At 42.7% G+C, this 72,089-nt stretch overlaps 2 protein-coding genes across 3 annotated transcripts; both read left to right on the top strand.

The window, feature by feature from the left end:
• The first annotated feature begins 33,265 nt into the window (after positions 1–33,265).
• Positions 33,266–47,222, top strand: LOC103697555 (zinc finger CCCH domain-containing protein 36-like). Of its 2 annotated transcripts, none has more exons than XM_017840695.5 (5): positions 33,266–33,882; positions 44,075–44,636; positions 44,790–44,986; positions 45,105–46,711; positions 46,823–47,222. In XM_017840695.5, the coding sequence occupies exons 1-5, from the start codon at positions 33,606–33,608 to the stop codon at positions 46,850–46,852; spliced, it is 2,673 nt and encodes an 890-aa protein (XP_017696184.4). In that variant the 5' UTR covers positions 33,266–33,605; the 3' UTR covers positions 46,853–47,222. The 2 variants fall into 2 exon arrangements, with proteins under 2 accessions (XP_017696184.4, XP_008777661.4); XM_008779439.6 differs by having other exon boundaries at positions 33,268–33,882; positions 44,790–45,016.
• Positions 47,223–51,535: 4,313 nt separating this feature from the next.
• On the top strand, positions 51,536–52,691 carry LOC103697556 (ethylene-responsive transcription factor 4-like). The gene has a single exon (XM_008779440.6). The coding sequence runs from the start codon at positions 51,720–51,722 to the stop codon at positions 52,449–52,451; it is 732 nt and encodes a 243-aa protein (XP_008777662.1). The 5' UTR covers positions 51,536–51,719; the 3' UTR covers positions 52,452–52,691.
• Positions 52,692–72,089: the final 19,398 nt, after the last annotated feature.

Genomic DNA, 72,089 nt, shown 5'->3' with positions numbered 1-72,089 from the left:
CGCTGCCATGAAGCTAAGAAGCAAAGGGGCCTCCAACGCCTCTCGACGTCCTCCACCCAGTCCTGAGCACTCCGTCCGAAACTCACCACCTCCGGCTGAGTCAGTTCATCAAGTTCGGCCGGAGCAGTTTGATGCCCTGGTGCAACAGGTGCAGGCCTTGGCCACCGCTGTCCAAAGCCTGCAACCTAGAGGCATTCCAACGGCACCGCCTCCCCCGGCTCCAGTTCAACCGGAGCCCCCAACAAGCGGGCTTCCTCTTCGAGGTCAGGACTCTCAAGTCCAGGCCTCCCTCTGGAGAGAGCACCCAGTCAGAGGCCACGGAGGCTGGCCACAACCTTCAGAAGCTGAGTCGGTTCCAGGGCAACCTGCACCTGGAGGAACCGCTGTAGCGATCCTCCAGAATGATGAACTCGACAAGAAGGTCGAGAAGCTGGAGCGCCAAATCCAGGCACTCCACGGGAGAAAATCGGGACGCGACGGCGACTTCGAGTTCAATACGAAGTCGCCCTTCTCCCAGGAGATTGAAGATGAACCGGTTCCCCTCCGGTTCAAGATGCCCCAGGTGGAGCCTTACAACGGCAAGGCTGATCCCCTTGACCACCTGGAGAGTTACCGGGTCTTAATGGCCCTACAAGGAGCCTCGGAGCCATGATGTGCAAGGCTTTCCCGGCGACACTCCGAGGACCAGCCCGGCTTTGGTTCACCGGGCTGAAGCCGAGTACTGTCTCCTCCTTTGAGCAGCTCGGCAGACAGTTTGCTGGCAATTTCGCCGCTAGCCAGCCCTAGCGGCGGACATCCGACTCCCTCCTCGACATCAAACAAAAGGAGGGAAAATCCTTCAAGGAGTATCTGGACCGGTTCACCGCCGCAACATGGGAAGTCCGGGAGCTTGACCAGTCAATCGCCATGTCGGCGCTGAAGACTGGAGCCCGGTCCTACAGATTCCTCTTCTCGATTGAGAAGAATTTCCCAGCGGATCTTACCGAAATGTTCGCTCGGGCCCGGAAATATGCCAAGGCTGAGGAAGCCGTGGCCGTCAGGCGGGGCGGGACCGAGCAGAACCCCAAGAAGAGGCGCCGCGAGGAGCGCGGCCAGCCCAGAAGCCCGTCTCCGCGACGAGCCAAGAATCCGCCCCGCCCGAGGAGTCCACCCCGACTGAGGGGACCGCCACAGCAGAGGTCACCACTCCGCCCGAGGTTCCCACTGCAGGCCCATGCACCCGAAGGGAGGTATGAAAAATACACTCCCCTCAACACCCCTCGGGCCGAAATCCTCATGGAGATCGAGAGTCGAGATCGCATCCGGCTCCCACCTCCGAAGCCTGATACCCGAACCCGGCGCGATAACCGGAAGTATTGCCGTTTCCATCGAGACAAAGGTCATGATACCGAGGAGTGTTACCAGCTCCGAAATGAGATCGAAGCACTCATCCGCCGAGGGGTGCTTGATCGGTTTGTGCAAGGCCGGCGTGAAGAAAAGCAGCCCGCCGAAGGAGCAGCACAGCCTGAAGGTTCGAATGCCAACAGGCCCATTGCCGGCATCATCAACACTATCCGAGGAGGGGCCTCGGCTGGAGAAGCTTCGGAGGGAGAAACCTCATCGAAGCGCCCGCGCGCTTCTGAAGTCATCTCCTTTTCAGACGATGATTTAGAGGGAGTTGAAACTCCCCATGATGATGCCGTGGTCATCTCCATGATCATAAATAGATTTGATGTAAAACGCATCTTAGTTGATAATGGAAGCTCGGCGAATGTTTTGTACTTCGGTGCATATTGTAAAATGGGGATGACCAAATAACAGCTACGGAGGATGAATGCTCCGTTGGTTGGATTTACTGGGGATTCAGTCCCAGTAGAGGGCGAGATCGACCTTCTGGTCACGGTCGGGCTCCCCCCTCGTGAAAGTACCGTGGGGATGAGCTTCCTCGTGATACGCCTTCCCTCGGTCTACAATGCCATCCTCGGGAGGCCAGGCCTCAACGCCCTCCGAGCGGTAGTCTCCACTCACCATCTGCTCATGCGATTTCCCACCAGCCGGGGGGTCGGCGAAGTCCGAGGAGACCAAATGGTGGCAAGGCGATGCTACCTGGCGACCCACGAGGCAAAGCGACCCGCCGAGGTGCCTGCCCCAGCAACTGACCAGCCCTCAACCGAGGTTATGGAGGCACGGGTTGACCCTCAGAAAGAGCGGGTAGAGCCTGGTGAGTTATTAATTCAGGTTCCTCTACGTGAGAACTCTCCCGAGCTAACCGTGCAGGTCGGCTCCGGCCTTGACGAGCACGAGAGGGGTCGCCTCGTCAACTTCCTGCGAGACAACATGGATGTTTTCGCATGGTCGCCTGCAGACATGCCGGGGATAGATCCAGAGATCATGGTCCACCGGCTCCAAGTAAAGCCAACCAGCAAGCCCGTGCGGCAGAAGAAGCGAGGCGCCGCCCCTGAACGACAGCAAGCAGCAGCCGAGGAGGTCAGCAAACTCCTTGAAGCTGGATTCATCCGGGAGATAGCTTACCCGGAGTGGCTCGCCAATGTGGTCCTCGTCAAGAAGGCTAACGGAAAGTGGCGTATGTGCGTGGACTACACCGATCTGAATAAAGCCTGTCCGAAGGACAGTTTCCCACTTCCCAGCATCGACCAGCTCGTGGACTCCACTTCGGGTCACGAGCTACTGGCATTCATGGACGCCTTCTCCGGATACAACCAGATCCGCATGGCGCCAGAAGATGAGGAGAAGACAGCCTTCATCACCGATGGGGGAACCTACTGCTACAAGGTGATGCCATTCGGCTTAAAAAATGCCGGGGCAACTTATCAGAGGCTGGTCAGCCGGATCTTCAAAGATCAAATAGGCCGGAACATGGAGGTCTACGTGGATGACATGCTAGTGAAAAGCAAGGTGGCACAAAACCATATAGCCGACCTCAATGAAGCATTCTCCACGCTCCGAAAGTACCAGATGAAGCTCAATCCAGCTAAATGTGCATTCGGAGTCACCTCCGGCAAATTCCTCGGCTTCATCATTACACAGCGAGGAATCGAGGCCAATCCAGAGAAGATCCGAGCCCTTCAAAAGATGACGCCTCCTAGGACGGTCAAGGAGGTACAACGGCTCACAGGCCGAGTTGCAGCTCTCGGGAGGTTCATCTCCCGCTCGGCTGAGCGCTGCTGTAATAACCCCAAATTTTTTTTTTTATATATAAAAAAGGGATAGAATAGTCCTTTTCAATTGATATAAGGGGTAAAATTGGAAGGAATCAAAAGTTAATGGCATAACCGTAGATATGTTGAAGTGGCAGGGGCAAATTGGAAATTTAATAATATTAAAAAAGGATGAATAGTGTTTTGATGTGATTTAATTGGAGGGTTTGAGCTACGGAATGAAGCAGAGAAAGAAAGAGGGAGGGGGTTCACAGACGGCAACAGAGAGGAAGAAAAAGAAGGAGAGGAAATGAAAGGAAGAAAGGAAGAGGAAGAAGAAGAAGAAAAAGAAAAGGAAGGAGATCCCGGTTGCGCTGCCAGCTGAAGGGAAAAACATAGATCTCCTTCCCCTCTACGCAAGGACCTCGATTTCCAAAAAGAAAAAGGTAAATATCCATCTCTATCTAGTCTTTTGATGACATTAGGCTATACAAAGGGTGGATATAGTCTAGAGGGGTCGGATAAGGGTTGTAGAGGTGGTTAAAAGAAGAAGAATCGGATTTTGACAAATTTTTCCGGCACTACGGAAAAACTGTGTCGAAGTCCCAACTTCGGCGAATTATTTAGGGGGTCAAACGACCTTCGATAGCAATGCATGTTACCTCTTTGGAATTCCCTATGAGTGTAGAATGTTAGGTAAAAATTTCATCAAATCTGGAGTTTGGATAGTGGATCAAACCCGGGATGAAGTAACCGGCTGTCGGTTCGGGTTACTGTTCATCCGGGTGGAAAATAAGGGATTTCATGCTATAATAGAGTATTAAGCCTAGATCAAGCTAAAAGGGACCTTGTACTCATGCAAGGGAATCCCTAGTATACATAAATGATGAGTTAATTAATTAAAAAGGAAAAGAAGAAAGAAAAGAAAAGATTTAGGGAACAGGGGAGTTGAATCAATTAAAGTTTCCTATGTTATAATTGGCACGTAGATTATAGCCCTTGATACAAGACTAAATGTATTGTAAATGCATGTCACAGTTGGGCAAGAAGCTAGGGAACAAGAGGAAGAAGTTCCCCACTGCCTGCTGTAGATTTTTGGAGGCGTATCAGGGCTGTGCCAGATTGACAGGTGAGTGGGAGTCATGTACTTTGCACCATGAGCATCCTTAATTCATTTTCATGAATGTCGCCAAGTGTGAATTGATTCCACTTGAGCATATTGATTGATATTGTAGTAGATTTCTCTATAATCTTGATTCTCTATGCTTGATTATTCTGTACATGCATTTGAGGGAACATTGAGAGGAATTACGAGGGGTTGATGAGTAATCGAATTGATTCCGAATTGTGAAATGATTTCTTTTGTAAATTGATTTCATTTCCTCTATTTTAAAGACTTGTGAGTCGTAGCTTGATTATACTCTTTTATGAGTAATTAAATTGGTTCCAAATTGTGAAATAACTTCTTTTGTAAATTGATTTCATTTCCTCCATTTCAAAAATTTGTAGAGCCTTTTTAGTGGTATATTGAGTTGTATTGCACTTCCTTGACCCTCACTCCTAACCCTGATGTTAGTTTATGATTGGGTCATGATCGAGTGAGTGGTAATCTTGATTATACTCCTTTTTAGTAGAGTATTGGGAGGGTGCATTATGGCATTTATGCATGGCTTGGCAGTATCTGCAGGACACCTATAGTCGATGGGGTTGAACATCGGCCTTTGTGCACATAGTAGCCTTCTGGGTGGGCGGAGCCCAGTCCCTTCCTAGGGGGGGACACGGCCCTAGGCGTAGGATCGGCCGGTCCTACGACTTATATTCTGCTTGCCGCCGGGCATAGTAAGACCCCGCGAGGTGCAGTATGGCTTTCCGCGGATGTAGAATTCCCGCGAGGTGCCGTTTAGTATGTAGATGTGAGATGGATTTCTGTTCTGGATACTGGCCGGCATTTACATGATTAGTGTGGTGTCTTATCCTGCATATGCATGTGACAGTAGGGAGTTGTTGCTGGTTCGCCTGGGGCGTAAAACCCACCTCCCGATAGCTGTCTAGCATTTATGTTATCGGTATGGTGTCTTATCCTGCATATGCATGTGACAGTAGGGAGTTGTTGCTGGTTCGCCTGGGGCGTAAAACCCATCTCCCGACAGCTGTCTAGTGATGATTTACATATTGGTGTGGTGTCATATTCGATGTATGCATATGGCAGTAGGGAGTTGTTGCTGGTTCGCCTGGGGCGTAAAACCCACCTCCCGATAGCTGTCTTGTTGATGATTCAGCCTATTGACACCTGATTTATATGATTCAGTACTATGACCTGTTGAGCATATTCATGAGTAGCATGTATGTTTACTTGATTATTCCATATATGCTTCAGATGAGTTGAGATTGATTGTGGTGATATTGATGACTTACTCCATATTCTCTATGTTGAGATCATGTTCATCTTATTATTGATCTTGAGATTTCACCTCGAGCCATGATTATATCTGGTCTCATGTGCATAGTACTCTCTACTCCACTCACTGAGTATTTATATACTCACTCCCCAGTTTGGTGTTTTTGATTGCAGGGCAGGTATTGTATAGAGAGGAGCAGGATTAGTGATTGCCTGTTAGCTGTGCCGCTCCATAGTATAGTATAATGTAGATAGAGGTTTATACCCTTTTGGTGTATTATAAACCTTCTGTTGTATATAGTGTATAGTTACAGTCATAGATCCTGTTGTGGATATGGGTTGACCATGGATGGATTGGGAAGCATGTATATATATATGTGTGTGCAGATTAGTTATATGCCTGAGATAATGTATTGATATATATTGTCCAGGTTCATTATGTGACGGATTATGTGATTGCTGCTCTGACAGGTAGTATGTTGTATGTATTGAGATAATCCTGACAGGTCACTATAGGAAAAGTGATCATTTTGTGCATGTATCATGCCAAATTTTTCAAAATCTATTGATGATTGATAGGTAGTAGGGTTCTACGCGGTGGCTGGTGGCCTTATGCCTACCCGCACCCTAGGACCGTCGCGGCGGCCCGCCGGGAACGGGGCGGGGGTCGTGACAAAGCTTGGTATCAGAGCAAAGGTTAAGAAGAGTCCTGTCAGAGCAATAGGATGAGTCAGGATTAAGTATAGGATTATACTATGGAGCATAGGATTTTTCTGTATGTTATTTTATGAGTCATTTACAACTCAGTAAAATATATCATGACTCAGTGTGTAACGACCATCCTCTCTTTTTGACTTTTTTAGAGAGATATAAAAAATACTTCCAAGGAGAATGGAGCCAGATATAGCATTGGATGCGGGTTCCACAGATGTCGAGCCCCAAAGAGAAAAATCTCCTCCTGCTGATAGACGGAGGGTTGATGATCAAGGAGAGGTAGGAAGTAGAGATGCATTAATGGAACAGTTACTGGCAGAGAATCAGGCTCTGAGAGAGCAGATTGCTCGGGGGAAATCTCCTGCCCCGTCAGTAGTGTCCATCCCACCTCCTGTAGTTGTGCCAAGAAGTTTGGCCAGGCGGGCTCTAGATGATGAGGGGATTACTGTACAGGAATTTCTGAGGCTCAGAACCCCAGAGTTTAAGGGGGAAGAAGGTGAAGATCCTCAGAGATTCCTGGAGGAGACTGAAAAGATGATACGGAGACTGCCCTGTTCTGATGCAAGGGCAATAGAACTTGTAGGGCTCACAATGAAAGAAGATGCCTGGGGCTGGTACCAGAGGCACGTGGAGGACAGATTGTACAGTAGGAATCCTCCAACCTGGGAAGAGTTCCGGCAAGCAGTGATGGATGAGTTTTTGTCTCCGGCTGAGAGGCAGAATCGGGCTCTTCAGTTTGAGAGGCTGAAGCAGATGCCCGGAATGAGCGTATCTGAGTACGCTCGTGAGTTCACTAGATTGGGGAAGTATGCTCCTTCATCATCCCCACTGAAGCTGCCAAGATAGAAAGATTCAGGCGGGGTCTGATTTCCCCGCTTTATAATGCAGTACTGGCAGTAGAGGTCCCCACCTTATCTAGGCTGATTGATAAAGCAAAACAGTGGGAGACCAGAAACAAAGAGGAAAGAGCTGAAAGAGAACAGAGGAAAATGAGTATGGGGAAAGGGCAAAGTAGTAGAGATAGATCTGAGGGAGTAGATCTCTCGGAGGGCCCGACGGAGCAGTCTGTACGCTCAGCTCCACCTACCCCACGTAAGAGGAAATAGAGGGAAAGAGGTCAATCACAAGATACTTTTCTACCATCAGTACCTCTTCCTCCAGTCACTATGGCCAGAACTGAATCTAGGTTTCAATCATGGCCAGTGTGTGGCATATGTGGGAAGCAGCACCCTGGCAGATGCAGAATGGGTCAGGGAGTGTGCTACAGATGTGGATAGCCGGGTCATTTTGCCAGAGAATGCCTGCAGGGTGCCACCCAGCAGTTTGTGCCTTTGGCATCCTACCCTTCTGTGCAGATGGACAGGCCTAGTAGTAGGGGGCCTGTAGGCAGAGGCAGAGGTCAGACACCAGCATCACAGCAGAGTGTTGGACCATCTCAGCCATCAGCTCCAGTAGGTAGAGGGCAAGGAAGGGTGTTCACGGTAAATCCACAAGAGGCACAGGCATTAAATGTAGCTGTGACAGGTATGCTCCTCATTGATAAGATTAAAGCTAGAGTATTATTTAATTCTGGAGCTACCCATTCATTTGTGTCCCTTTATTTTGCTAAAAAGTTAGCTAAGGATAAGATATTAATGCATATTCTCTTAGCTATTAGTACATCTGTAGGGGATAGTATAGAAGCGAAGTATGTGTATCCTACCTATGTGGTAGAGATAAAAGGTAAAACACTTCCAATTGATATGATTTCCAATACCATACCGAGCAGAAAAGCTTCTGGTAGTATTGTTGCTCTACTTACCCCTTTGAGTAATCAGGTAATTTACTCTTTCAAATTCGAGGACGAATTTTATATAAGGAGGGGAGGATGTAATAACCCCAAAATTTTTTTTTTATATATAAAAAAGGGATAGAATAGTCCTTTTCAATTGATATAAGGGGTAAAATTGGAAGGAATCAAAAGTTAATGGCATAACCGTAGATATGTTGAAGTGGCAGGGGCAAATTGGGAATTTAATAATATTAAAAAAGGGTGAATAGTGTTTTGATGTGATTTAATTGGAGGGTTTGAGCTACGGAATGAAGCAGAGAAAGAAAGAGGGAGGGGGTTCACAGACGGCAACAGAGAGGAAGAAAAAGAAGGAGAGGAAATGAAAGGAAGAAAGGAAGAGGAAGAAGAAGAAGAAAAAGAAAAGGAAGGAGATCCCGGTTGCGCTGCCAGCTGAAGGGAAAAACATAGATCTCCTTCCCCTCTACGCAAGGACCTCGATTTCCAAAAAGAAAAAGGTAAATATCCATCTCTATCTAGTCTTTTGATGACATTAGGCTATACAAAGGGTGGATATAGTCTAGAGGGGTCGGATAAGGGTTGTAGAGGTGGTTAAAAGAAGAAGAATCGGATTTTGACAAATTTTTCCGGCACTACGGAAAAACTGTGTCGAAGTTCCAACTTCGGCGAATTATTTAGGGGGTCAAACGACCTTCGATAGCAATGCATGTTACCTCTTTGGAATTCCCTATGAGTGTAGAATGTTAGGTAAAAATTTCATCAAATCTGGAGTTTGGAAAGTGGATCAAACCCGGGATGAAGTAACCGGCTGTCGGTCCGGGTTACTGTTCATCCGGGTGGAAAATAAGGGATTTCATGCTATAATAGAGTATTAAGCCTAGATCAAGCTAAAAGGGACCTTGTACTCATGCAAGGGAATCCCTAGTATACATAAATGATGAGTTAATTAATTAAAAAGGAAAAGAAGAAAGAAAAGAAAAGATTTAGGGAACAGGGGAGTTGAATCAATTAAAGTTTCCTATGTTATAATTGGCACGTAGATTATAGCCCTTGATACAAGACTAAATGTATTGTAAATGCATGTCACAGTTGGGCAAGAAGCTAGGGAACAAGAGGAAGAAGTTCCCCACTGCCTGCTGTAGATTTTTGGAGGCGTATCAGGGCTGTGCCAGATTGACAGGTGAGTGGGAGTCATGTACTTTGCACCATGAGCATCCTTAATTCATTTTCATGAATGTCGCCAAGTGTGAATTGATTCCACTTGAGCATATTGATTGATATTGTAGTAGATTTCTCTATAATCTTGATTCTCTATGCTTGATTATTCTGTACATGCATTTGAGGGAACATTGAGAGGAATTACGAGGGGTTGATGAGTAATCGAATTGATTCCGAATTGTGAAATGATTTCTTTTGTAAATTGATTTCATTTCCTCTATTTTAAAGACTTGTGAGTCGTAGCTTGATTATACTCTTTTATGAGTAATTAAATTGGTTCCAAATTGTGAAATAACTTCTTTTGTAAATTGATTTCATTTCCTCCATTTCAAAAATTTGTAGAGCCTTTTTAGTGGTATATTGAGTTGTATTGCACTTCCTTGACCCTCACTCCTAACCCTGATGTTAGTTTATGATTGGGTCATGATCGAGTGAGTGGTAATCTTGATTATACTTCTTTTTAGTAGAGTATTGGGAGGGTGCATTATGGCATTTATGCATGGCTTGGCAGTATCTGCAGGACACCTATAGTCGATGGGGTTGAACATCGGCCTTTGTGCACATAGTAGCCTTCTGGGTGGGCGGAGCCCAGTCCCTTCCTAGGGGGGGACACGGCCCTAGGCGTAGGATCGGCCGGTCCTACGACTTATATTCTGCTTGCCGCCGGGCATAGTAAGACCCCGCGAGGTGCAGTATGGCTTTCCGCGGATGTAGAATTCCCGCGAGGTGCCGTTTAGTATGTAGATGTGAGATGGATTTCTGTTCTGGATACTGGCCGGCATTTACATGATTAGTGTGGTGTCTTATCCTGCATATGCATGTGACAGTACTGAGTTGTTGCTGGTTCGCCTGGGGCGTAAAACCCACCTCCCGATAGCTGTCTAGCATTTATGTTATCGGTATGGTGTCTTATCCTGCATATGCATGTGACAGTAGGGAGTTGTTGCTGGTTCGCCTGGGGCGTAAAACCCATCTCCCGACAGCTGTCTAGTGATGATTTACATATTGGTGTGGTGTCATATTCGATGTATGCATATGGCAGTAGGGAGTTGTTGCTGGTTCGCCTGGGGCGTAAAACCCACCTCCCGATAGCTGTCTTGTTGATGATTCAGCCTATTGACACCTGATTTATATGATTCAGTACTATGACCTGTTGAGCATATTCATGAGTAGCATGTATGTTTACTTGATTATTCCATATATGCTTCAGATGAGTTGAGATTGATTGTGGTGATATTGATGACTTACTCCATATTCTCTATGTTGAGATCATGTTCATCTTATTATTGATCTTGAGATTTCACCTCGAGCCATGATTATATCTGGTCTCATGTGCATAGTACTCTCTACTCCACTCACTGAGTATTTATATACTCACTCCCCAGTTTGGTGTTTTTGATTGCAGGGCAGGTATTGTATAGAGAGGAGCAGGATTAGTGATTGCCTGTTAGCTGTGCCGCTCCATAGTATAGTATAATGTAGATAGAGGTTTATACCCTTTTGGTGTATTATAAACCTTCTGTTGTATATAGTGTATAGTTACAGTCATAGATCCTGTTGTGGATATGGGTTGACCATGGATGGATTGGGAAGCATGTATATATATATGTGTGTGCAGATCAGTTATATGCCTGAGATAATGTATTGATATATATTGTCCAGGTTCATTATGTGACGGATTATGTGATTGCTGCTCTGACAGGTAGTATGTTGTATGTATTGAGATAATCCTGACAGGTCACTATAGGAAAAGTGATCATTTTGTGCATGTATCATGCCAAATTTTTCAAGATCTATTGATGATTGATAGGTAGTAGGGTTCTACGCGGTGGCTGGTGGCCTTATGCCTACCCGCACCCTAGGACCGTCGCGGCGGCCCGCCGGGAACGGGGCGGGGGTCGTGACAGCTGCCTTCCATTTTTCGCGGCCCTCAAGAAGCCGAAGAACTTTTTGTGGTCGGACGAGTGCCAGCAATCTTTTGAAGAGCTCAAACATCTCCTGGCTTCCCCTCCCCTGCTCACAAAGCCGCAACAGGGTGAGATCCTCTATTTATATCTAGCTGTCTCCCCTGTTGCGGTAAGCTCGGTCTTGGTCCGAGAGGAGGGCAAACTTCAAAAGCCAGTGTATTATACCATCCGGGTCTTGAGGGACGCCGAGACCCGATACGCCAAGCTCGAGAAGACCGCCTATGCTCTGGTCATTTCGGCTCGGAGGCTCCGACCCTACTTCCAAGCCCATACAGTGGCTGTGTTGACCGACCAGCCGGTCAAGCAGATCCTGCAGAGATCAGACCGTGCGGGCCGGATCACAAAATGGGCCATTGAGCTTGGGGAATTCGACATCGAGTACCGACCCAGACCGGCAATCAAAGCACAAGCGCTCGCAGATTTTATAGTCGAGTGCACTATACCGGATGAGGCCGAGCCTGAATCTGAGCCACCAGTGGAGCAGACCCCGAGTTTGACATGGACTCTGCATGTCGATGGCTCTTCAAACTCGGGGGGTAGCGGAGCAGGGTTCATTCTCACCAGCCCAGAAGGGGTGGTCGCCGAGCAAGCCTTGCGCCTGGAGTTTCCTGCCTCTAATAATATGGCGGAGTACGAAGCGCTCGTTGCCGGGCTCAAGCTAGCCAAGGAGCTAGGAGTGAAGGACTTGAGGGCCTTCAGTGATTCTCAGCTCGTCGTCAACCAAATTATGGGCGACTTCGAAGCCAGAGACCCGACCATGCAGAAGTATCTTCAGAAGGTACGGGATCTCGCCTCGACCTTGGACTCTTTTCACATCCAACATGTTGCCAGGTCGGAGAATCTCAGGGCCGACCAGCTGTCAAAGCTGGCGTCCTCTCGTATGAGCGAGCTTCCCAAGGGGGCAGTACTGGAGTATCTTCAAAAGCCCAGTACAGACGAGCCCGAGCAGACCTTCTGCACTGAGTTCGAGCCAAGCTGGATGGACGAACTCATCAGCTATCTACAAGACGAAGTCCTCCCCACTGATGAACGAGAGGCTCGCCAAATCAAGCGCCTCGCCACCCGGTACATACTATACGAGGGAAAGCTCTATCGAAGATCCTTCACCTCTCCACTCCTCAGATGCCTCCGCCCAACAGAGGTGGATTATGCCCTGCGTGAAGTCCACGAAGGGATCTGTGGAAACCATCTAGGAGGGCGAGCGCTGGCCCACAAAATTTTGCGCCAAGGATATTATTGGCCGACACTCCAGAAGAATGCCATGGACTTTGTCCAAAGATGTGACCGGTGCCAAAGGAATGCCAATGTTCAGCGCCGGCCCTCGGCTCCTTTGACTTCTATCAGTTCCCCTTGGCCTTTTGCCCAGTGGGGAATTGACATCCTAGGGCCATTTTCACTGGCCACCGGGCAAAGAAAATTTCTGGTCGTCTCCATCGACTACTTCACCAAGTGGGTAGAAGCCGAGCCCCTTGCCCGGATCACCGAGCAGAAGATGCGGGATTTTGTCTGGAAGTCCATTATTTGCAGATTCGGACTTCCCCGCATCCTTATTTCTGACAACGGTCGCCAGTTCGACAACATCCACTTCAGAGAGTTCTGCTCCGAGCTTGGCATTGACCACCGCTTCACCTCGGTCGCGCACCCTCAGACGAACGGAGAAACCGAGGTAACAAATCGTACTATTTTGCAGGGTCTTAAAGCCAGGCTCGACAAATCCAAAGGACAATGGGTCGAAGACCTATATAATGTCCTGTGGGCTTACCGGACTACGTTTCGTGTCCCCACCGGCGAGACTCCCTTCAACCTAACATATGGAACAGAGGCCGTCATCCCACTGGAGATTGGGCTTCCCTCTCCAAGAGTCGAGCGTCATGATGCCAGCTCCAACTCTTCGCAACTCAGAAGTAACCTTGACTTGATCGAGGAAACAAGGGAGGCCGCCCGAGTTCGTATGGCGAGGTACCAGCAAAAGACAGCTCAGTACTACAACGCCAGGGTCAAAATCAAATCTTTCAAACCAGGGGACCTTGTCCTCAGAAGAGCTGAAGCCTCCCGACCTGCTGAGCAAGAAAAGCTGGCCCCCAATTGGGAAGGACCGTACCGAGTCACGCGCGTTCGCCGGCCCGGAACTTACCAGCTGGAGTCTCCAGACGGGACGCCCATTCCGCGGAGCTGGAGCTCTGAAAACCTCCGCGTGTACCATCAGTAGAACCCTAAGGGGTTCCCCATTATTCAATTATTGAACCTCGTTTTATGAATTCTATTTTATAATAAACTTACGGTCCGTATACTCATTTTGAGCTCACCGATTTTTCCTGATTATCTCATGATGTCAGGTTTATTTCTCCTACCCTGACCACGGTCAGGATGCCCTGCCACAATGGGATGCCCCGATTCGTCGGGATGGCCCGAGACATCGGCAATGAGTTAGCGGTCCTCTCTGACCGGACGAGCTCGGCTCGTGCTCCATCGGCAATGAGTTAGCGGTCCTCTCTGACCGGACGAGCTCGGCTCGTGCTCCTACCCTGAGACGTCAGGAGGCCCCAATATATTGGGATGCCCTGCCGCAACGGGATGCCCCGATCTGTCGGGATGGCCCGAGACGTCGGGCAATGAGTTAGCGGTCCTCTCTGACCGGACGAGCTCGGTTCGTGCTCCATCGGCTATGAGTTAGCGGTCCTCTCTGACCGGACGAGCTCGGCTCGTGCTCCTACCCTGACCACGGTCAGGATGCCCCGAGACGTCGGGATGCCTCGATCCGTCGGGATGCCCCGAGACATCGGGATGCCCCAGCTATAGGGATGCCCGAGACGTCGGGATATGAGTTAGCGGTCCTCTCTGACCGGACGAGCTCGGCTCGTGCTCCATCGGCTATGAGTTAGCGGTCCTCTCTGACCGGACGAGCTCGGCTCGTGCTCCACCGGCTATGAGTTAGCGGTCCTCTCTGACCGGACGAGCTCGGCCCGTGCTCCTATCCTGACCACGGTCAGGATGCCCCGAGACGTCGGGATGCCTCGATCCGTCGGGATGCCCCGAGACGTCGGGATGCCCCGGCTATAGGGATGCTCGAGACATCGAGATGAGTTAGCGGTCCTCTCTGACCGGACGAGCTCGGCTCGTGCTCCATCGGCTATGAGTTAGCGGTCCTCTCTGACCGGACGAGCTCGGCTCGTGCTCCTACCCTGACCACGGTCAGGATGCCCCGAGACGTCGGGATGCCCCAGCTATAGGGATGCTCGAGACATCGAGATGAGTTAGCGGTCCTCTCTGACCGGACGAGCTCGGCTCGTGCTCCATCGGCTTCAGCCAACGTGTTCGGCCCGCTCTTCGTCATTGGATTTCTCTGTCGACGTCCCCAAAGAACGGAGTCCGAGCAGAGAAGCGTCTTCAATCGCCTCGGCGCCAGGACGCACACGGTACAAGGTACCCATTTATGTAATATTTTTACATTATTTTATCTATTTTTGGATCTCTGCCGACGTCCCCAAAGAACGGAGTCCGAGCAGAGAAGCGTCTTCAGTCGCCTCGGCGCCAGGACGCACACGGTACAAGGTACCCATTTATGTAATGTTTTTACATTATTTTATCTATTTTTGGATCTCTGCCGACGTCCCCAAAGAACGGAGTCCGAGCAGAGAAGCGTCTTCAGTTGCCTCGGCGCCAGGACGCACACGGTACAAGGTACCTATTTATTTAATGTCTTTACATTACCTATTATTGGATTTCTCTGTCGACGCCCTCCAAGAACGGAGTCCGAGCAGAGAAGCATCTTCAGTCGCCTCGGCGCCAGGACGCACACGGTACAAGGTACCTATTTATTTAATGTCTACATTACATTACCTATTCTTGGATTTCTCTGTCGACGCCCTCCAAAAATGGAGTCCGAGCAGAGAAGCGTCTTCAGTCGCCTCGGCGCCAGGACGCACACGGTACAAGGTACCCATGTATTTAATGTTTCTACATCATTTTATCTATTTCTCTGCCGATGTCCTCAAAGAACGGACACCGAGCAGAGGAGCGTCTTCGATCGCCTCGGCGAAGGAGTGCTCATGACACCGACACATTATTGTACTAAGTCCGGTGATTCCCCGTCACGAGCTGACGAGTATTCAACCCATTTGTAAGAGAAGAATCTGGTTCGCCCCGGTAACCCGAGGCTCGGATTCGAAGTTCGCCGCATTAAGAAGTCTAAGTCCTAACGACCGCCCTAGGGCTTGGTCGAATTCTGGACTAGGCTCGGAAAAACTCTCCGAGCCCAAATCCTTGGTATAAGCACAAGCGTTGCTATACCACTAGTCGAAGAACCGAGCGATGGAGCTCGACAAGCCAAACTTAAACTCAAACTCTGTGGCGGAAAAAGCTGAGGCCCTAGAGCCCATATCCTCGGAACCTAAAACGGATCCGAGCAGAAAAACTTAGGCTACGACAGACGAGTTTCCAAAAAAGAAATGTATATTCATTTCAAAAAGGCCCGTAGGCTAAGTACAAAATCCGGGTTTGGCCCTTACAAGTATGGGAGGCCATCCCGACTTTACAAGAAATAACAAAAATTACATCAAAGGCTCGAGCTCGACCACCTCGGCCTCGGCAGTACCAGGAGTGGTTGGCTCGGCTGCCGGGACCTCTTCGATGGCCTCGGCAGCAATAGGAGTAGCCTCGGGGGCGACCTCGGTCACTTCGGGACAGCTACGGCCGTCTCGGTCCCCGGAGTTTCTGCCTCCGCCTCCGGAGTTTCTGCCTCTGCCTCCGCCCTCCCTGCTCCCGGCTGGAGCAGGTTAACATCAAAATCCGGGAGAAGCCGCCGCAACTGGTTGCGGAAATCCCGGAAGCCTTGGATTAGCCCGTTCACACCCTCCTCAGCCATGAGTTCGCGAAACTCCTCCGACTCGCGGAAGAGCTTCACTGCGTTTTGGGCGCTCTCCCGGGCCTCTATCTCCCGGGCCTCGTGGTAAGCGGCTCTCCGCTCGAGGCCCCTCAGCTCCTGCTCGAGCTCTGAATGTCGGAGGCGGGCATTCCCCACCTCCTGCTCGCGGGAGGCCAACGCCTGCTCGGCCTTGGCCAATCGAGCCTCCGCGGCGCGCAGCTCGGACCTTGCCAATGCGTGCGCGCCCTTCTTTTCATCGAGCTCGGCGGTCAGAGCTCGAATCCTTTCATCGGATGCTCCGACCTTCTCTTGGAGCACCCGTTGTTCGGCCTCAGAGGCCTGGTACTTCTCCTCGGAGGCTTGGTACTTCGCCTCGGCGGCCATGTACCTCTTCTGGGCCTCCTCGTAACTGCGCTCGCACCTCCGGGCCTTCCCCCGGTATTCGTGGACTAGGTGCATCAGCATCTCCGTCTCATGCAAATACTGTAAAAGAGACGAAAAGGAAAACATAAGGCGCCGCTAGTAGAAAAACTATACAGATTACATAGGCGAAAAATTTTACTTACCCGGACGGAGTTGCAGCGTGTAGCGTCCATGAAAGCGTTGTAGCTCATGGACTGCATCATGGCCCGGTCGGCCGGGAGCAGCGCGAGCCGAAAAACTTCGCGCGCCACTTGCGGGTTTTCGAGGGCCGAATCGCCCTCGAACACCGACCAGGTGGGTGCGAAGGGCACCCGTCCTTCCGAGCTCAAAGGGCCCGGGAGGCCAGCGTCATCTGGCCTAGGTGGAGCCGACCCCGAGGCTCCTTGACTGCTCCCCGGCTGGGAGCTAAGGGGCTGGGGTCGGGCGAGCGGCCGATCTAACCGCCGCACAACTATAGCGGGGCGTGCAAGCACGGGACCCGCTGAACTCCTCCCCTGGTCGGCAACTGGAGCGTCCTGCCGACCAGGGACCTGCGTCAAGGGGCCGGGCATGGGGGCGCCATCGGGGCTCTGGAGCCCGAGCCCCCGGAGCCCGCGCCCTCTCTCCGATCAGCCTCAGGGCGCGCGGGCTGAGAAGGCCCCGCCTCGGAGTCAGCGGGGCGAGAAGGCCCCGCCTCGGGATGCGCAGGGCGGGAAGGATCCGCCTCGGCCACCACTGCCGCCGAGGGAGTCGAGGTTGCCGAGACCTTCTGCTTCTTTCTCGGCTCCGCAGGCTCTTCCGAGAGCTCGGCTGCCCTCTTCTGGAAGCGGGCGTAAAGGACTTCGCTCTTGGTCACCATTTTTGCGATGTCTGCAAAGATAAACAAAATTAGAACATTAGAACAATAAGGAAATAAAAAGTTGCTGTAACTATCCTTACCCTGAGGACATGCCGAGCTCAGGCCCACGTTCACCAGGGCGTCCTCGCTAATGAGGCCGTTCAGCAAAATCCCGTCCCCAAGGCTGCGGATGGTGTCGAAGATCTCCTGCTCACGCGGAGAAAGCTGGGGGAGCCTGTTGATGGATTTAAGCTGGGCCGGCCTCCACCTGGGGTCAAACCCCCAGGACCGTTCAGAGCCCAGGAAGAAGAATTTCTCCTTCCAACCATGAATGGATGAGGGGGCACCATGAAAAAGTGGCCGACCCGCCCGGAGGGCGATGTAGAGCCACTCCCCGTCTCCCAGATTCGACTTAAAAATAAAAAGTCGCCGGAAGACGTTGACAGAGGTAGGAATCCCCTGCAGTAAACACAGTGACAGGAAACCCATCACTGTCCTCCAAGCATTTGGAGTGAGTTGCGCCGGAACCAACTGGCATACCGCCAGCAACTCATTCACAAAGCTGTGGAGAGAAAATCGGAGGCCGGCCCAGAGTGACTCCGAGTGCACTCCGATTCGGCCTACCGGAGGATCGGTTACCCGGTCCCTTCGCCTGGCGGGTTCCAAACGGAACCCGTGAAGAGGGAAAAACCACTCTTCGGCCATCTCGACCTCCAGGACACTCATGGAGGACACTACTTCACTAGGCAAAGAACCCATTGCAAGAGAGGGAAATCAAAAAGAAGGGGGACCTGGGAAAGATGCCGGAGAGAAGGGACTTCGGTCTGAGGAAGACTAGGAGAATAGGAAGCTGGAAGCAGAAAGCAATAGAGAGAGAACAGGGGGCCGGAGGAGAGTTTATATAGACCTCCCCAACGGCCCGGATCAGCGAAGAAAGCGCTGCGTCCTGGTTAGATGATAACACGTGTCAGTCTAAAAGACAGAACGACGCATTTAATTAGGGCTAGCGCTTCGAACGTCGAAGCGCCCCATCGGATCGTGCGGAAAGGCGTCCGCAATCGAAGATCGTGCGGCCCCATCATGAGCCCACGACGCGAGGACGCTTCGCAAAAGGTGTCCCAATAATGAGGCCTTTCGGGAAAGAAGAGACGCCGCCTATTAAAGGCACCTCGAAGCGTTCGATAACTCAAAGCGCGCAACGAATTAAAATTTTTGGAACCCGTAATGCCCCAACTAAAACTACTTCCCGCGCTCCAGCTGGAAGCCAACTGGAACTCGGAAGTCGGGGGGTAGTGTTGGGGGAAAAACCCCAAGTCATACCATAACGGAGGCGCTCGGCCAAAGAGTGCCGACCGGAAAGGCGCCTGGCCAAAGAGCGCCGACCAGAGAGCTGCTCGGCCAAAGGATGCCGACCAGGAAGGCGCCCGACTAGAGGGCGCCGACCAGAGTGCGCGCCAAGAGGTGCCCAACCAAAATAAGCTGCTCGGTTAGAAAGTGCCGACCAAAGACAGCGCCGAGGCGCTCTGCTAGAAGGTGCTCGCCTAAAGGGCGCCGACCAGGAGTACTCAAAGCAGCCCCGCCACAGGGCGCCCCATTGGGCGACCAGCTCGGCTCGGCACCCTTGCCGAGCCGATGCCTTAACCAAATGTTCAACCTCCGCCTAAAGTCCAAGGGACTTGACAACTCCTACGGCTTGCGACCTGCCACTATCTCCAAGCCATCAAGGCATAAGATCTCCGCAGGCATTCGGCACGATCTGCCATTAATGCATGAGACTCCCTCAAGTCTCCGATGCACTCAGGCATTTAATGAACACGGCCCAAGACGATCTCCGGATCACTGAACCATCAGAGCGCATGGCTCTACCTGACCGCCGGTTCATTCGGTAATAAATGCACTTACCATCCACAGACCCCAGGCCCGCCACGGCCGGCGGTTCAACCACTCCAACAGGTCCGATCGACCGTGACAACTCCCTGGTTCCGGTCTGATTCGGCCCCGTTCTCCACTACGCCATAAATGGGCCAAATCGTGCCCCATTTATTACGGACAGGGACAAATCCCCCGGTCACCTCTCAGGTAACGTAATCCCCTCCTATAAAAGGGAACCTGGGAGAACCAAGGGGGGGGACGACAACAAAAACGGAAACAGACCCCCGGGACTAAACCCTCCGGGAAGCACAGACACAATTGATGACATCATTTCCTTTGTCTTCTTGATCTGATAAAATACTGTGTCTTCTCCATACACTTCCTCTCCCCCGCTCTCTCCACATACTTGCCCCCTCTGACTTAGGCATCGGAGGGCCGGCGCCGGGGAGCCCGGCCACCGGTTTTCCTTGCAGGACTTGCACACCCCCCGCGGCGGAGGACGCAGCCAGCCGGCGCACCGCCGTCCGCCTCCTGCAGCAGCGGAGCTCCTCCTTCCCCGGCTTCACGGCGGCCCCCGGGTCCAATTTCCAGCAACAGTAGGTATTTAAAAAGTGGTTGAAAAGGAGGAATATCACTGGAACAAAGTGGTATAAAAGCTTAGTTGGAGAGAGCTTCAAGAAAACCAAGAGTGGCGTGACTGTGGGTGTGGGATTTTCACAATCAACAATCTCAATCCTTCGCAGCAAGATTCACCGTTTCGGTGCCAGACTTTGTATCAGTGCCACATTAGCATAATATCGGTATGATATAATATGAAGTTTTTTTGACATACCAAATATCGGTACGCCATCCGTACTAAGTACCTACGGTACGCTCCATATCGGATACCTATAGTATGCCCCGTACCGGATACCTATAGTACGCCCTGTATCAAACTGATATGGTACGTTCCATACTATTCAGTTCGGGCTAGTACGTCATGCTCAGTAAAGATAACTATGACGTGCAGAGCATGAAGTTGAACAACTTGCTTCTCTTTTAAGATCTTTGAGAGATAGTAGACAGTGGGTCTTAGCAGTCGATACTCTAAAGAAAAAAAAAAGACTACAAAGCCTTATACTTTATCTAGTATGGTGTGGATGATACCATCTTCTATCGAGTCTTAGCCACCAAGAATTCCCATAATACATGTTACTTTGAAGCAGGAGTTCGGTAAGAATAGTAAGCTTCAAACTCTTAGAAGAGACATTTAAGAATTTATTTATGCGAGAAGGTTAAAATGTGCATGATTTTTTTTTTCAAAAATTCTGGTGACTATAAATTAGATGAGTTCATATAATGAAACTACCAAAGATATAAAAAAAAACAAAAAATAATTTTTTTAAAGAAATTTAACTAAAAGAATTGATTATATTGTCCCTGTTATAGAATAATCTAAAGGTTTGAGTAAACCTTTTGTTAGTGAATTGTAATCTTTGCAATCACATGAGGTTAGACTGGATAGATCCCATGAAAAATCTAGAGCATGCTTTATGATCTAAATTGAATATTTCAAAAGAAAAGATGATGTAGATAGGTAGTTTAGGAAAAACTCTGGAGGTCATTTGGTGTATACAATTATATACACCAAATACATACATAATCATATAATAACACATGTATCATATATAAAAACATCAATTTCTTATATTATTAAATATAATTACATTTACATTATCAAACATGATTGAAAGTCCATTACAACTCAATGTACTTCATAAACTCCTAAAAAAATATATACATTAAACTCCTTATAAAAAACAGTCTAAGAGCTATCAAGAGTCCATGGCATGATCATCATCATCATCATCTGTACGTAGGTTAATAATTGATTATGATTATTTTGCAGTTGTTGTAGTTTTTGATATCACTTATCACACCAACAGATAAAATCTCATATGTGCACCATTCTTGATGTCTAATCACCTTTTTTATTAGTAGAATGCCATGGGTGAATGCATATTTTTATTAGATTAGACAATAGATTCTTTTATATATATAGCTTTTTAGGACATTCTTGGAGTCAATGGGTGATAGAGCTCTCAAAACAATTTTCACTAATCAGGATCAAGCAATGGTGAAAATAATTGAGGAGTGCTCTCAAATACACATCATCATCTTTATTTATGACATATTTCCAAGAACGCTCCCTCACACCTAGGTAGCCTCAATTCCAGCAGAAGTTTCCGTTGCTCGTTTAATAAATATTTACAAGGGTGTGAATGGGAGATAAAGGGAAACATAGCGGAAGATGATTTCTGAGTACAATTTTGGTTCATGGCTCTTAACAAAGATTCCTTTGTTGGTGGGGGGTGAAATAGATCATCCTGCCCTGCTACCCACAACAAAAGAGCCACCTAATTTCGGCCCAATAGATACCAATGCCAGCCAGATGGAACTTCGGTCTGGCCCAGAACCAGCCCGACCTCGGACTTCTTTGAAAACTCCTTCGACCTCAGATATTCGCCGACTCGTCCGACCAAGCTCGGGGCGCCTCCTATATTCGCTGACTCGCCCGACCAAGCTCGGAGCACCTTATATATTCGTCGACTCGCCCGACCAAGTTCGAGGTGCCTCCTATATTTGCCGATTCACCCCGACCGAACTCGGGGCGCCATCTCCAATAATATGCCCTGACCCTTAAGCTCGGGGCACTCCGTCGAGCATACTTCGGAACCCGAGATGCTAGGCTACCCCAGCACCCGTCAGGTCGTCCTCACCAAATGCATGATGCGACCTCTCAACGAGCTCGGCTTTGCCAACGGCCGCACCCATACGTGTGCCCATGCCCTCCTACGTGGACGTATATAGCAATGCCACCACGCCATGCTTTGCTTGCTGGCCCATGACAGCCAAGGACAGTGCCATGCTACTCCAGCCATACCTTGCTATGACTGTCAACATCTTACCATTCTTAAGAACGGACCCCACCGCGCGCCACAAGCAAGCTCTGGCTGTGCGCCACTCTCACTCATGATGGGAATGGGCCATATCTCCACCACCAAAGTGCTCCTACCGGAACTATAAAGAACCCCAACAGGTAACGCTTAAGAGACTTTTGGCTAGACCAACTGATTACCACCCTAACTTGATCATCAGAAGGCCCTTACGGGAGACACCGATGAGGCTTTGTGCAGGTACACCGCGGTGCAGGAAGCGATTTCCATCCTTTCTTTCCACACTCCGGCAGCTACTCTGACTCCTCTAGCGTGGTCACCCTCGGGCCAGATTTGAACCACAACAGGTGGCATTAAATTATCTCAGAGGAGTGGGAACACCAACAATGTTTGGAATGGCATAACTGATAAGTAACTTCTAACCAAGTTTATAATTAGTTTTCAAAAGTACGGTTGGTTCAGCTTGACTCATCTTCCATGGAGATTTCTTGTAGTTATAAAAATTTGAGTCCATGGGAATGCTTGTTCGCATTCTTTAAAAGCTCTTAACCTAAAGAATATGAACAAAACTTTAGAAAAGTACATACTCAAAAAGTGGACAAAAAATGCAAGGAAACGAGTGTACATGCTTAAGGAAGATGAGTCATTGCACAGGAAGTACACTTAGGCGGAACATGTACATCTAACCATGCTATGCTACTTGCATATGACCTTGCTTTGAGAAGGACGATGCAGGGGAAGAGTTCAAAAGTGATGATACTCCAGCATGACACGTCCACCATGGAGGTTTCTTGTAGTTGTGAGAAATTTGAGTCCATGGGGATACTTTGCTCGCATTCTTTGAAAGCTCCTAACCTGGAGAATGTGAACAAACTTCCAGAAAAGTACAAATCTAAATGTCGACAAAAGATGCAAGGTAAAGGGTGTATGTGCTTAAGGAAGATAGCCATTGCAGCAAGAGTATACTAGGCTGGCTTTTAATGTCATAACCGTGCTATTTAATTTGCATATGATCTTGTTATGATAAGTCAGAGGCATAGGAAAATTTTGTGGATTGAGCATGGAGAAATGACATTTGAAACTATTTTTAACAAGTTAAGTTTGGATGCATAATCCTTAGACATAATGCAATGAATCAATCCGAAAATTAAGCAGAATATGATGAGGATGATGCAGCCCTAGTGTTAGACTCTCCCCATTTGAGGCCTAAAGGGGTGTTTAATGCTAGGCTTAAAGGACATCTTGAAAGAAAAAAAGGCCAAATACTGTTAGCTAGGGATTGAGCGGTATTGAGTTTCCTACCAATTTACCTCATGTCCATACTGTTGTTTTGAAGACTATGATGATAGGAATTGAGCAGCTCCTCCAGAATTTTCTTTGGGGCTCGCATGGAGGTGGCCAGGGGGTGCATCTATTGGCTTGAGAGAGGGTCTACATGCCGATCCATGAGGAAAGACTGAGGGTGCAATTCCTACTAAGGAGGCACGAGGCGCTGATTGCTCGTCATATAGTGAGGCTCATTCTTGAGTTGCAGGAGTTTTGGAGTCGGTGATGACGGCTAGGTATGGCCGAGTGTGGATTAATGGAGTGGCTCCAAGTAGTCGGAGGTGCTCCTTCCTGCAGTGGGAGCTCTGTAGGTATGTGCTCACTATTTTTGCGAACTCTAGATGGCTGATCAGTGATGGACGGAGCGTGGATGTGGTGGAGAACCCTTAGGTGGACTCTCTTCCTATAATACTATGGCCGACCATAGTCAATGTCGAGGCTGCAAATAGACTCTAGGTTTGTGCTCTGCTTTGATCCGAGGGGGCAGAGTGGAATGATAGTAGGATCGATCAGCTGTTTGGAGAGCATCTTGCAAAACGGATCCGATCCGAACATGAGGGTTTGGAGCATATCCTGCAAAGCCAACGTTAGGGTGGAGGATGTCTACCATGCCCTCCAACAGGAGCCTAGTCCGAGGCTAGATTGTGCTTGGATCTGGAGATTTGGTCTCCACCTGCGGGTGGTCCTGTTCTTGTGAAAAGTGGCTTGGGAGCGACTGCCGATGAGATAGGTGTTGAGTAGAAGAGGGCAACCCTAGTGCCCGAACTGCTAGGTGGATGAGACCATGGAGCATGCCTTCCTTTAGTACAAGTGAGCTAGGGGGTTTGGAGGCTTGGCAAGATCGCGCCGGGCGTATGGAGCCACCTGGGGCCCTTTTTGTAGGTGATTCGTCACTGGACCGACACCCCCAGACGTAGCAGGTGGCCATTAAGGCAACCTATATTGCTTACTAGATTTAGTTAGCCATGAATACCAGAATCTTTGGCAAGAGCAGCCCGTCCCCGAGATTAGTTGTGGATCGTGCCTGGGTACAAGCGGTTGAGATCATTTGTGCAGACCTGTCGTATGGACCTCTGATAGGTTAGGACACCTGGAGCTCCTCCTTTTCTCGTGTAGCGCCTCAGACGATGTTTGTCACCTAGGAGCCCTCACACCCGAGTTTCCTCAAGGTCAACTTCGATGGATATGTTTTGGACGGTGGCAGCAGAAGAAGTTCTGGCTTCGTCATCAGAGGCTCGGACTCTAAGGTAGTGACTGCTGGAGGCTACCAAATCTTCAAAATCTCAGTTCCTGGAGCAAAGCTGAGGGCTGCATGGGCTGGTCTGGGTCATGTTCGACGAGTGTTGTGGGTTAGGTCTGTCATACTTGAAGGAGATTCGGCCACTGTGATTGGATGGACTCAGGGTGGTACTAGCAATGGCGGAGGGGGTCACCTCTTGCTTCGGAACATTCTAGCTACGTTAAGTGGTGGTGTGGCCTTCCAGGCCAAGCATATCTTTAGAGAGGCAAATGGAGTCGTAGATTGGGTAGTTTCGTATGTGGCTAGTCATTCTAGGGGCACCTTGTGGGTTGGGGAAGGGGAGCTGCCTAGAGCACTCCAGAATTTGTTATTTTCTGACCTTATTGAATATATATATATATATATATATATATATATATATATATTAAAACTGTATGAATCAACTGCTTCACCAAAAAACAAAAAACAAAAAAAAAAACAAAAAAAAAGGCCAAAGAAATCATCAAAAGTGGAAAAGAGAGAGAGAGCAAGTAGCCACTTTCTTCTAGATACTCCAAATTGTTCCTATTGTTGATGATTACTTGGTTACTTGGTGACATTGCGGCCCTTTTTTTGTGCAGGAAAAGTGGTAAAAACATGTTAACACATGCCAGCAACTGAGCTTGGTGAATTTAAATCGAATCTGTTGCCTGCCTCAAATGATTGTAGCATATTTCCTGCCCCACATACTTCAACAACTTCTGCAAAGATCCCTCTATCTATACCCCAAGCATATTTCCCATCCCCAAACTTCAATGGAGTAAGGTTTGCTACCACACAAGCATTTCTATGTTGGTCTTTCTGAGCTTCTTTTGTTGCAGAATTAAATTTAATTTGTTGTCAATGCAAAGAATGTGTGCTATTTTAGGTGTGTCCTCCAATGTTCATATCAACAAACAAGTGCATATGTAAATGACTGATAATTGGTTGCTGTAATATATTTGTAATGTCACTTTGGCCTTAGGTGGGTCAAATACCACTTTTACTTCAAAATTGCAAGGCTTCCATAATACTGCCTTTAATCTGACATAAGTAATTTTCATTTCTAATAACTATTTATTTCACTGATTTTCCATTCCGATATACTGAACAATCTTCCATATTACTACATGAGTCATCTAGCTAGGGTGGAAGCCTCCAAGTTCTAACAGCAAACTATGCTGAAAAGCTTTTAACTGTACTAAAAATTCTATACTCTTGACAGGCCTTAGAATGTTTTGAGGGATACTGAGTTGCTTTCGGAAGGTTTATGAATTTACTGAGTTGGCATCTGGTGCATATTGGATTTTCTGGTTTTTTATGGCACTTATTTGTAGTTTGTATATTTTGGTTGTAGTTAATGAATTTATCTTTATGAAATATTTGTACATAGAAGTTGCTGTTGTTAAATTCCTGAATTTGTTTGTGCATATATCCTTTTGAAACTATTGTGATTGGCTTTTATTTATGCATTTGTCCCAAAAGAAGAAGCATTGTGTTGAAGCTGTGCTTGAAGCATTATTTGTGCATATGTCCCCCCCCAAAAAAAGCAGGGTATTTGCACTTTACATATTAAATTGGCCCTTGACAGTTTCATTTGATCAAAGTCTTCACACCTTGAGCAGCAAGTCTTGAAGCTGCATCTCTTACACTGAATTGTACAAATAAAAATCAAACAATGCATCCAAATTCCATACATATCTTGATTACATTATCATAAAGATCATACACCATTTGAATAGTACTACAATAACCAGAAGGATAACAATTACAGCTAATAACTTCTTTATGGTACTAATAACTCTCTTTAATTCCCTAATCACATCTACTTTATTTAACAAGTTGTGGAATGTGGATTCCTCAACACGGGTCGTTTATGGGTTTATGTCTATCTATAAGTTGATGTCATGAACAATAGTAGCACAACTTTCTGGGATTTTTAACTGAATTTGAGACTTGGATAGATGCCTAATTCTCACAATAGAAGCATCTTCAGTTCTGATAGTCTAGGCAACTGGGCTTGTTATAACTAGCACTTGTAGAAACTATTTGGACCTTCTGAACAGGCAAATCAGAACCAAATTAACATCTTACACAGCCCAAATTTAACACCCGAACAAAAAAAAGTACATAATAATTGAAGCCCAAACAGAACATGCAATAAATTTATAAGTCCAAAACCTACAAGCCCATTTGCTAAATCCAGCCATTCAAAAATTAAGGTTTTTATTTATTTATTTATTTATTTGATAAGACAAATGGATCTGAATAAATCTAATAAAATCAAAAAAATAAAATATTGTGTAATGCAATCGGGATGGCTAACAAGTCGGTTCAAAGCACGTCTCCAAAATGTTCCACTACAAAAGAGGCAACTTGCATCCGAAAACTAAATTCAGCCACCCTATAGCTGCAGCAATTATGGCATTTCATCAAATAAATACTACGCATTAATAATGTCAAAAAAAAAGTAGCCGGTGAAGAAGTTGTGTAGTCAATGCTTTTAATAAAATAAATATGTTTCTTGTCCAACCATAACATCAGCAGAGAGGGAGAGTAAAAATCTGAAGTTTTTTTTTCACTCATGTAATTGAAAAGAAATACCATATCCAAATATCGCTTTCTTGATTCATTTATAAACCATAAATATGAAATTGAAATTAGTTGGTTTTCCTCCAACACAATTGATTAATAAAACCATACATATAAGAAAAGTAACCATTCACAATAACTCAGTTCTTTTAGTATTTGTTACCCAGACTTACAATATCATGATCAAATAAAAATTCATTAAAAACGTATTATGATGTGCAATATTATGGAAAACCAGAATTTCCAGAATTTATGGAAAACGTATTAAAAATTCATTTATATTTTCAGAATTTCCTCTCCTTTGCTTTTCTTCTTCCCACATCCCAAAATCACCACCATTAGCCGAGAAATTGGCTGGAAAAGGAGACCCCTATTTTGCCCTATCTCGCTACTCTCTTCCTTTTTTCCAGCTATCGATGTCATTGTCTCTTAATGCAGAGCCTTTAATTGTCTCCCTCAACCTCCCTACCTTCCCCCATGGTGGAACCATGGCCGCTAGTAAGTGGGCAACGACCAAAATCAATAAAAGGCACTGATTCTCCTATTTTTTTTTCTAGGCCTTTTTCTTGATATCTTGTTAGGCGGTTACTTTTGCTAGCTGTCCCCACCTCTAGCCGCTGGCCATGTCCCCTAGCATGATACCGATGATCCCAACCTCTCTTTTTTTTCTCTCTCTTTTTGTCTCTCTTATTTCTCTCTCTAAATAGATCTACGGATCCTAGTGCAGAATCTCGCCTATCTTTTCTTTGAATCCAAGTTGATCCCTGTAAGGAGGCCCTAAATTATCCTAGTGTTTGGGCAGCCTATCACAACGATCACCTGACCCTATCAAGTGTCTCTAGAACTCACTGATAATGAACCCTATCAAACTATCTTGGCTTTGATTGAGTCTATGCTCCATGATTCATTGATCAGGTCGCTTAGACCTAACCCACTTAGAGTTGTCGAATGCCGCCATCGACCAACTGTCCCCTATCTCTCATTATTTTTAATGCTATTAAAATCATCAAATTTCATTTCATTTCATTTTTAATATTTTAAATAAATTTAGCAGATTCACCTAGTGAAGTTTGAATGTCTAAAATGGAAGAAGTAAGTAGACCTTACGCTCTTTATTATTTTTTAAATTATCATACTTTTTATGCATATGGTTTGCCAGCGAAGATATTATATTTTTTAAAAAATTATGGATCACGATATGTGCCATGAAAATCATTGATGACCCAAAGATTGATTTAAAGATTGATTTTGATGATCACAAAAACCTTGAAGTATAAATACTAATGTTTGTGTTGCAAGGAGAAAGATATTTATTTTGCCAGGAACATAGCAAGTTGGAAGAACACAAGAAGGCCTCCAAAGCTCTCAAGAAAAGTTGGAAGAAAGTTACACTTCATTGGCCCAAGTTTCAAGTTCAAAGGACTCAAGTTGGAAGAGCAAATTCAAAGGAAAATCCAAAAGAATAGTCCTCGAGTCGACCCTGGATAGTACGAGTCGACTCCAGGGAGTAACAAGGCAGAAACACAGAGAAGCTATTTTGGACCCTGAGAGCCGAGTCGACAACTGAGGAACTCGAGTCGACTCCAATGGTTGGCAGGTCGACTCCAAAGGAAGCGAGAGTCGACTCTCAGAGAAATACAAGGCAAAAAATCAGAGAGCCAATTTCAGACACTGAGAGCCGAGTCGACTCCCGCAAAGTCCGAGTCGACTCCAAGACAGCGCAACCCCAAAGACAGAAGACGGTATTTTCGTCTCTGAGAGGCGAGTCGACTCCAAGGCAGCGCGACCCCAAAATACAGAGGATCAGTTTTCGGGCTCTGAGAGCCGAGTCGACTCCAAGAGAATCCGAGTCGACTCGAGGAAGAAAATCAAAAAATATGTCCTCTGGATTCCTGAGAATGAGCCGACCCCCAAGTGCCCGAGTCGTCTCCAGCTATTGGCGAGTCGACTCCAGTTTGGTCCGAGTCGACTCTAGGACAAGGCATGCACATTAATTTAAATCTGGAACAGTGGCCGAGTCGTCTCCAGAAAAGCACGAGTCGACCCCTGCAACAGGCGAGTCGACTCCAGATCGCGCGAGTCGACTCCGATCCCAACGGAAACTTTGTCAGGAGTTGCAGACTGTGCACAACGGCTCTATCTTTGTCTCTAACGGCTAGATTTCTGTTTCCACGACATCTAAAGCTATAAAATCAAGAGGAGAGCTAGGAAAGAGGACATGAAAGTGGGAGAGAACATTTAGGAAAGAGATTTAGAAGAGTTTACAAGGAAAATCTCCCTAAAGCACAAAAGGGCCATTCAAAGCAAAATAGAGAAAAAAAGAACATCCAAGTGAATCCCAAAGCTTCCTCTTCAACTGTGTGCTGCCTCGGTGATCCTCTACTTCATGCAAAATCAGAAGAGGATCAAGTGAAGAAGAAGCCGAGTTCCTCCATCTATGAATTAGTTTGAGGGTTTCTTCTCTTTACTTTACTTATTTATATTTGCTATATCTGCTTAAGTGAGAAGCTTGTATTTGTCTTTAAACCTTTGTCTTAATATCTTGTAACTTGATTCAATCAAGGGATTGAATCAAGGGGTTAAGGTTAGTTGGTGAGCCAAAGGAAAAACCAACGGTGTAAGGTTGTGGTTGGTGAGCCTTTGGGAAAACCAACTGGGTTGATTGTGAACCCGGAAAACAATCGTTATAAGGTTGTGGTTGGTGAGCCTGTGGGAAAACCAACTGGGTTTGATTGTGAACCCGGGAAAACAATCGGTTGGTTCTAGTCGGTGAGCCTGTGAAAACCGACCGAGTTCGTTGTTATCTCGCAAAACAACAAGTTGGGTTGTGAGCTTGTAAAACAATCGGCTGTAATCTGTAGGATTATAGTGAAATTCCCAAGAGGTCTTGGGGAGTGGATGTAGGTGCTGGGGTGCACCGAACCACTATATATTTGTTGTGTTTGTAATGCCTCATGTCATTGTCTAACTTACTCACTTACTCACTTAGATAAATTGCCTGCTTAACTCTTATCCGCGCATCCTTTAGTTGCAAGCATATTCAATCAAGTCACATTCTATACATCAAACTGTTGCTAAGTTTAAATTTCACTGTGCATCTATATAACTTAGCATAATTAATTGAAAAGTTTTAGAAGTAGTTTAAAAGTTTTAAAAGACCCAATTCACCCCTCCTCTTGGGTTGTATCTACTGGGCAACAATCATGTTTTTATTATGAAAAGTAGTTTTATGAATATTTTTAATGAAAAAAATATATTTATGATGCACGAATCTTATTTTGTCATTTAGTATTTTTTTATCTATTTATGTGTATGTTTAAAAAATATATATAAATATTTTAAAGGCTCTTAGTTAGTTATGTATGGCCCTCTAGTGTTGGAAAAGATTGACACCTAGAGCTAATATTTATACAAAACACAACCTTACTAGCGGGTATAAAGTTGATATACAAAACATAATATTTTATCGATTATGAAACATGACTTTGTCATGGGTATAAAGTGACCGTAGCACTAATATCTGTAAGAAAGCTTTGAACTTGACATAGTTAAATAGCAAAAGAAGAATTTATAAATTTATTTATAATATAAACTTAGAACTATGTTTATAAAAGATGGATGCTTTATGTATGCATAATTTGCTTTATGACTTGTTTATCATATTGTACTATGAAATGCTTTATTTTATGTAATATTTGTTATCTTTTTTAAATAATGCATTGTCATAAGAAAAACTTATGCTTGATCCGGTAAGATAGTGTAAGTCTTACTTACTGAGCTGTATAGCTTATATCTCTATTTTTTTTCTCTTTTTAGATGAATAGGATCACTAGGAATAAAAGATGGTCCAAGCTTAGGGTTTGCACTAGCAAACTTCTCAAATTTGTAGCAAAATTTTAATTCTTTAATTGAATATGAATTTGCAGTTAGTGATTTTTTAAATTTTGAGGATTATAGGATTTGGTATTTATATTTGGATTTACACACTTTGAACCCGTATTTGCTTTATTACTTAATGGATAATGAAATTGGACTCTTTTATTATATTTTCTTTGTGATGGATTTAGAAACTGAATGTAATTGTTGGCTTTGTATTATCGTGGGATGTACCTCTCGCTAGCATGGCTATGTTACATTTCGGATATGAGGAGTGACAATTTTTTCTTATAAGCTTTGTAATAAATCACATTATATCCACTCTCTTTACACCAATAGGCAATCTACTCTCCCAAGCACTAATCCTCCTTCCTCACTAATGGATAGACTCATCCATCCTCGTTATCATTGTACAATCTAGCTACCAATAGGCCTTATTGTTCAGTCATCCATCTTTCACCTCTCAACTTAATCCCAACATTTCAATCCTTGGAAACCGAGCTGCACTACCAAAGTTATCTCCCTTTGCCCTTAGACACCTATATGATGGGTACTTGAGCATCCTTAAATGGAGTGATCGGAAATAATTAGAAAAAATAATTAACAAATATGTGACAAGCAAAAGGTGGCTGACAAATTGTTGGCGATTCCTTCATTTTTTGGGGAGGGACAATATGGCATAAAATGTTCCTCCGATACATCATTCTACATATTGCCGAAGAGGGAAACAAATCCACCGACTAGCTTGCAAATGAAAGCTTGCTTTTTGGGTTGGCTTTCTAAGTCATGTGATTTCCTACTGATCTATTGTATAACATCTTCTTTAGCGTATTCACTTCGTATCTATCTTCCGATAAGGTTCCTTTTGTCAGGTACTCTATATATGGTTGTCTCCAATCCACTACATCGATAAAGGCACATTCTGCTCTATCGAGCATCCATGTGCATTTTAGACAAGCCTCTTCTCGAGCTTTTGCATCCCTAGCCACATGATTGAGTTGCGAAAACTTCTGGATAGGTATCCTACATCTGAACTGAATTTTTTTTGGTTAAAAAATCTCCTTCTAGTTGCTCTGGAACAATTAGGAGATTCTCTGGAAGAAATATTACGTGATGTAATACCTATGCCCTATAATGGGTGTCGACCTCCTAAGAAAAGACGTGTGTAGCAAGAAGAATTAAACAGATTTCAAGAGAAATAAATAATTCAATAAACTGATCAAATATTATAATAATACTTATTATAGTAGGGTTTGAGAGGAAGTAGTAGGATCCACTCGAATAGAGATTTAATTTGATACATAGTAGGGTTTTTTTTCTTGTACTCGCGATTATTTGAGGGTTCCGGCATCCTCCTCTTCTTCCTTTTTCCTCCCCTCCATCTTTTAGAAAACAAAAGTACAACAAAAAACATACCTAGCATATCCTCCAATGCATTCATGGTAAAGGATACCATGAGGGATCAATACCAAGATAACATCCGCTGATTGTCTCGCACCTTTGATTCCTCTTTGCCTCTTATTTTCTTTCTTTCAAATATTAGCTTCATTGATTTTTCTAAATTTTCTCTACTCGATCCATAGTGTAGTAATTCAACCTTATTTCTAAATGGTGGGTACATTTGCCTTGATTGGCAGGTCAAGAAGCTGAAAACTCCCATTCAATTAAAGATCATATATCCATGTTTGAATGGTCTCATCTTCTATTTTGCCTATAAAAAAAAAACATTGTGAACTTTATCTTTATTTCATACTTAAATTGACAAAGGAATTCAAATCCAACAGGAAATCAAAAGGTAAGTAAAAAAAAAACCTAACTTGGATCAACATGTAACTATATGTACATTTGCTCGAAGATCCATTTTTATCTTTTTGCATCATACAAGGTGATCAATTTTTCTATTGCAAGATTGTTGGTACTTTTTTTGAAAAAAATATATGCTTCATTTTTTCAAAAACTTTTATTTTATGAGTAAAAGAATCAAACACAAGGGCTCGAAAAAAGGATGGATACTCTTGGATATTAAACCCATGCTCCTGACCTTAAATGGAAAGTGATGGGACTATATCTTAAGTAATATTTGACAGTAAGTTCAGTTCTTTTGCTAAGGTCCTTTTTTGAAAGAGAACTTTTTTTTTCCTATTATACTGTAAACATAATCTTAGACTATCGCATCGGATAAAGACCCTGGAAAGGCAATGAGCCAGATTTACGAAGGAAAGCAATGGAAGAGGAAAGAAAAATCCGACGTAGGGAGGCTGGCTATATATAAGAAGTAGGGGAATGAAGAGAGGGCCAGAGTGAGAGGCAACTGGCGAGAGGGGAGGCTGTCTTGGTGACACCTTCGCCTCTCCCCTTCCGTCTCACCTCCACCCCTTCGCCTTTTTATACTTCCTTTTCCCCTCGCCCTTGGCGGAGATGCCGAAGCGCGCGGCGCCCGTTCCCGATTCGCCCCCCGAGAGCTCCGCCATGGCAGATTGCCCCTCGGGCTCGGGCGGTGGCGATGAGTCCCCCGAGGAAGAACGAGACGTCGACGAAGAAGAGGAGGAGGTGGTGGTGGAGGAGGAGGACGACGAGGAGGGGGAAGAAGGATCGGAGGGAGAGGGAGAGGAGGACGAAGAGGGGGTGGAGGAGGAGGTGGCAGTCGAAGAAGAGGAGGGCGGTGCCGAGTCTCCTCCGGGCGAGGACGCCCAGAGTTTGTCCTTTTACCCCACCGTCCCTCCCGTTTATTGAAGAGTGCATTTCATCCATTTGGAATAATTTTCTTTTGCCTTCGTTTTTCAGTATTATTTCTTGTTGCCATCGCTTTTGCTGCATTTATCTGATTCTGTATGAGTTTCAGATTGAAGAGAAAAGAGATGACTTTAGGTTGTAGAAGAAATGATGGAGAGATAAAGACTTATAGGGGAATTTAACCCAAAAAAAACGACTTATAGGGGAACATGGATTTTGGCCGTCAATTTTTTAGGGTTTTGGCCGTCAATTTTTTAGGGTTTTGGCATGTGATTGGTTTACTTGTCAAAAGTTTTCATGTCGTTTTCGGTACCATTGTGAAATTTCAATATGTGTAGCAATTAATTTGATGATTTCTTGAGTTGAGGGCTGATTGCATTGGTACAAACTGCAATTTTTAGAGAATGGTGACAAGCAGAATTGGGAAATGTACTAACTAGCTTCACCATGATTTCTCTAGATATTGCCATATAGGAGGATTCGGGCACTGCAACGCATATGGTAGTTTACTTGCTTATGTATTCATTTATAGAACCACCTTCGTGATGGAGAAATAATGTCAAGGCATGATGTAAAGCACCTTATAGTTCTCCTTGACACACGTGTCGTTCAGTGTCTCAGGGGTTTTATCCTTGCATAAAATGTTACTGCATTTGTCAACAATTTGGTGCATATATGATGTTCTAAATTCAAAATAAATGCAGCTGCATGCAGTTCTTCCTGAGCCATATACGAACTATTGTAAATTTCTTAATATGTTCTCCATCTAATTCTATTTATTATCATTTCTTTTATCGTAATATCTTTGACTACTGCACATTCAACTCTCACATGTGCTTGAACTTTGATCTGTTTGTCATAGTGAGCTGTACCATGTATCTCATAAATTGGAGTCCCAAAAAAGTTTTAGAATTATATTGATCTTGTACAGAATTCCAGATTTTTTATTATGTTGTTAAACCTTTTGAAGCTAACGTAGAGGGATTATATGATGGCATAAAATGACATGATTTAATTCTAGACAAATGCCTAGGTAGAAGGCGTCACTGATCTAATACCTAGTCTTGATATCTCACTATCATGATGCACAATCATGGCACTAAACAAAAATGTCTGTAAGATAGTCTGACCTCAGTGCTTGACTTACATAGGGATATCATTATAGCAAAAAAATGGATTTGGAAACACGCTATCCTTATAAAAAAATAAATTATAAGAACCGATTTTGGTTAAGTTGCATAAATGTAGGGCTGATAATGGGCCAGGCTCAGGCCAAGCAAACCTCATTATCCCAACTTGTTTAAAAATTTTTTGTAATGATTGGGCAATGTCTAAATGAATTTTCTCATGCCTAAGCCTTAACCCGGCCTTTTTGGGCTTGATCTTCATGCAAGGAGATGGGATCAGGCCTACAAGGGTGGTTTTGATTATAGCAATCACTGGGGCAATTGGAGAGATCATGCATGGGGGTCAAGGTCATAGTTAGTGCTGGAGTCACAGCTAGTGCAGGGTGGTGGCAGGCGAAGAGGAGAGGAGGAGAAGTGAGCGAAGGATCATTGGAAGATAAAGAGGGAAAAGAGGAGAGGAGAAAAGAGAGTAATTGGTGAAAAGGAGAACAAGAGAGTAGCTAAAATTGTGTAGGACGTAGATAAAAAGTTAGTATATCCATATATTCCTATCCATTTTTATTTAGTGGATATGAATTCGAATACGTATATTAAGCAGATGCTAATGTTTGTGCCCATGTTCCATACTAAAGGGATATGGATTCAAATTGGATTTTAGAACAAGGAAATAAATGCGGATTTATCAAGTAGTTACACTTTGTGGGTAGGATATTATTCCATTTTATGTTTTATTAACGTAAATTAAGTTCACAAGCCTCCCAACTTGCTATTGTTATTCTTCAAAAAGAAACAAATGATCTCACAAAAAATAACAAAGGAATAACCATATACATTTAGTTGCATGACTCTTTTGGTAGAATTTAACAATTTTGCTAAGATACATTTTTTAAATTAAAAGGCTGACGTTAGAGGATGCAACTACCAAATTAAACATATCAATATATGGAAAGGAAGTTACATGGAAGCATGTTGATGTTGCCACTTATTTCGCTTTGGTGTATATGAGAGCTGTACAAGACTAAATGGAACTGAAAAAGAATTTGGATATTCAGAATCAAATCAAATATTTTTATATGTTTATTCATATTTTTGTGTTAAAAAAAGGAAACTGGATGCATATTATCCAATCCATTTTTACCCCTACAGAAGGGATGGAAAGGGGAGGAGAATGCATGATCAGGAACTAGGTGAGGATTTGGGATATTAAGTTATAATGAAATATTAGATGGTACATATTATGATATATTATATTATATTATGTTATACTATGTCATGTTATATTATGTTATTAGGGTTTTTTATGGGATATTATGTTGGTTTGTAATGAACAGATGATGCTCATCACTTATTAGGGTCATTTATGTTATCCTCCATGAGGCCTAGCTCATGCCAATTCTCAACCAGACATGTAATTAGATACATCAAACTCTATTATTATGTTTTAGTGCATCGACCATGCAATCGTGATATTTAGTTCATATCACATCATCATTGATATTCTTCATCATGGAGGCCATTGATTGCATAGCTTTTCTGTGGGACTATGCCTAGAATTTGTCGTATTTCGCAAGGCTAACCTAGACCAAATAACTAGGCTTGACTTGCTGTTATGTTGGTTTGTAATGAAAAGATGATGCCCATCACTTATTAGGGTTATTTAGTTAAAACTAGATGACCACTTTATTAGGCATATGGCTGCTTGCTCTATTATGGCATGGTTCAAATAGATTTAGGTGTCTCTATCTCTATAGTTCTCTTCAGTTTTTGAGAAAAACAAATATGATATATTAAGTATGAATACTTTTATTGTTACAATGAAATTGCGGAAAGCAAGGATCTGGGTTCGAATGTTGTCCTTTCCTCGATTTTGCATTGGGATTCCCCATCCTAGTCCTCAAAAAGAAATTACAGAAAGCAACATTTTCACTGTTATGGGAAATCTTATCTACGTTAATCTTGTCCAATGATCGTGGTCTCTTCAATGGTTATAAGTGTCTTCAACGGTTATAAATGTTTGGAAGAACTTTGTAAAAACCCACTTTTGGCAAGGGAGATGCAAACTTGGTGGCACTCAGCTAATCTGAGTGGGGTTTTCGAATAAATAATCAAAGATATTATGGAAGAATTAAGATTACATATGCAACCTTGTTGAGACATGGCTGTGATTTGGGCAGTGAGAAAGATTTTCTTTTCTAATCACCATAGAAAATTTAAATATATTGCAAAGACTGTGTTTCTACTCCTACAGTAATCTTCACTGTTATTGTTTGGAGGAAAATTATGAAAACAAATATCCTTCTAAATTTGGTAAAAAGGTGATGAGCTAGATTTTGGAATAATATGGATTTGAAATCAAGTGCCATGTCAAAGGATGCTAGAATGATTGACTAATAGGAATACCATGGAGTGATCATTTGGTGCCCTAGGCCCAAAGAGTTCTTCACAGTGTGGCGGTGGTGTTTTTTTTCTCTTTTTGTTGAGGGGGGTGGGGGTGGGGGGCGTGCTTGCTTGAGAAGAGTTAAAATATGGTATCTGGAAGGAATGTTCAGTTCATAATAGGGTTTAAGTTACAAGGAAGAGCCAAAATATGGTTCTTGACTTGATGAACTGCTATGTAGAAACACCATGCATTTGTTAAACATCATAAACTTTCTTGAAGGCATTAAGGGCAAAATTTGTAGGTGGCTGGACCAAGTCTAAGAGGCATGCAAAATCCTTAATGCTAGAAGGGCAACATGGCCTAGTTCCTTCATCTGAACAAGATCTTCATTAGGCAAAGAAATTAGGGCATGACTTTGAAGTTATATGTAAAAGGTTTAGAATTGATATTTAAATATTTTAAGAAATTAATAAAGAAGTGTAATATCAATGTGATAGAACATTAGTAGGGTTATAACATTGTCTAGAGCCTAAGGTCAATAGGAAAAGGCAATGGGTTAAGGAGGAAAAATACAAAAAATGAGTATGCAATTTAACTTGGTATGCTGAAAATATTATGCATTGTGAAGATGTATAATATGTAGAGGGCTCTTCTAACATGCATTAAACAAACTAAACAGTTGGTAGTGGTCGTACATGTTTTAATTTATTGAGAGGTGGGCTTGGGGGGATGATTCTTTGGATGTTAAGGGACCATCAAGAGAGGTCTGATCCTATGAGATTTGGACAGTGTTGAAGTTTTCCTAATCATAAGTTATTTTCTCTGCTATTCAAGATTCTTTGTGAGGGTACTCTTGATTGGTTCTATTTTTGACTAATAGTTCTTTTGTTTCTGTATATTTCTTATACCAAACATCGCTTTGATATAAATCATGTATGGTTGGTGTTCCTTTGACCCTCGAAGCATTGATATTTATAGTAATTGGGCAAAGAAAGAATCCCTTTGAGTCGAGCAAGGCCAAGATCCAAGAATTGGGACGAGAGGAACTGAAATCTTTAGGAAGTGCTTATTTTCAAAAAACTTAAAAGACTCAGACATGGAGGAGTCCATTTTTCTTGAACAAGAAAGACAGTTTTTTTTGCAAAGACCTTATATTTTGGTTTGAAAGGAGAAAACAAAACAAACTCCAAGCATAGCATGGCCAACAGTAAATGAGGGGTAATTTTACAAAGATCTTTATTTAGTAAGATTATTTTGATAAGCTTGCATTGCAAATTAATAATCACAATTGCCTTACTTATAGAGAGTTCATAAATGTTGATGCCAATCTGATTGATGAACTGTTTCTATGGTCAAAGAGAAGAATTATGATCCTTGACTGTCGGCAAGTAGGTCGAGGAAGCACTAACATTGATGGAAGGTGAGACCGTATGCATTACCTGAATAGATTTGCTAGATTGAAAGGGATGTTTATATAAGGCTTTTAAAGACTTCCAAAGTATGGGATTGCTGTAGGTGTATTCGTACACGTACTGTATGAAATACTTGCTTTAGCAAAAAAAAAAAGAAGAAGTATGGGATTGCTTCCCATTCAGGAAATATTTTTTTAAAAAAATAATACGAATAGTAATAGGGGATTTTTGGAATGATTGCTCTTCTGAACTTGCATATAAGATCACTAATACAATGTTGCATCTTTCAATTTAGACAAATCCTCAGCAAACTCGTTAGCCAAAATGTGGAGTTACCAGAGGGAGATAAATCGTGATGGTTGCTTAGCTACTTGGGAGTGCTTTATGGTTAAAAATATATCCTTGTGTGAAGCCCTTATCTAAAAAAATTTAAGGTCCTTGGTGTTGCCCAAGGTGACAACCCAAGGGGGGGTGAATTGGGTTTTCTAAATTTTAAGGCCTCAAATTAATTTTTAAGTGAATGTGTTTTGGCCTATATGATAATATAGGTGCAGTGGAAGCAATAGTAGTAAAGCTCTAAACAAATGTGATTAAATCACTTTTAGAATTTAAGCTAGAGCAATTGCTTAAGTAAAGAAAATAAACCAAAGCACACAATGCAAACACAATCAAGTATAGTGGTTCGGTGCACCCCAAAGCACCTACGTCCACTCCCCAAGTGTTTCCTTGGAAATTTACTATAACCCCTCGGATTACAGTTGGATTGTTTTTCCGGGCTCATAATCCAAAAACCCTTACAATTGGTTTTACGGGTTCACCAATAAACCTAAACGTTGGTTTTACGGGCTCACCAACAATCTACGTTGGTTTTACGGGCTCACCAACAACCTACACCGTTGGTTTTACGGGCTCACCAACAACCTACACCGTTGGTTTTACGGGCTCACCAACAAACCTTATAATAAATGAAGAATAAAAGGTTTAAAACTCCTAAGTGTGCAAATATAACAAGTATGCACTACAAGAGGAGGTTAGAAAATATTTATCACTTTGTAGATTGCTCTTCTTCTCTTTGCCAAGGTTGCTTCACTCTTCAAGGGGTTGATAGAGCTTTTGAAGACACTTGAAGATTGCTCAACCACCTTTTTTTGGCTTTTCGAATGAAGCAATTGAATGAAGCACCTCTAAGCTTGAGTTTTCACTTGAATGCTCTTCTTAATTATCAAAGCTTATCTTTCCTGATGAATGGTGGCTATTAAATACCTCTTCAACCTCCAATTGGACCTTTCTAGCCGTTGGATTGAAGAAACTAGCCGTTTATAGCCGTTGGTAGCTCAAATAGTGCTTCTGCATAACTAACCGTTATGCTGTCAGCCATGCTGGGGTCGACCCCTGCTACAGTGGGGTCGGCTTAAGCTACTGTTCATCAGGCTGGGGTCGGCTCAAGCTTTTCTGGGGTCGGCCCCTGCTACAGTGGGGTCGGCCCTTACTACAGTGGGGTCGGCTCAAGCTATTGTTCATCAAGCTGGGGTCGGCTCAAACTTTTCTGAGGTCAGCCCCTGCTACAGTGGGGTCGGTCCCTGCTACAGTGGGGTCAACCCTCTCAGAAAATCCAGAAGCTTGTTTTTCTTGACGTTTCAAGCTGGGGTCGACTTGAGCTATAGTGGGGTCGACTCAAGCTACAGTGCACTACAATGCCAGTTTTCTCGGGTCAGCTCGAGCTGGTCTCGGGTCGGCTCGAGCTACAGTGCGCTACAGTGCCAATTGTGCCAAGTGTGCCAGGATCGGCTCCATCTCTTCTGGGGTCGACTCCAACTTTGATTTTCTGCATCTTAAGGTTAGATTTTCATATATAACATGTAATCATGAGGTAACAACATTGCAAATCATTTCTTGCTTCTTCGGATGTTTGGCACGTTAAAGTTTAAGCTCATTAAACATGTAAAAGATAGAATTGAGCTTTAATCTAGAGAATTTGACTCTAAGGTATATTAAACTGTAAATTAGTTTTTTTCTCAAGTTCTTCCAATATAATTTGTTTTTAGATGTGCTCTTGAAAGTTCTTTTAAATGTATCAAGCAAAGTGTATCAAGGATGTATCAAATCTTTCTTCCTTACTCACTTATGTACTAGATCAATTGAATTGAAAACATTAGTATTCCCATTTGACCTCAATGGCTTTGTAAACATCAAAATCACACTAGGATCCTCACTTGGGATTCTTTTCAAGTGGTGATTGGATATGGAGTAGTGTGATGGGGAACAAACTTCCATAAATGTATCATTTCTAGGCTTGCATTTTCTGCTTCTCCTACTTAGTGTATTAGAACTATTAGTAATATTTTTAGCATGTTGTAAAAGTATTGCATGAAATGAATTTGCTCTAGGACATCAAAAATTTTTCTTAATTATAATCTGCCACCAACATCCCTGACAATTTTGTATTGTATAAAAACTAGACTGCAACCCTAAATATTTTTTTAGTTGTTGCAAAATGGTATTAGGAATAGAGTTTTTTTGATTTGATCAGTTCTATTGCAGAATCAGAATGGGTACAGGAAATGTGGACAGTATAGAATATCCATGTCCCTGATGTATGTTGTGGATTATCCTCTAGAACTCCAAAGTTAAAGGCTAAAGACTGACTTTTTCTTGGTGGTAGAGTTACACTAGCTGTAAGTTGTCTAATTATTGAAAACTTATTGCAAACTTGATCAGGAGCATGTGGTAGATCTCTCTGAGGAAGGCACTCAGCAGAGGGAAAAGGATTTATGTAATAAATTTTGGGTAAGATTTGTGAAGTAATTAAAGGATTAATTTCTAGACGTCATTATAAATTGAACATCCTGACTTGGAAAGTGGCAATTGGAAAATACCATCTCTGGAAAAGTTTATATTGCTTTCTAGTGATCGTGATAATTATCAGAATGAAAAAAATGGTCTTGATCTTATTGTAATTATACCCGAAGAACATATTACTGTATATGTGACTTTCCAAACTAAATCCATCACTTCCAGTATGGTTCAGCAACAAAGACGGCATTAGTATTTATAGAAGTTCTTCCATCCAATTCACTTTAGTCAGAAACCCATCTTAGTTGGAGATAATAGTAGGAACTTCTTGTATGTTTTATCTGAAGCACATAGAGATCTTTGTGAAGCATTTTAGATTGTCTTTGTAGGGAATGAAATCTCTCAGCAGTTCATGCCCTTAGTAATACTGTCTGATCTTCACTGGTAACTTCGTGAATGATTTGCTGCAGTCTAGGTCTTATATGTCTTTGTTGTTTTTGTTCCTGAAATCTCTTGCGGTGTAATTCTAAATCACAATATGTATATATTTTTAAAATAAAAAAAAACACTAGTCATTAGTCAACAAGCCTTATTCCAACTTTTTGGGTTGAGCTTGTGATGCCTTCATTAATCCTAGTAGGGCTGCATTTGTTTATACAAGGTTGGAAAATCCTTCTGCTCATTACATCTCCATTGTTACCTTGGGTGTTCTTTCATTTTGTTCCCCTCCCCCACAAACCAAGATCAACACCTGAAAACTTATTTGCCTGTACATTCAAAGTCATTCTCCACCAGTCTACTCTCAAGTAGTACTGTTCTAGCATTTTCTTGTAATGCTTATTCCTATTTTTTTCCAAGTTTTACCAGATGTTTTTCTCATTGCTCTCATTAATTAAGAGGTTCCGTTGTCAGACTTATCTCTGGAATTAAAAAACCTTCTGTTAGGTCTCAATTGTTTGCGATTGTTTTGCAACTCCATAGAGGTCCATCCACTCTCTGAGTTATGAATATCTTTGTATCTTCTTATTTTTCTTTATAATTGTTTTTAAACCTCTTTTTTTTAATGCAATCTAGTGAATGATTACTTGCAGGCATCATGAGTACTTAAGTTAAAAGAAAATAAAAAGAAAACAAATATAGGGAGAAGATATTAAGGAAGGCATATGATGGTATCTACCACAGGTTAATAAACAAAAGCAAATATAAAATATAACCCATTCAACTTCTGGTACCATTTACTCCATATGATGGTAACATTGGAAACCTAATCCCAGTACAACCATGAATCACTTGAACTCGATGCTTGAAACATGGCAGCATATATTTGAGGATCAGGTCTAGCAAAACTAAGCTTCCATTTATATAGATGGACGTGGATGTGAGAGGTAAATCACTTGCGTATTCTGAGTGTTTGATCGGGGAGTGGATATAATGGAGGTGTGAGAAAACAGAGAAAAAAATTGTCAATTAATGAACAATTTTTATTGTCATAATATTATATAGTACAGAATATAAAAAGATAATATTTGTTAAGATTGTTTGTCTTCTCTATAATAGGCAAATTATTTGTTTTGTTATGTGCTAGCTTATGTGTAATTAACTATTTCTTCAGCTGCATGTTGGTGCTGGTCTTGATTTCAAATACTTCAATTGTTTGACTTGTTTAATGTGTTTTGTGAAAGTTGTAATACTAATATCAGTAATTCTTTCATAGACTTTAAAATGTAGATGCAAAAATGACTAAGAAAAGTTATTAGCCGTACATGTGGTATGCAAGTTTCCAATTGCTTCTACATAGCTACAAGAGTTAGTTTTGTATAATGCTACAATCTAGGGTTAGATGAGTCTTCATATTTAACACTTACATGGATATGCATGGTAAAATTGTTTTCCTCATGCCAAATAAAAAGTAGTTCTCTCATGCAAATCTGCTTTACATGTGTATATATGGATGGATGGACATACATACACACATACACACATACTGGGTAGCAGCACAATGGTACTATCCTTAGAGTTGTGGTATAGAATGGTATATTTCATTCTCATCTCTTCTTTGTTAAGCCTCAACTCCTGTTTTCAAGGAAGAATGCTTTCCTCCAAATACCTGACAAATCAACTTTCCATTAGATCTACAACAGTGAGCTTGCTGGTTTTATAGGTCTTGGTGGCATTCAAACAGCATCCACTAGAGTATAGTATGATTTCTGCTTGATTATTATATCGCATAAATTCAGGATCCATTTACGAGGTATTGAATCATCTTCAAAGGTTCTAAAGGATACACACGCGCACGCCCATGCATGCGCACATGCGCGCACACACGCATATATTATAATTTGAGATTTCACATTTTTAGCCAAAGTTTTTTTTTTTTTTTTTTGGCTGGCAGTTATCATTGATCATAAATTGATTATTTTTCCCCCCTTTCCCCCTATGTAGATGCTAGTAAAAAAATAGAGTCTGATGGCAATGGTAAAGATCTGAAGTCAGTCTCCTCGACCCATGAGAGGTCTAACATTGGACAAACTTTGACTATCCATGGCCAGGATCATGTCAGCGACCTTACTGTCTATGATCCTCCAGCTAAGCTGCTAGCAGAGGATGGCAAGAAAGCATCTGCTATAAATGACAGGGACCCCAGGTCTTCCGTTCAGGATATACATATCATGTCTTCCGAAGAGAATAGGTTTCCTAAATCTCATCTAGCAGACAGGGATGTTGAGGTTCTGTTGGAAAAGGAAACTTCTACTGAAGCTTCAAAAGATGTGAGAAGATACAGTTTTGAAGCTCATGGCAGTTATAAATCTAATTTAATCTCTGGTAGTTTAATTGGTGTCGAGGATAGCAGATTGTTGCATGTTAATGAGGACAAATTAGCTGTCCAGAGCATGATTAGAAGTGTCTCTAGATGTGGGAAGATGGATGGTGTTATAGAAAAGGATGCACCGAATCCCTACCCAAACATTGACTTGCAGCCTCCAGAGGACGCTGGTATATTGAGGTATTACAATTCTTTAAGCTGTAAATTTCTTAATGGTAATTCAAAGTCGTGGTTAGGAACTTACTGAACTTGTATTTGTGTGTAGAATCTTTTTCTTTCTTTTTTCTGCCATCACTTTATGGGCCAAATTTTGACTAATCAATATATTTTCAGCATGCATACTCCACAAAGGAGACCAAGGAGTTCATCTCCCGGTGCTATACTTGAGATTTCAGGCAAAAGGCCTGCAATAGTATGTGACTTTTTTAAGAAAGGCTGGTGCATCAAGGGGAATTCTTGTAGTTTCCTTCACCTGAAAGAGGGGGATGTCAGTAGCAGCCAGTGGGCCAGAGAGAATATGACTGAGCCAAGTACGAAGCGTGATTTTATGGATCATGCAGGTGTCCTTTTTTCTTATACTTAGGAGTTCTGTGTAAAGAATATATATTATAGGAAAAGTTACTAACCGCCCCCTCATCATGTATCCAGGTTTGAGAGAAGAAGCTCAAAGATTGAAGCTGTCCAGTTCACATGAGACCCTGGACTCATTAAATTTTGAGAAATCTTCTAAATTGAATTTTCAAAGAGCCCTTGTCAGGGCATATGGTGGGGAGGGCTGTGGATTAACCCCACTCCATGATGAATACAACAAGCAATCATCAAAGATTGCTACAGAAGAGCATTTTAGATTTGATATTTCTGGAAGCAGTAGGAAATTAAATCTTCCAATGAATGATTTACGGCCGGCATCATTGGTTCAAGAAGGATATCAAAGACCTATTGGTGTAAGCACTTATCTTGACACATTGGATGAGAGGCGTTTGGCTAATGGAGAATTCCTCTCCAGAAGGTACCTAGATGAAGGAAAGCTGCACCAGGAAATGCCCAAAGGGGAGTTTCTGAATAATGCAACATTTTCAAGTATATCTCCTTTGTCAAGGAATCCGCTAATCCCTGAATATGGAAATTATTCAGCTCGATCCTCTGCAGCAACTTGTCTGTATCAGAATAGCAACAATCCTTATTCTTATGGAAAAATGGTGGAGGATGTTGCAGTTCGATCTCAACAAAGCCGCTTTCCACTTCCTGACCCGAAATACACTTCTTATAGTCTAAGCAGCTCATTGAACTCAAGTTTTGACAGTTCTCTTCAGCCTCTCCATGGTTCACCTTCATTTCACTTGCTTCCTCAAATAGGAGCATCATCAACTCGTGGATCTGCACCCTTAAGTGCCGAGCATCTTGAAAGCCATAGATCGTTCAATTTTGATAGAGGATATTATGGTTCTAGGTCTGCTTCACTTCCAAGAAAATCTTCACCATACTACTCGAGCAGTATGCAACAAGGTGTTGTAGGGGATATTCCACCGCCTGCTGGTCTGAAAATAAAAGAAAATTCTTGGGAGCCATCTGAATGTTTTCGATCTTCTTATTGTGCACCTCCAAGTAAATCATCTCCTGGAAGTCAATATGATCCACTAGTTGATTGCATCGAGCATCACAAAGCAGGAAATGTAACTAGCCAAACTTATCCAATGACTATTATCCAGAGTGTGTCAAGTCAGCATATAATTGGTGATCCTATTTTAAGCGGTCATACCCCAGCATATAGTTCCCAGAAACCTCTGAATTCTCTTAATCACTCTACTGAAGACATAATTGATAAGAACACAGCAGCACATCAATTTACTGGGTATATCACCCCAGTGGATGCTCCTGGACCTGATAGCATTGATGGGGGAAACAGTTTTATGTCTAAAGATGAGAAACACTGGGTACCTCATGCAACTGATGGTGAAAATGTTAATGAGGTGGACCTTGATAGTAATACAGGGAATCAGGTAGACAAGGCTAGAAATGACAAGGAATCAAAAGCATTAAGAATTTTTCGTTTTGCTTTGGTGGATTTTGTGAAGGAATTGGTAAAACCATTTTGGCGGGATGGTCACTTTAGTAAGGATGCCCACAAGATGATAGTTAAGAAAGCAGTTGAAAAGGTCATTAGTTCACTGCAACCCCATCAAATTCCTAGTACTGCAGAGTCTATAAACCAATATCTGTCCTTATCCCGGACAAAAATTTTTAAACTTGTGGAGGTCAGTGCATGGATTCTGGGTTATGTCTGATATTCTTTAAGGTCCTTTATTTTTTTTGCCTATTTGATTGTTTCTTGATATTCTGAATGCATTTTTTTTTTCCATTTGCAGGGTTATATGGATAAGTATGCCCGATTCTGAGACTCCGACATCTACATAATTTTGAGTTCTGTACAGATATCTGCTTGTGAATCTTACCTAGACATTTTGAAGACTTGCTTGAGATACTATTATGGCAGAGTCCAAGCTTCTTTACATGCTAGGCTGCAAATTTTCTTCTGGTGATCTTTGTTGTAGGTTTGTAGTTAATCATATTAGCAAGGCATTAATATCAGGCGAACTTAGAAATTGTTACTATGTGAACTTGGATAATGGGGGGGCCTAGAAGACAGAAATGTTTTACAGTTCAAAAATTGGGGTGGGGGGGGGGGGGGGGGGGGGGGGAGTTCAAAAATGGTACCATGTGAACTTAGAAATTGGGAGGACCTAAGAGACAGAAAGGTTACATTTCAAAGATTTAATGTGTGTTTGTAATTTCTTCTGTTCGTTCTTCCTTCTAAATCTTGGTTTTTGTTGGAGGTATAAAGTTTGGAATGATATATCTGGAGCTATTTTATGATCATGTTTAAAAGTTTAGATTTTGTCATCTGTAGTATTGCACATAAATGTATGACAGATGGTGTGTGTTAATTGCTGCAACATATAAGTTGTCACTTAGATCATGTAAGCTGTCAAGACGGCAGCAAGTTGAAGAAGACGGCTTAATTTTCTTCCATGTGGGATATGTTTATTTTTCTTCATGTTCTTATATGCTTTTTTTTTTTTTTGAAAAGGTTGTTCTTATATGCAATTTAAAGGCGGCCAGTATTTGCACTTCTGTGACATCAGTTCTGTTGCAGTAACCCATGGATCATTGTTTACATAGTGCTGACTTGATTAAGCATGTATTTAACTTTGCAAAGTTAAGGTTTTGCCATGGTGTCTGATATGTTGAGATCTGGAGGACAGAGAAATGTGTCATGGCTTATGCTAAGGGAATTTCATTATCAAATGCTAGGATACAAACAACAGAACAATTACTGCAAAAATATATAATCTCACCCAACATTGGCACCTACAATTTTTTTAGTCTGAACATGACACAAGCTAAAAACTTAGGCAATCGTAACTGAGAACAAATTAAGTATGGTTAAATTCCATAGGCAGGTCGGTAAAACTGCCTCTTCTTTTTGGAACTCCATTATTGGGGTTCAAGTGGTGCTAGGAGTCATGTTATGGCTAGACTGTTTGACTCTGTCATTTTTTCTTTGGTTTTAAATGTCCCACTTTTCTATATTTTTGCATTCTACTTTGTTAGCACTCATGCTCATCATAAGCAGGAAAGCATAGGGAAATCAATTGTGGTTCATCTAATGACTTGACGTACTGTTCTTTATCTTGACCCATCTATTGAGCAACTCATTACCAAGATTCATGCCAAGAATTAGTTTCATTACTTGCTTGGTGCTCGTTGTTCTTTGGTCCACCGTCTGGTCAAACGTAGGGTGTTGGACAATTTTGACCTACTTCAGAGTTGACCCAAGACAATTCCAGTGATCTATCCTACACCCTGAAACTGTAACCTCAATTCTCTTTATGTTGAACTACCTTGGTAGCTGCTACATTTGCCACTGTTCATAGGAATCATGTCATTTGCCATGGTGCAAGCCAAGGTTGAACGCATAAGCTTCATTTTATTAACCCTTTATTATTTTCCCCATGCATGACCAACTCCCAAGTCTGTCATGTGACTAAGTTTCGCATTTGGAGCAGCAGCACCTTTGCACTTATATCGCCTGGTCATCTTGTTTCAATCTCCAACTTAATTGAGTGTTATCAACCGAATGGCGCCCCTAAGTATCATCTGTTGTGCTTCGTCATACCTTAATTGCAGAGTTGTCTGCTTAGAATTTTTCACCTTAGTTTAGTGACATCCTCAATTTCCTTTGTGTGGCCTCATGTTTTCCAATTTCATGTGATAATTAGCTGTCCAAAAAGGATGAATGCTAGCGAGAGCACAATCCTGAACTCTGCCTTGATTCGTCTTTTGAATACATATACCAGGGAGTTGGCAAGCTGAGGTAGAAATATATGGGACATCAAGTTAGGTAACCATGATATGCATGATAATGTTATTTAACTGCACCTGTTACTGCTGATTGATCAGGAGGTGCCAAGGCTACAAAATGTTGAATAGGGACAAGGAGGATTATTAGGCCAAATAAATTGGATTTGTTTAAGTCAGATGTACGTGGATCAAGTTGACCTGCAGGGATACATACTTGGGCAGTTCAAGTTGGGCATGGCTTGGATCCATTCGCAGTAATGTGCTTTTAGTTTCTAGCTAAGACTGCATACTTGGTCAGCAAAGAGATGAGGGACTTGTAATGTGAACGTCCTCTGAAAAATTCAAAAGATGAGGGGGTTTAGAGAACTTTTATTATCGATCAGGCAGTTTTATGAAAAAGTGGTTGGTACACATAGACAATAACATATGAAGCCAGAGGTGTTTTGATTAGATGACAAAAACAGAGATGAGTTAAAACATGATCTGTAAAATCAGAAACTCTGGAGTTTAAGTTGCATATTGAAATGGATGTTTATGAGACTTCATGCGCATAAGCTCTTAGAATTTTATTTAAACCCATCAAACTGGAATGATGTAAAATGTTACGAAATACAATATATTAGCATTTGCCTTCAGGAACAGAAAAACACTTTCTCACATATTGTCTGATGAAAACGAATTTTTTGTTCGAACTCTTCAATTACGATATCCATGAAGCCGACACTAAAGTAAATTATTATTTATGGCCATAAAAACTTAAGAAATGAATCACCATCATATTTTAATATTTAACTTTAGAATATCTTGACATATTACCTCATAAAATTGGATTTTTTTGTTCAGCCCTCAAAACACTTCAATTTTAATATGCACAAACCAAACACTCGAAGAAGTTTTTCTTTATACAAGGGTAGGAATAAAATTTGAATTTATTAACGAGCCTAATGCTTTACTATTTATATATCTGGATCCTAAGAATCTGGCGGTTTCTCCTGTTTGTGTACCATAGGAAGCCAAGTCACCAGACTTGCTGGCTTTCCAGGATGAAGGATTCAGTGCAACACGACACCAGACGTGCTAAGACCAGAGGCTACCGGCTACATTCGACGGATTGGTTGGTTGCCGAGAGAAGCCAAACTTTTTCCTCATTGGCTTAAAATCTAGTTCGTATTGGTTGCTTGAAGTCTTTAGGCTCAGAACTCCCACTCTCCCAGTCCATCAATTTCAGGAATCCAAAAATACAATAGCAACAATTCTGGGAAGCGCTAATCATATCGATTGGTCTCAACTTATGCGGAGATTATATTTATTAATCCTGCCTCGAAGATATCTAACAGGGTAATGTCACGGTCGATGAGGATGCTAATCCAACGCATTTACGGATGCAGCCATCTTTTCCACCCATCCACAAATGAAGCGTCCAAGCCAACGCCAGCGCTCGAGTTTCTACCATCAACCATCAACGTAGCTGTCACGTACCCCACCAGCCTCCCGAAATTTCCCCAGCACCGAAATCCCAACCCAACACACAAAGCACAAGATCTAACGACCGAGATCCCTCGTCTTCACGGCTTCACCACATCGAACCAAACCATCCCCTTCTCTCGCTGACACGTGGGTCCCACACGTGTGTGACATTGCCTGCTGGGCTGCCGGAACCGGATCTACCGGCCTACCAAATCCATCAACCGCGTGCCTGAGATACTGCCGGCCCCGAGATGCCTACCGCGTGTAAATCGCCCACGTGCCTCCCTCCCACTGGCTGCCACCGGGCGGAATTAAATAGGCGGCACGTAAGGACGGCAGCTCGCCCTCTCGGTCAAAGCATCCCTTTCCCACGTTTCTTGCCCTCGGAAGGGGTCAGCCTCACCGTCCCCCCATCTCTACCGTCCGTCCCTCCGTCCCTCCGTCCCCGATCGCGATCCAACGGCCGTCCACCCACCTCCACGGTAATAAATGGAAACAATAATTGCGTCCACCCACGCGGGGGACATCCGTCGGGGCGCACAGGGTTCCGCCACTCACCACGTGCCGCTCGAAGAGTGGAGCCGCGTACTAACTTCCGGTCCGAATTACACGGCTCTGCCGCGGGCCCCGCGCCCTACCGCCCGTTTCCTGATCCAAGTTACACGGCGCGAAAGAGGACGATGCCGACAGATGGCGGGCCCCACCTTCGGACTGGAGACGCCACGAGGACGCACCGTTATCGCCGTCTGCTCCCTACCGCGCCCCCGCCCCCGTCCCCGTCCCCGTCAACCCCTCGGCCGCCCGCCGCCCCGCCCCACAATTGACGGCCGTTATGAAGATAAGAGAGAGAAAGCCGCCCCAGGATTGCCGCGGACCACGTGTCTCGCTGGACCGAGCGCCGCGTACACCCGGATCCCCCATCAAAATTCACAAAATCTTTTGTATTATCTAACTACGCTACTTTTTGGATTCGCTGAGAACCGCGAGGAAAAGCGACCTGAAAAAAGAATCCCAGTGCCTGTGCGCTTCTCTGATTGGTCGACCCCTTCGACCCACCGGTTTGCAACGTCTTTCATTGGAGGTGCGCTCGCCTCTTGGTGGGCATAGTGAGGGCCATGTTAAAACCCCCACCACTCTCCGGACGAGCGAGGCGGCCAAGGACAGTCAAACTGCTGGTTGACTGCGCCGAATATTTTCAACTTCTCCGCTCCACCACTCTCTCTTTCCTCTCTCGCTCTCTCTAACCATCCGTCCGTCCATCAAACGTTCTCTCCTTCTATAAATTTTGTACCCCCTTCGCCTCCCTTTTAACTAACCCACCGCTTGTTCTTATTTGCAACCGCTTTCTTTCTAAGGGCGAGCTAAACGAAGAAAACGAAACAGAAAGGTAGAGAAGGAGAGGAAAAGGAGAGAGAGGTCTGAGGGATTTTTGGCATGGCGCCCAGAGAGAAGGCTAACGGCGCCGCCGCCGGGGGCGCAAGAGGCGTTGGGACCGGGGGAGCGGTTGCGGGAGGAGCGAAGGAGGTCCATTTTCGGGGAGTGAGGAAGAGGCCGTGGGGGAGGTACGCGGCGGAGATACGGGATCCCGGGAAGAAGAGCCGGGTGTGGCTGGGGACCTTCGACACCGCGGAGGAGGCCGCCAGGGCGTACGACGCCGCCGCTCGGGAATTCCGCGGATCCAAGGCGAAGACGAACTTTCCCTACCCGGACGCCTTCCAGAGCCCCAGCGGGGGCGGCGGAGGCGGTGGAGGAGCCGGGAGCCCGAGCAGCCAGAGCAGCACCGTCGAGTCCTCCAGCCGGGAGGCCGTAGTGCCACCGATGATGGCCCAGCCCCTTCTTCCCTCTCTCGATCTTGACCTCCTCCGCCGTGGCGCGCGGTTCCCCTTCCAGCCCTTCACGACGGCCGCCGCCTCTGCCGGCGTGCCGCATCCTTACTTCTTCTTCGACGCGTTTCTTAGATCGGACAAGGCGAGCCAGCAACGCCCGATGCTGGGCACGCCGGTGAACATGGCTGATTTCCAGACCCCGCTGGTCGGCGGCGTCCAGAGCGACTCGGACTCCTCGTCCGTCGTGGATTTGCACCCCCACCAGCCCTCTCCCCCGCCGCCTAACATGCTGCCGTTCCATCTGGATCTCAACCTTCCCCCTCCTTCGGAGATCGCCTGACCGGCTGTCGATCGCCGGCGGCTCGTCGCCGCTTCTTTGCTTGGGACGAAATTATTATTATTATTATTTTTTGTTTCCCTGTGCTTTTCTTGGAGAGCAAATCTATCTAGGAGAAACTTATGTAAATACTTGACTTTCTTTTTTTCTTTTTGAGTTCGATATCAGATCCGGAGATCCCAACTCGTTTGTAATTTCTCTCAGTTTATCCTTCTTCAATGGATTATGTCTAAATTACGTTAACGTTTTCATCCGAAATAAGTTTCTGCTTTCTTTATTACATTATGAATGTATACTAAGCGGTGGAGAAAACGCCGGCCGCTGCAATGAGAGCGTGGGTGCTGCGCAGGTGGCCGGCAAGATTTCCTCCTCGTGTTCGCCCTCAATTTCCTCCAATACTTTTCACCTTTCTGTTTCCTTTTTTTTTTCTTAATCTTTAATCAATGATAAATAATAAAAGAAATAATGACAATATAATACTAAATTAAATTCCATAAGATCATAGCGGTGGATCTGTCGCCGTCGATCCGCGGGCACGACCGAATCCCGAGTTGCTGCTTCGTGGGGGCACCACCAGAAAAGCGTGTTGACGACGCCTGTCTCGAGATCCGCAAGGAAAGGTGAGACACGCGTAAGCTGGCTGCCGCTCTGCTCGTAAAGCGACCCGTCCCCTCTCTCTTTCCTTTTTTTTTTTTTTTTTTTTCCTCCTTTGTTTCCCTCGCGCGTACGCGAGGCCAGCCGGCCCAACCCGACACGCCTTTATCCGGCTCTGCCGTCCCCTCCAACCAAACGATCTGGCCGCACGCGAATGGACGGGTGGGATGATTTTGCTTGGGGCGGTGGGGTTCTAAAGGAGCCGACATCGGTGGGGTCCCTCGGAGGAGAGGAGGGCATCCAGGAGCAGTAATTGCGCGGCGGCCGCTTTTGTGGGCCCCGGTCATCGTCGTCGGAATCTACGGAGAAGATTTCGCCCGTAACCCTCCTTGCTTGCCTTTTCCTATTCTTTATTTCAGGAATATTAAACAATTCCGTCCCTCCGGCCTTGGGAGAGGCGAGGACGGCGAGTCGTGCACGGAGGAGTGGGGCCCGGCGGGGGGCAGGAGGGAGTGACGGGCCATGACGTGGGGCGGGAGGACGGGCGGCTGTTGTGGGCGTCGTGGGTGGGGCCCAGATGCCCTGCCAGCTCAGCCCTCACGGCCCGCCGCCTGTCTTCTTCGCCTTTATTTAATTATAGAAAGAAGGTTGGATTATGAATGCGGGATTTCTCGTGGTGGGTGACCGCGCCCGCACGCGCAAAAACGAACCGTTCGTCGGCGATGGGAATCCGCGCTTTTTGCGGGGCGGCGCGGTCCCCACGCCTACGGTGGCTCCCTCACTCTCTCTCTCTTGCGGGACCGGTGGAAAATTGAGTGGACACAACGGCCCGGAGTGAAACCGCGCACGTCGACCGTGGGTCCCGGCTGTTCCCACCAATGGGTGCGCGGAAAGGATTGGGTTGGGGCCTGGTTGTAATTCTTGCCCTCCCATTTGGATCCCATCTTAGGGTTTATTTGGGTGATAGAACTGAAAAGTATATATAGGATTCATGGATTGGATACATACAAACAGCAAAATTATAAAATTACATACGGGCTAGTACTATATTCGTAAATACTCAAAAATAGTTTTGGAGTGGGTTGGCCTAAATATCATAGAGAGAACAAGGTCTCAACAAAATTTTTTTTCTCTCCTTATAAAATTTTGATCGAATTATTCCAAAGCTACTTTTAGGTATTTATAAATATAATCCTAACTAGCTTGTAATTTTATAATTTTGCTAGTTATATTAGTTCAACTCACGAATCATATATAATTTTTAGCCCAATCGTTAAAATAACCTTTAATTTGTTGGACATGCCTACCCTCTTGCATGTAAGCAAGAGGTTGTTATCATTAAAATCACCTCTACTTTGGTGTTAAAATCATAAATAATTGGTGTGATTTACAGGATTGCTATGGCTCGGGTTTCTTCAAGAAGGGAAAATTTTGAGATAAATGATCAACTTTTCATAACATTTGGAGGGTTTCAATGTTTTTGGGTTTGGATCAAGATATAAACTCATGGTCCAGTAGCTACAGCCTTCCAAAATTAGCAAGGATATTTTATAGGTGTTACTATATCACTAATTTTCATAATATTTTTTATTTTAGTTTTATTTTTCTTTTGGGAACTAGAGTGGATGGAATTCCAATAAAAAAAAGAATAGGTGTTTTTTGCTTATATATCCTTCTAAATATTGATGCATAAATACCCTTCTAAAATTAATATTTACATATATATCTTTATAAAATACTTGTTTTATGTGTGTACCTTTTCTTTTTCTTTTTTCTTGCATATGTGCCCACACCATCTCATGCCGTCAAAAAATTAGCAGTTTAAAATTAAAAATAATTGAAATACCCTCAATGGGTAGTTATGCAAAAAGAAATATTTATAAGTGAATACATGCAAATAACAATTTTGCAAGAGTATTCATGCAATTTCAAAAATCTAAGAAGGTTTACATGCAAAAAAAATCTAACTTAATTTTTTCTATTTCACCTTGTTTTAATACTCGAATTTATCTAGTACAACTTCTCAGTATTTTCTATAAAATTATTGCTCAAGAAAAAAATTGATTCGACAATTAGATAACAAAAAGACTTACGAAAGTTTTTTCACTAATTATGAGATTATTTTACTTTATTCTTCTTTATTTATAATAACTACCAAGGTTCGCTATCTCGCTAACGGACCCAGTACCGGTGCCACACTAGCACAATAAGGTATAGTACGGTACGAAATTTTTTTGGCGTACCAAGTGTCGATACACCATCCGCATCGGATATCGGTACCGATACCGAACTGGTATGATATGCTCCGTACCATCTAGTTCGGGTCATTACGCCATACCATGACAACCACTGTATCTTATTTTATCGAAACATTGCTTGTAATATTTATTGTTATAGATGCATATATAACGACATGTGTTAGAATATAGAAAAGAAATTAGAATTTCTTAAAAGCATACGATAGATTGCCATGATAAAGTTTCCTTGCTACTGCTATGCTCATGGAAGGAAGAACAACATCAATCATTCTCTAGCAAAATTATTGAAGAACTTTACATCCCTTCAGGCCTATTAACAATTTCTGCGGCCATATGGTAGAAAACCACTTCTTACGTTGTGTACCTTAAGCCACTTTTCTTTAGAGCTTCAATTTTTTAGAAGAAGAAAAAATCTAGTATATGCGTGCCATCTTGTCGCAATAATGCTAAATCAGCTACCAGCCTGCACAAGAGAATTTTTTTGGCTCTAAAAGATAAATATTGCAATTTCATGCACAAAAAGATAAATGTTGCAAATCTAGCACAATACTTTTTTTAAATAATTCATAAAGCTAGAGGTAGGACCCGACCATCTTAATGTAAAAAAGGATACGATGAAGAATTGTCTATGGTGGAGAGGGAATCGAAAGAATAGTTTAGATTCCAGACAGAAAAATAAAAGAGAGGATCAAGAGAGATCGAAAAATTTGTAAAGAAAGTAGAGATATTAATTTTCGGCAAAATTCATTAACCTATTACCAATTTTAGGGGTAAAAAGATAATTTCATAATTTTAATTAATTTTAAATTTAAATAAATATAATTTTGGTTAATCACGTCAACTGAATCGCTATGTTAGAGGTATTCATGCAAAAATAGTATTTTGTGAGGACTTGCATATAAATATCGATTTGGAGGGTATTCATGTAAATTTTAATATTTAGAAGGGTATTTATGCAAAAATCCAAACAAAATTACATGCATACCCTTCAAAATATATGAAATTACATGAATATCCTCTAAAATTGCTATTTGTATGTGATGGGTAAAAAAGTGGATCACCCAACGCATAGGGTTAAAACACCCAAATCTGACAGTAAGCCTAGCCTCGGCGAACGTGATCTCAGTAAGTATGATCTTGGTAAGCATGGTCTCGGGCGAGCGTGATCTCGGTCTCGGTTAACCAAAGCTTGATTGACCTTGAGACCATGGATGACCTAGTCAGAAGCTGAGATCGAATCCAACTCCACCGAAAATCAAGCCGGTCTCTAAATCAGAGCGTCTGCATAAAGAAGGAATCACCAAATCCTCCATATTCGGGATTAAATCCCGCAGTTTCCACCACAAGAGCTGTCAAATTTGAATCTTTGCAATCTTAACCGATTGCCAGCTAGCCTAAAATTTCATGCCATCCGATTGCGAATAACCACCACACCCCTTCCTATAAACAGGGGGGAACTCCGGGGAGAGAGGAACTTCTCCCTCTCAATAAAAAGATTTCTCCATTAAAATATCTATAAATCCTCTCTGACTTAAGCATCGGAAGGCTTTCGCTGGATCCCCGGGCCTAGGCTTCTTGCAGGTTTGCCGTAGATAGCCATCTGCCACCGCCTGCGGCAGAATCTCCTCCTCCTGGTTCCGTTCACCCCCGGATCCAATTTCCAGCAATAATAGTTGGTGCTAGAGGAAGGGCCCTGCCGATACTTCTCTACATGAATCCTTCCCGCTGGGGGGTAGTGTTGGGGGGCGGATGAGGGACTCGAGATTTTAGTCCCACATTGGAAAAGTAGCGGAAAGGATTATGCCTTATAAGGAGGGGCCACCCATTTCCTTCCAGAGGGCCCTTTTAAGAAGGACAAAGCCGTGAGGGGAATATTGCCCATCAAGAGCTGCGCACGATGTAAAGCACGTGCGTACTTTTCCAAAGCGGGGAATATTGCCCATCAAAAGTTGCATAAGATGTAAAGCACGTGTATACTTCCCCAAAGCGGACAATACCTCTAGTCGAGATGCAGTCATATGTATATTCTTATAAAAATTTCTTTTTGCATGTTTACCCGTTAACGGTATTTTCATTATTTCAATTTTAAAATGTTAATTTCTTAACAATGTTAGATGGCATGGTACATTCGCAACAAAAAGAAAAAAACAAGGGTATACATAGAAAACAAGTGTTTGGGAGGATATTTACATAAATTCGAATATTTAGAAAGATATATATGCAAAAAATCTAAAAATATATAAAAATTAAATTGGAACCCAACCGTTAGCATCGAACATCCAATAATACGACCAACTCAGCTGGAAACCCTCCCGTCTTGTCTAATATGAACATATCTCACTTTTTTTTTTTGAGAAAAATGAAGGCTCTGTGGTATGCCACCCATCTAAAACTAGTAAGTAAAAAAATATAATGCCATAACAAAGCTAAAATCAAGGGATATTTATGAATCGTAAAAACTAGTTTGATTTTGAGATTTTGTATGTGTTGCTGGAAAATGGACCCAGGGGCGACCAGTGGCTGAGAAAGAGAGAGCTCCGGCAAGAGATGGTGGGTGGCGGTCCGTCGGCGGGCGGCGTCCTTCGGGGGACCTGCAAAAAGCCGGTGGCCGGAGTTTCCGGCGCTGGCCCTCCGATGCTTAAGTCAGAGGGGGCTAATGTGTAAGGGGAGAAAGATTATCCTCTCTAGTTTTGTAGAGTCCAGCCCCTTTCTAAGAGAAAGAGGTTTTCCTTTTATAGGAGGAATACAGGGTTACCTGTGATGTGACCGAACGAATTAAATGAGTTACCGTCATGATTGAGTGTGGTTATCTGAATTAATACGTTGCCGTGGAGGACGGAACTGGAGCCAATGAGTTGTTGTGGTGACCGGACGTAGTTGAGTGAGTTGCCGTGGATGGCCTGAGATTTTGAGTAATCCGAAGATCCGTGGAAACCATGCGTATTAATTGTTGACAGTCGTAGCAGGGTATGGTCCCTGGTTGATGTGGCGTGGCGTGGCCGGCAAGCAAAGCATGGTACGGCGAGACTGCTGCAGGGCGTGGCCGCAGCATGTGGACGACGAGCTCGATCTTCTGAACTCGGCTCGGCCTGCATGGGCTCGGCTTGTTTGAGCTCGGCCTTCTGAGATCGGCCTGCATGAGCTCGGTCTTCTGAGCTCGGTCTGCATGAGCTCGGCCTGCATGAGCTTGGCCTTCTAAGCTCAGTCTGCATTAGCTCGGCTCGGCCTGCATGAGCTCGGCCTGCTTGAGCTCAGCCTTCTGAGCTCGGTCTGCATGAGCTCAGCTTGGCTGCTTGAGCTCGGCCTTCTGAGCTCGGTCTGCATGAGCTCGGCTTGGCCTGCATGAGCTCGTCCTACTTGAGCTCGGTCTGCATGAGCTCGGCTCGGCCTGCATGAGCTCGGTCTGCATGAGCTCGGCTCGCATGAGGTCAGGCTTGCTGTCGGATTTGGGTGCTTTAATTGTACTTGTAGGGTGGTCCATTTTTTCCCCCAACACTACTCCCTAACTTCCGAGTTCGAGCTGCTTTTTGGCTCGGGCGAAGGAAGTAGTCCAGTCGTCGATCGTCCTGTAATATAGCCAAATGTCTATGGAGATGTATGTGTTAAGTAGGGTGTACCTCTCGTGCAGTCGGAGCTAACGGCCTTAAGCCGAGCTGTCCAAGCGAAGCTAAGCGACTTTGCTCTGAGATCTACTTCAACAGCCTTCTTTGGCTTGTGGTCGACTCAGCAGGGTGCCCCCACTCAGATCGGGGCGTGTTGTCGTAGGAGGCATTGAATGGCGTTGAAGGACGTCGAATAGCGTCGAATGGCGTGGAAATGGCGTCGAATGTCGTCGAAGTGGTGTCGGATGTCGTCAAAGTGGCGTCGAAGGGCGTCGAATGGCGTCGAATGTCGTCGAATGGCACCGAATGTCATCGAAGGGCGTCGAATTGGCATCCCGAGCTTGGTCGGGGCATCATTGGAGACACATACAGGAGACGGACTTCGTCCGTTGGCGATCGTGCACCCTTATTCAGAGAGGGGCGACGTTGGAGATAGAGATACCCGTAGTAGGTCGTTTTTTGGATTCTCCGACCTAAAAATAGATAAAATATTGAAATTATTTGAAGCCAAAGTGGCATCCTGTACCTTTTGGAAATATTTTGATAGCTCTCGAGCTTCCAAGTCCCTCAGGACTTGGCTTAGCACCGGCCTTCTGAGGTTGGCCTTTGGAGCTCGTTCTTCTGAGCTCGGTCTGCATGAGCTCGTCTCGGCCTGCATGAGCTCGATCTTCTGAGCTCGGCTGCATTAGCTCGGTCTGCATGAGCTCGGCTCGGCCTACATGAGCTCGGTCTTCTGAGCTCGGCTCGGCCTGCATGAGCTCGGTCTTCTGAGCTCGACCTTCTGAGCTTAGCTGCATGAGCTCGGCCTGCATGAGCTCGGCTCGGCCTGCATGAGCTCGACTCGGCCTGCATGAGCTCGGCCTTCTGGACCATGAGAGGATTTAACTTCATAGTACTTTCTTGGGGTGGAATCTCCTGTGAATCTAGCTAGAGGAGCGCTCATCCTTTGGAAGGCATTACAAAATAAGGCATCGGCCGAGCTTTCATTATGTACTAAAATCATTTTTAAAGCCTTGCAATGATGAAGGAAATAGCTACAGCGTCGTCATAAAATTCTTTGGTCTTCATCGGAAAAGGAGATGACTTTCGCAATGCACGGATGCTTTGGGAAAACTCCTTCTTCCGAGCTCGATGCTTCAGGCGCCTCTACTCGCCCGTCCTCTGATGATATTGTTGATGCCCGCGAGAGGTCAGTTGTTGCCCCGCTCCTCACGTGGCACTGGGCTCTCTCATGTAGGCATGATCATGGACAAAACAACTCAACCAACCTCGGCGGACAAGTGCCTCGATCTTATCACGGAGCTCGTAGCAATCCTCTGTATCATGGCCGCGATCTCGGTGGAAGTGGCAGTACTTTTTCGAGTGCTTTCGTGACTCTGTCGGTCGCATCCTCAATGGAGGTCGGAGGTAGCCCGGACCCTTAAACTCCGTGAGGATCTCTGCTCGGGTGGATGTGAGGGGAGTGTATGCCTGAAACTTTTGGAGGAGAGACCTCGAGTGAGCTAGGCTCTTGGGCCAAGGAGGCTCTTTCTCATGCCAGGGGAATCTGCTGCTTGGTTGGGAGCGCTTCTCGTGGCGCGTCTTCTGCATCTTGGCAGGTCGTTCGGCTGCCTCCTGCCGAGAGGCCATGGCTTCCTCAGCCTTGGCGTACTTGCGAGCTCAGGCCAACATTTCAATAAAGTTGGCGGGGAAGCTCTTCTCGATGGAGAAGAGAAATTTGTAAAACCGAGCTCTAATCTTCAATGCCGACATGGCGATTGACCGGTCGAGATCGCGAACCTCCCATGTAGCCGAGGTAAAGCGACTGATGTAGTCTTTTAAGGATTCTCCCTCCTTCTGCTTGATGGCGAAGAGGAAGTTTGAGGTCCGGCGCTGACGCATGCTAGCGGTAAAATGGGTGGCGAACTACCTGCCCAGCTGTTCAAAGGAGAGAATCGAGCTGGGCTTTAGTCCGGAGAACCAAAGACGAGCTGCCTTGTGGAGAGTCGCTGGGAAGGCTTTGTAGAGTAGAGCGTCTGTGGCTCCTTGGAGTGTCATAAGGGCCTTGTAGCTCTCCAAATGATCCAAAGGATCAGATGAGCCATCATATGGCTCAATCTATGGCATCTTGAACCTCTGGGGGATTGACTCATCTATGATCCATTGAGGGAATGGAGACTCTGTTGTAAAGTCAAGGTCGGCGTCTCGCTTTGGGCCTCGGTCTTGAAGCATCTGTATCTGTCGCTCCAAGTCCTCGACTTTTCTGCCGAGCTCGGGTGGGGCTTCTGTTGCAGTTTAGTATGGGGCAGACCCCGCCTCAAATGGGTGCTCCCGTACTCGAGGCGTTAGGCTTCGGCGCGAGCTCTCAGGATAATGGATGCGGACAAGCCCTCCCGGCTTGGGGATCGAGCTCGGTGGGAGCTTCGGTGGTGGCGACGCTCTACAGAGAAATGACGCTGCGAGCGGTGTACTGAGGACTCATGCTCGTGAGGAGAGAGTAGAGGTTGATCTTCTACTTGCTGTAGGCCTTGAACGACCGCAGTGAGTGCTTGGACTCATTGAACAAGCAGGTTGAACTGCTCTGGTTGAACTTGGGGGACTGGATCCGCCGGAGGCCTTGGTGATGGATTCTGGATTAAGTGTCCGGGACTTGGTACGCGATGCCGGAGGCGTTAGAGGCTTCCTTACTCCTTAGCTTCATGGCCACGACTCGGGCCCTTCCTTTAGTGCCAACTGTTGCTGAAAATTGAACCTGGGGGTGACCAGTGGCTGAGAAGGAGGGAGCTCCGGCAAGAGATGGCGGGTGGCGGTCCGTCGGCAGGCGACGTCCTTCGGACGACCTGCAAAAAGCCGGTGGCCGGGGTTTCCGGCACCGGCCCTCCGATACTTAAGTCAGAGGAGGCTAATGTGTAAGGGGAGAGAGATTATCCTCTCTAGTTTTGTAGAGTCCAGCCCCTTTCTAAGAGGGAGAGGTTTCCTTTTTATAGGAGGGATACATGGTTACCTGTGATGTGACCGGGCGAATTAAATGAGTTACCGTCATGATTGAGTGTGGTCATCTGAATTAATGCGTTGCCGTGGAGGACGGAACTGGAGCCAATGAGTTGTTGTGGGTGACCGGACGTAGTTGAGTGAGTCGCCGTGGATGGCCTAAGATTTTGAGTAACCCAGAGATCCGTGGAGACCATGCGCAATAATTGTTGACAGTCGTAGTAGGGTATGGTCCCTGGTTGATGTGTCGTGGCATGGCCGGCAAGCAAAGCATGGTACGGCGAGACTGCTGCAGGGCGTGGCCGCAGCATGTGAACGACGAGCTCGATCTTCTGAGCTCGGCCTGCTTGAGCTCGGCTCAGCTTGCATGAGCTCGGCTTGCTTGAGCTCGGCCTTCTGAGCTCGGCTTGCATGAGCTCGGCCTTCTGAGCTCGGCCTGCATGAGCTCGGCCTGCTTGAGCTCGGCCTTCTGATCTAGGTCTGCATAAGCTCGGCTCGGCCTGCTTGAGCTCGGCCTTCTGAGCTCGGTCTGCATGAGCTCGGCTCGCATGAGGTCAGGCTTGCTGTCGGATTTGGGTGCTTTAATTGTACTTGTGGGGTGATCCATTTTTCCCCCCAACAGTATGCACTAGTTAGCTTCACCCTAAATTCAGCTGCAGATGTACAATTAATTGTTAAGATAGTGAAATGCATTTAATCGATGGACATGAAAATTACTCCTGAAAATAACATATACACGTGCACTTTTAAGATCCACGCGATGCGTAAGTATATATTTCAAAAGTGTGCTTAAACATGGAATAGGAGGTTGTTTTCAAGCACAGTAGCAGCACCTATCATTCAGTCATTTTATGTTAATTTATATATAGCAAAATATAGTAGTAATTAGTTATCTATTTTAAGTGAATAATAGCTATAGCTGACCTTGTATAGTTGGCCACTTTGCTCAAAAATCTAGTAATTAGCCTCATTCAAGACCATATCCAAAAACTAAGATCCGTGATTTAAATATCAGCCTCATTCAAGACCATATCCCCAAGTTGGTTTGGTTTGGATCTTCAAAATTAGGGATGATGCAATCAGATTTAAAACAAAGTTGATCCACCCATCATTGTTTAGTTAAAGTATCCAACTTTTACAAGCTATATCTAAAGAGACTGACCCAGACTTGCAGTCCAGAAACTTAAATTATTAGTAGGAGGGCCGACTTAGGCTAATAAACCTACGTGATACCTCTTTTACTGGTCAATATGGAATTATAACAATTTTCTCTATTTGATCTCGCGACGAAGGTGGTTAGCACATTCTCGAGAGAAGGGGATCCATCCATGGCCGATTTTAGTATTCCTCAATGAAAAATTCACATAACTAATAAGAGTTGTGACGTGCTTGACATAGACATCATTTATGACAGACTCACAATCAAAAAGCTTAAGCTATTAGGAGGAGGACCGGCCCATGCTGATAAATCCATATAGTACTTTTTTTACTAGGATATAAGTTATGAATAAAAGAAGATATATATATATATATATATATATATATATATATATATATATATATATATATATATATATGCATTAAAATCTTCCTTTTCTTTTGGTACATAATTAAAATCTCTATTGACAGCGATATAACCATGTGATTTTATCATATCCACACACGTAGCCGGTGCATCTTTCTAATGGATTGCATCCCGCACAACGTGAGAGGCTCTATCGCTTCCACGAATTCAGCCACAATATCAACACGGCCTTATATATATATATATGTAGAAATAGATTTTTTTTCTTTGACGGATATAACCTATTTTGGATTTTATTGAGCCATCCTATCCATGCCATTATGAGTACTAAAGTTCGCTACAAGTGCAATGACATGTGGTTTATGTACTCAATAAGCACTTGGGTGTGTCTTGCATCAAGTGAGCTAAGTATGGAGTTCATTTGAGAACAGAGGCATAACAATCTTATAAAGTGCAAAATGGATCATTCTTAAAATTTAAAAATATTATTCTTACATATAAGAATAATAATATATTCTTTTCTAAATCCTTAAATATAATAATCATATTATATTTAAATTTTATTATAATAAGATGATACATATGGATAGCATTTAATGAAGTAATGGATGCCTAATTACTGGCATAAAATAATGGGTATAATGAAAAAAATCGTGGCTATGTTGGAAATGAACTTATGGCCATTCTGTACATTGCTAGTTGCTTGCATTGTTACTTCTCGGATCTGATCAAGATGAAGCCACATGTTTTGTGTTCATACTTATTGGATCAACAATCTTCTCAACATCGAACTTAAAGATTTAGAAAAAAAAAATACCACCATGGCATGCTATTCTCAGAATCCCATGAAAATCAAACGAAAATGTTTCCCTAATATCTAAAAAAGCCATGCTAATTCCCATTTTTTCAATGGAAATGTTTGATGTGGGAATGTAATTTGGCTGCAACTAATTGCAGATGACAAGCAGCTGGTTCAGCATGAAATCCAACATTCATACCCTGTGTGCACATCCACTGTAATTTGGCTAGTTGCATGATTCATTAATTTGCAACCTAAACCGATTCCCACTGTTGTTAATTCACATGTATATATCAACATTTCTTTATCCAGGTTAAAGAATGATAGCAAAAAACTTACATCTGAGCCGCGACTCCGGTGCTGTTTATCTTTGCTTTGTCGAAAAATAAAATCTCTTTTTCAAAGAGAGGGAGGAAAACCAGCCTGCACTTTAAATATCCAATTCCAAATATTTGTGGATGCACCATGCAAGATTCAAAATTTATGGCCCAAAGTCTCTATTTGCAAAGTAAAGAGGTGTGATCATTAGGACGGACCCTAATTTGTATCAGAAAACAATAACTTAAAGGCCTAAAAGAAGTGGCAATGGATCATAAAAACACAATGTATAAGTTAGAAAAGCGTGCCGCAATGACAAGGATATACATGTTCCTAAATGTGTCCTTCGACCATCAGAGTTTCAACAAGAATGAATCCAAATCCATCAACTAAGCAACCCAATACATAAACTAAGATCCAATTGGTCCCACCAATGCTTACTTAACTCGACCCTTAAGGGCCTAGTCTTAGCTGCTTGGAGTGTCATTAGTGGCACCCAAAATTCTATCTATTTTCTCGAGTCACCACACAAGTTTGAGGTACAGAGGGAAAAAAATAGAACTCCAGAAAAACATTTAATGTGCTTGTTTTCATCCATTTGTTACAAATAGATATTGGTAGATAGGTTTCAAAGAATAAACTAATAAACAAACAAGATCATGATAGATTTTATGATAACTTTATTGGTACTATATTGTAGTATTAGCTCAATAGGACATTTTTAGGAAAACGAGCACATCAACCTTGATTTGATTGAGAAAATGAAAGAACAGAGACAGAAAGCACGGAGGCCCACATCATAGACCTTATATGTATCTTTAAAGATATTTTTCCCTTACGTGGACTCATGTTAAAAATCTAATAAAATAACTATTATAGTACTGTTTTTCAAAGAATTTTCTTTAACCATTAGCTTGGCCATTATAGTTCGGCATAACTTGTTTAAAGCCATGCGCTCATCCTGTAAAGGATGAGGATCACATATAAAACTATATGCGGCAATAGAAATACTTACAAGAAGTTGAAGCCATCACCACGCATGTTGTACTTTAGTTTTCCAAAATACAACTCAGAGTAATCCTAATAGGAGAACCTTGAAAGCACTCTTGGATGAGTTAAGACCGATATCAATTCATTTTACTCCAAGACAAAGATTTAATCACTTACCCTACATCAAGGAACTATTCACACTAGCACATCGTTGAATCGAACTCATGAATGCCAATATTTGAGAATTTTATTCTCATCCAATTGTTCTCAAATTGGTTCATTCACTGATTTGAAATATAACAATCTAACAAAAGAATTGGATCCCATAGACCAAATTAAAGATTTACTAGGCCTCTTAGAGACTATTGTCCCCAAAATAAACCTCTTAGGGTTCGTTTGGTTGAGATGTGCCGGATTTTGAGATAATCTAATAATTCCTGAAAATTATTTATCTAAAAAAATGATTATAGGAAAACATAAATCTTACCACATTTGATTGGTGGAAAAATTACTCTAAAAAATGGTATTGTAAAAACTTTACTATATTTGATTAAAAAAATATTATATTGAAATATTGCTAAATTTTCAACATAGCCCATGAATAAGCAATTAATGTGATAACATTTTTTTCTCAATCTATTTGTTGGCCATTTATGACCCACTTACATAAATACTATCAATATTAGCTATTTCAAATATTAAAATATATTTATATAAGTTAATGCATATTTTTAAATTAAGTATACATATATTAAAAAATATATTTCTTATTACAAATAAAATTTAGTATGTTTTGGCATATAAATAAATATATTTATTATTAATAAATCCTATGTTAGATTTATTGATAACTAATAAATATTTGTTAATTATTTACTAATAATTAATATTTATTAATAAATATATTATTTATACATATTATTAATCAGAATACTAATATAATTGTAATATATTAATATAATAATAATACAATATATAAATCAATATTAATTATATAATATAATCAATATAATATTAATATAACATAAGTGAGCGTATTTTCATCAAGAAAAGATATTTTTATATTAGCTTCACTCGGTAATCAAAAATGAAAAAATAAATACCACATCTCTAGTGGTATTTGTTTTACCTTCTTACATAGAAAAATAGAAATAGAACCCACTATTTATTTTACCATCTTTTTTATCTAGTTTTTGTAGCAAATATGGTAATCTGATATGAAATTTATTTTTTCATGCAAGATTACCTCTAGCCAAATGGGCCCTTAGAGACTATTGTCCCTTATAACATACCTCATACATCAAAGGCAGTAAAGGAGATTAGGATGTGTGGGTGCTATCTTTTATTTGAGTGACGATAAAATAAAATAGGGAACTCATCCCATATCACAACCACTAATATCCACATCTTATTATTATATTGGAGGCTTTTATTTGAAATGCAGAACCCAGGTTAAAATTCTCTAAAAAATTAGAAAACATGTCTCATGTTAGTGTGAGGACATTTGGATAGGATCTAACCAGATCAAACTCACAATATCCCACTTGGCTCAACCTAACACATTCACCTTTGTTTTAACTATTTCAAAAACTTTTAATAAAAAAAATAATTGATCTACAAATTTGAAAACTAATATAGAACCATATTAAAATTAAAAAAAACCCTTAGTTCTGCCATAAGTCATAGAAATTACTGTTGCTTGCAAAGCAAGAGTCAATGTAAATTATGGTAGCAAATGCATTATCAATTATTATACGACCTTCCATGAATTACAATACTATCGTTACCTTATAGCCAAGTTCTTTATGTGTAATTTTTAATTTATGAATAGAAAAAATTTTATATCCATTCCTTGATCTTTATTATCACCATACAATAAACTACCAATTAGTATAAATCCAGACAAAAAGTACATTATTATGAAACCAAATATGATCATTTATTACATAGTGTCCAATACATATTACTCATAGAATTACTAATTACCTATACAACCCACATAATTCCTAAAAATTCTGGAAGCAAGTCTTTGTCAGTGGATCTACAATCATCAGGTTTGTATTAAAATGTTTTATAGATACTATATCATCCTTCATTCTCTCATGCAGGGAAAAATATTTAGCACCAATATAATTACAGGTATATATACTCTTCGTACTATTGAAGAACCTTACTTAAGAATTATTATCACAGTATAGCTTTAAATTGTTGGAAGAGTCAACAAATCTAAATCCTGTGATAAAATTTTACAGCCAAATGGCTTGTGAGAAACTCTTACAAGATGTACTACATTTCTATATTAGATGTAGTGACAAGACTGTTTTGCACTTATTTATGATATACCACCTCTACAAGTAGGAAGATATATGTAATTCATGGTAGACTTCCTACCATCCAAACAACTAGTAAAGTTCAAGTATGATTAGTTAATAACTTCAAGATATTTGATCATCTATATATGAGGATGTAGTCCTTTATTTTTTTAGCTAAAGCATACCTTCTTTGTAGCTTTCTAATATTTCATTCTTGGATTATATTGATCTTGCCCAAGCATTAATACACTAAAAGCAATGTTTGGATGTGCACAAACCTAGATATAGTTTAATCTCCTAATAACGATGCTTACAGTATAGGCCTCATTCCTCTTTATATTTCAATTTCATTTTTTGGATATTGTAGCTTATTAAATCTATCCCTTTACAATAGAAGCAACCTTTGGTGAATAATTTTCCATCCTAAATCTCTTTAATACTTTAAATATGTAAGTCCTTTAGGATAGTCCAAGCAATCCTAAGAATCAATCCCTATAAATTTCACTGTTGATAACATAAAAAACTTTGCCCATATCTTTCATATGAAAATTTTGGGATAAATTTTTTTTGATTTTCTTAAATAGACCAAGATCATTATTGGAAAGCAAAATATTATCAACATATTTATGAACTTGCTCCCACTTTTCAATAGTAGAAATCTCATGGGTTTATCTTAATGAAGTAATAATTTCTCCTGAAGTTTATCTTGAGGGAGAACTATAAGAATCATCACCTTACTTTTGCTTTTTCAGATATAGTGATTGTTTCTTGTATTTTCTCAAAGATTACATCTCAAGATTGTCCACTTCCAATAAAATTATCATCCCCTAGAAATTTGGCCTTATTAGATCAAAAATAGAATCTAAACCCTTTTTACCTCTTTGGATAGCCAATGAAAAAGGCACTAGTTTTTCCTGGGTCAAAGGTCTTTCGTCGATTGTAAAATTTTAATTTCAACTGGATATCCCCATATATGCATATATCATAAAATGGGTTTTCTATCAATCCATGGCTCATAAAGAGTCTTTTAGATTGCCTTACTATGGATCCTATTTACAATATGCATAGTAATCTCTACAATCTCACTTCATAAGAAAATAGGCAGCATAAAGTAAATTATCACAGCTTAAATCTTTTCTTTAAGTGTTTTGTTCCTTTTTTCAGTCACACCATTTTGATCTGGTACATTTAGCATTATGTATTGGGTTATACTATCTTGTTCCTTTAGAAACTTTGCTAATACTTCTGGCCTTTGTATCCTCTCTACTTCTCTATGAAAGTATTCACCACCTCTATTGGATCTTATCATTGTTAATTAATTTTTCTAATTGTCTCTCTATCTCTATTTTAAATTCTTTAAATATCTTAAAAACAAAATAGTTTTTACCTATTAAATATGGTGGAAAAAAATCTCATACATCAATGTGAATGATTTTTAAATTTTCTTCACTTCTACTGGCTCCTTTCTTAGATGCATATGTTTTCTTTGCCATGTGCAATCAACATTGATCATAAAATCAGCAAAATTCAATGATCTAAGATCCCATCATTCATCAATCTTTTAACCCTTCCTTTGTAGATAGATCTCAATCTTTGGTATCATAATATGAAAGGGTTTTATTAATTCTTCCTCTTTTGTTGCCAATAGCAAAATTTACAAAACAATTGCTCAAAAGAATGATTAAAAAATTTATAAAGAACATCATATAACACACTAGAACCAATAACGATAGAATATTTAGCTAATTTAAATTTAGAGCTTCAAAAAAAAATATGGAAGCCAATGTTGTCTAGGAACAGAAACTACATTTCTATAGAAAGAAGGAACACAAAAGATCTTCTCTAAATCTAAGATGAAACCAATATCCAAGACTATTCTAAAGCATCAAAATGCCTTGAAATATGAACATACTTCATTTTCAATGGTGATGTATCATTCATTTTCAGTTGAAATCCATTTTGATAGAAAGCCCTACAAATTGTTAGCACTATATACAAATACACCAAAATCAATCCACCAGATAAACTTTGGAACATTTACTAGATTACATTCAAGACATATATAAGAGTAAAAAATACTTTTCTTTTCCGTACACATTTTGTATTTTATGCAATTCTTTGTTAGGTTTCCTCTTTTTATGGAAAAGGCTTTTTACAACCTTATTATTGGCTCTATTTGATGATGTAGTTAATACTTTTGTCCTTTTCTTTGGATGCACCCTTTTCTTTAACTACTTTCCAGTTACTTGATTTGAAATACCATCTACGTACATTCTTTATCTTCTTTCCTTTCAATCTCTCCTCCTCTTGCACATATTTGGTTAGAAATTTATTAACTATCTAATCCTCATTGTATGCATTATAGAAGATTTTAAAGAGTTATATTTAGATCAGAGAGAAAGAAGAATAAAATGGACTAAAAATACATCATATATAGAAACTTTAATATCACTAATTGTGCTACAATATCCTTCGTCTTCATAATGTGCTTGCGGATACCGTCTTTGTCTAAATATTTCACGAAGACCAATCTCGCCATTAGGATGCTAGTGTTGTCCTTGTCAAAGCTTATGATTTGTTGCTTTCAAGCATCTAAGAAATCATGTGGCTTGTCATAAGAGTGGATAGATTTCCTAATATTCTTAGCCACATTGGATTTCATTAGGACTGCTTTGTTAAAAAGCTCTTTTTTCTGGTGTGTTCTCTTCCATAAGTAGAGGGGATTCATTCACTCAAAACACAAGGTCAAAGTCAAAACATCTAAATTGAGCATTATTCTTTATTTCCATTCCAAGATATTTGTTCCATTAAGAAAAGGTATTTTTCTTATGTTGCTATCAACATTTGTAGGAATCAATATTACAAATAAGTAATACATGCTCATGCTATCATCAACCAAGAAGACTAACAACAAGTAAACCTTCAACCATAGTAAATCAAAAAGTCTTCTTCCTAGCCTGAGAAGAGGGAGGACCACCCACATCTCCCTAGTTTGCTCGGCTGAACGAACAGGTCTAAATGTAGTCAGGCGTGGGGAATATGATATCCACCCCGACTGTTTTAGGGAAGAGACGTCCAGGCCCTCGTTCGGTCAGGTGTTCTTCGCTATAGACGCCACCAAGAACAAGAAAGAGGCGCTCCGCTCCTAGTCACTAAGTAGTGCTATTCTGTCCTCCGGGGGACTCCATCAAGAAGAGGTTCTTTCTCTCACGTAATTTCGCCCGCCCGTTCCACTTCCGTGCCGGAGGAAATGGGATTCGAACCCATGATACAATCTTCTTGTATGTCGATTTAGCAAACCAATGCCTTAAGCCACTCAGCCATACCCGAATTGATATTTGACCTTGGTAGGTAACCAAATATATCATTATGTCTCTCCTTTGGGAAACTATCATAACCTATTAATGGTTGTGCTCAATTAGTGATATATCAACATCACTTGTGAATCTAGCAAGTTATGAATATTGGTTGCAAGTGAGCACCATACTGTTGGCCATAACGTGCTACTTGAGCCAGAGCATATATACTATTACCATTTTGCCGCCTAAACATTGATCATAAAGTTACTCTTTTATTAGCAATTCAATATTTCAATAGGATAGACCCAATTGTAAACTATTAGAATTTAATTAAATCAATTATATTTATTCAAAAAATATATATTATAGAAAATTATAGGTTTTTCATGTTTGAGACAATTTTGGTAATCATCCTATATAAACAAACCAAAAGTTTCTATTCTTTATAAATAGTGTCAATTAACTTTGCATGCAATTTAAGATATAAATAAATCCATATTTAATCAATAGCAAAATAATTTAAGATATGATATAGGCCTACAATACTTCATTTGCATGTGATAAATTAAATAGCATATAAATCAAACATATAATGAACAAAATGGATATAAACAAGCATTCTATTACATGTAGGTCCATACTATACAAAATTTTAGAAATAGAGGCCTAGAGAATTATATGTAGATTCCTACCTATATGATTGGATACAGATTAGTCCAATCTGGTTCATATGAACCGGAACCTATTCGGCTCACATGAACCATAACCATATCTAATTGAAAACAAATTGGGTTTAGGTTAATCAATTGATTAATCAAGTAAGGTGTCAATAGACTTAGAACGAACCAGAAGGAGTCTGGTGCGACTTTAATTAAGTCTAGGTTGACAAATTTCATGTGAACCGCACTGAACCTGGTTCAATTTGACTCCATTCAATCATAATAGATTAGGAGACAAGTGTTAATGGGCAAAAT

This window comes from Phoenix dactylifera, chromosome 9 (assembly GCF_051530095.1).
Source record: "Phoenix dactylifera cultivar Ajwa chromosome 9, Ajwa_hap1_PhDact_Kaust_v1.1, whole genome shotgun sequence".
Lineage (NCBI taxonomy): Eukaryota > Viridiplantae > Streptophyta > Magnoliopsida > Arecales > Arecaceae > Phoenix > Phoenix dactylifera.
Note: the sequence above shows the minus strand (reverse complement) of the source record. Positions and strands in the feature narration are given on the sequence as shown.

What these genes read in the sequence shown, in the direction of transcription:
- LOC103697555 (XM_008779439.6), top strand. Translation starts at nt 33,606, where the DNA reads ATGCCGAAGCGCGCGGCGCCCGTTCCCGATTCGCCCCCCGAGAGCTCC. An exon ending in TCCGGGCGAGGACGCCCAGA is followed by an intron (nt 33,883 to 44,074) that starts GTTTGTCCTTTT and finishes CCCCCTATGTAG; the next exon opens with ATGCTAGTAAAAAAATAGAG. An exon ending in TGATTTTATGGATCATGCAG is followed by an intron (nt 45,017 to 45,104) that starts GTGTCCTTTTTT and finishes TCATGTATCCAG; the next exon opens with GTTTGAGAGAAGAAGCTCAA.
- LOC103697556 (XM_008779440.6), top strand. Translation starts at nt 51,720, where the DNA reads ATGGCGCCCAGAGAGAAGGCTAACGGCGCCGCCGCCGGGGGCGCAAGA.